Here is a 71,644-nt window from a genome sequence, read left to right as displayed (position 1 = left end):
TAAAAGAAAAAACAAACAAAAAATACCTTAAGTTTTGGTGTATGTAATCATAATAATAAGTGGCCCACTTATTATTAGTAATAATAGGGATCTGAGTAATAAATTAAAGAAGCTCTTTCAAATAAGATCCCCAACCTACATGTCTACTGCATAATTAGGCTCTACAAAGGTTTGTTTCTTCCTTTTACTTTTCTTGTCATAGACTGGTAGGGTTTCAATTTTGATTGCTTGCAATAGAAAATAAATATGCTTTTCTATGATATTCCTTAGCTTTATGGCCTCAGGTACTGTGTCCAGGATGCCTTAGAGCCAGCTGGGGCATGCCCTAGGACCATGAGCATTGATTAGAGACCTGTTTACAAAACACCACTCATACCAGTCCATTCACTATTTGGGACAAATTTTTTGTTCCCCTTGCCTTGCATACCTACCTATCCAAAGGTTGATACTGACCAGGAAGGCTGACCTGAGAGCCCTCATTGAACTGGGTTCAGCAGTGGTTACTCAGAGCCAGCAAAGCAATAGGGTACCTGTAAATCATGTGTGAAAAGAGACCAGGGTCACATCTGTGGGGTCATGGTGTCCCCTGGGGTCAGAAATAGGGACCTAAACCAGCAGATTCAAAGATGTGAAATCACAGTGAGCGAAGAGCAGAGATAAGGGTAAGGGAGAAGCCCTAAAGGAGAGCAGAGTGCCATATGGTTAATTTTCTTGGCTGAAACTGCCTAGTGACTGGATGGGACCTGATTTAAGGAACAGTGTCAGAGAAGAGAGACTTCCTCTGGCAGCTCTGATTCCATATCTGTTCCCTAGACCAGCTCTCACTCTTGGTCTTGTGTGGATATTTGACTTACTCTCTGTTCTCACCTCATCCCCAATTTACTTTCACTCCATATACTAGAGTTTGTATCTTTTCTACTGTTGCTCCGGAATTTGAACGCAGCCTGTTCCATGATTCTGACACCCCTGCTTTCATTTTCATGCAGTATCTCAGAAGGGGTCCCTTCTACGTCCTATCTCAGATCTCTATGACATGATCTGAGATAGGACAACCAAGTCAGTGAGTTTGCAGCAGAATTGAATGTGGATTTTAATTTGTCTTTGATCCTATTTTACAAGATGGTTCTTGAGCAAAGGGCAAACATTTATGAAGTCTTGCTTCTTTAGTGGTTGTGTATATAAATCATGGTGAATCGTGACAGCCTTCCCTAAGTTGCATCAACTTTGGCTATAACTCTTCTGCTTCAGTCCTTCTTTCAGTTCATGCTGGTATTTGATCCATTCTCTGACCACTTGGATTACTGGCAGTTTATGTATAGGAGGGGTATGACTTTGAAGTTTGTCTGTAAAGCCTTCCTTGGTCCTTGACTCCTCCAGACATAGTAAAGAGTTACTGCAGTATATTCCCATAGCATCCTCTATTTCATCCATCAGCTCCTACAACACTATTTTTTTCTTGTTTATTTATCTTCCTTCTACTCAAATTGTAAACTACTCTCTGCTGTTTCCCTGAAGCATAGGCTATGACTGGGACAAGCTCTGTGTTAATAAATATTTGTTAAGTAAATGAATAAATAGATCCAAATTCACTTGGTAGATGATTTAGAGATTTTATGCCAAATGAAGGAATTTACACTTATTCGAAGCTTATTATATGCCAGACATTGTTCCCAGAAGCTTTTAAAAACTGCGTTTCAACTCTATAACATACAGACAAATTCCCTATTAAAAAAAAAATTAAAACACCATAAGTAAAGGAATGTTTAAACCAGAACCCTCAATTTTAATCCCTTCCTGGTCTCCCCAAGAGGTAACTACGGTTTATGTTGGCAGACATGTAAATTTATACTTTTTCTGCTTAATAACATTCATATATGTACCAATCAAAAATATATAGTACTGCTTTATGTGGCTCTCTGTGTATTCACATAAATGAAATCATATTGAATGATCATTCTATACCTTGATTTTTAAAAATTCAATCATTATTTCCTGGACCTCTTTCCATGTTATACATATAAATCTACCTTAGTCTTTTTCATTGTTTCGTAGAATTGATATGCCAAAATTTATGTACCTATTCCTCCCTGATGGACATTTAGGTAGCGTCCAGTTGTTGCTAGTTTATTACAAACAGTGTTGCAACATGCGTGTTTGAACATACACTTCCTGCTAATATGCACTTTTATGGTAGAAACTGAGAAGTTGAATTGCTGCTTATAGGACATGTATATTTTTAAATTTTAATAGACACTGCCAAGTTCTCTCTAGAGCGGCTACCAATGGACCCTCCTGTCAGCAATGTAATAGGGCAGCTATCTCTTCATACCCTTGGTGAAGGATGATACTATCAAACTGATTTTTTTTCCCTCCCTGATGCCTCTTTAAATGTATTCTTTTAATCCTTGAAATGACCCTATTAGATAGGATCGTTTATTGTCCTCATTTACTTACTACAGAAAGTCTCTAATATACACAATTTTTTTTTCTTTAGTTCTCACAACCACACTATGAGATAGGGGTGTTAATCATCTTTATCTAAGAGATGAGATATGTAAGGCTCGGGAAGGAGGTTACATAACATACACAAAGGCACACACTAACAAGCTAAGGAGATCCTAAGTGCATGTCTACATGACACCAAGGCCATTAATTGAAAATACGTATTCTTACATGTATGCTTGGCATCATCCAGAGATGAAGAAGGAAATATTAAAGCAAATTCTGTAAAACAAAAAAACAAAAAATGACTAATTTTTCAAGTCAGGCATGATTTCAGTGCATAAAGAGAAAGGAGGACTGACTGACTTCTGTTAAATAGTTAGGATTAGTTTCAATAAGATCACCACTTAAGTTCTATACCAGGAGCTTTATTTAAAACAATAATTTAAAAAGCATTATTCAAAAATGGATTTGTTAATGGAACAATTTTATGAATGGTTTTATTCCCAAATAGCTATGAAACAAGGAGAAACCAAAATGTTAAAACAAAACCAAAATTGAATTAATAATGAATGAATAATGTTCTTGAAAGGTAACAATAGTAATGAAGCTCCAACCCAACTTATAGCATCTGTTTCTATATTCAGATAAAGAAATGACCAGTTGTGCTGTAGGCTCTGTTGAAGGAAAAGTCTTGAGAGGCAATGTATCAAGATATCAGGGTTAGGGGGATAATAAGAGTCAGGGCAGGTTGACGCTTTGAAGTTTCCCTCTGGATTAAGCCAGATAAAAAAGATTTTAGCAGACAACATTTTATCAGCATCCATAATGAATGGTTTATAGTGGAGGACCCCAGAAGAATTTTACTCTCTAACTGCTTTCCTATCAGCAATTTTTCCATATTTGTCCCATTAACACTGTGAATTGCATCATTGAATATGGAGACACGAGCTCTTTCTACATTGATTGCTGAGAAGTTTTGAGTAAAATTTGTGACTCATCCGTAGCAAGAATTTAGGTAACTCTGATGAGCACTTTTATTCTTATTCCTGGCTCTACTCTGCAACTCTACTTTTTTCTTTCACCACTCTTTTAATCTGTTATTTTGTACATTTTATATATCTTTGCAAGCTGCTTGCTCAAACATTTTGGAGCCAAGTAGAATATAAAGATAACCAAAGAGTTTGCTTTACCCACCAGGTAGGTTCATTAGAAAGTGAATCCATTTTGGTTCTTTGGGTCACCTATATCTCTAACCTTAGCTGAAATCAAACTTATCTCCCTAATCTGTAGTCATCCAAGACGCCTTTTCCATCACTCTCCCCATTCTCTCTCTGTTTCTTTCTCTCTGCTTCTCTCATCTATCTCTGTCTCTCTGTGTCTATCTCCTTCTACCTCTGTGTCTCTCTGTGTCTCTGTCTGTCTCTATCTCTGTCTGCCTTGGAGGACCACCCTGACCTGCTGGTCCAGGTTGAGACCTTCCTCTCTGGTCATTTATAACCCTGTACTTCCTTTTCCATATAAAGCACCATTGTTCAGTGTCTGTCTTCCCAGTCTGTCTAATGACTATAATCTCCATGCAGAGCAAGTGGTGCCTGACATGTAGTATTTGCACAATAAATTTTTGTGAGTACATTAATAATTTGCTCTATCTCAGAACATTTTTAGTTGTCAGTGATCTCCTAGTGGCTAGTCTATTCCACTCCCCTCTTTCACAAATAAAGAACTGAGCCTCTGTGTGGTGAAATAATTTGCAAATGACTCACAGCTGGCTACTGAAAGCACTTCTTTCCAGCCCAGCAATCTTCCCATGTCTACACAACAGCTGGCCATTACCATCAAAAACTTACCCAAACTGAGGTGAAAGGTTCTATAAGAAAGAATGCAATATGGTCTAAAAAACCATATTGCTTCACAGTTTGGCAGCTTTGACTTCCTGCTTTCAGGGAAATCTTGCCGCTTCAGCTCTGTCTCATGAATTTTATGGAAATGAATTTTTAGGGATAGTTTTCTCCTTCTCATCATAATTATAATACCCCAACTGGAAGAAACTGTACATAGACCGGCAGTTTTCAAACTGTATTCCAGGGACCCTGGTGATCTGCCTCCTCCAAGTGGGGAGAAGGAAATGAAGCCATTGGGCTTTGGGGCTCTGGCCCTTGTTCATCGGAGGCAGCTCTTCTTTTACATGAAAGTTTCTATGAAAGACTGCACTTGAAAATAAGGGTTCCACAGCTAAAATCATGTTTATAATCTACAAATTTAATACAATCCTCTAATTTGGGGAATTAGAATTAGGAAATAAAAGCCCAGAGGAGAGAAGCAATTTGCAAGAGAACAACGAGGCTGGGATTCAAACTGAGTTCTCCCGACTCCCTGTGTCTTGACCACGCATTTTTCTCTACACACACACACACACACACACACACACACACACACACACAGACACACAGACACACAGACACACACACAGACACAAACACACACAGACACAGACACACACACTACAGACACATACACACACACACAGACACACCTGCACACACTACACACATACACACACAGACACATACACACACTACACACAGACACACACACTACACAATACACACACAGACAGACACACACACACAGACACATACACACATACACACACAACACACACATACACACACAGACATGCACACACACACACACAACACACAGACACACACAGACACATACACACATACACACACAGACACATACACACACACTACACACATATACACACTACACACACATACACAGACAGACATACACACATACACATACACACACTACACACACACATACACACAGACACATACACACACACACACTACACACATACACACACACAGACACATGTTCACACACATACACTCTCACAGATACACACACACTCACAAACACATACACACTCACACATACACACTCATAAACATACACTCTCACACACACACACACACACATAAGTGTGGAAATGAAGGGGAAGGAGGGAACGAAACGGTTCTCGTTGACATCCTCCTGTCTGTAAAATTGGTCCGAGATCTTTCTCCACCAAAGGGCCTCGGCTTTCTCCATCCTCCCTCCGTCCGTCTCACTTACGCAGTAACCAGCTGCTCTCCGCGCCCCCGTGCCTCATGAAACATTCTGTCCTCGTCACTTCCTGAGGAAGCCGTTCAAGATGTTCTCCATCTTTCTCTAGGGGACGCAGGGAGAGGGAGAGCAGGCCACATTAGAAGCCCCACTCTCCCTGCAGAAGGAGAGCTGTCCCCTCTGGAGACAGGGTCTCAGACTTCAGTGAAGGTGTTCTTTTACTGGGAGGAAGGGACGTGACAGCAGGAAAGTTTGTTCTCCAAAGCCCTTGTGCCGCAATGTATGTGCCCGCACCCCCATTATACCTATGAAAAAGTTAACTGTACAAAATAATCATAACAAGAGAGGATTTGGCTGGTTGAGCTGACCCAGGGGAGACTCCCACACCTTAGACACACAGGCACAGACCCATTTCCGCAAACACAAAGATTCAAGCTCAAAACCAAGGGAAATCTGTGGGTGCTAGAAAGAGAGAACTCAACAATCAGAGCAGTGAGTGGGTACTTAAGCCTGTGGCTGAGGGACATTCGGAGCCAGAGGCCGACCTCAGAGCAGGGTATTGGGGCTTTAAGGGCTGTGGGAGATCACCCAGGCCACTGGTCCTGTGTACAATGTTCAAGGGAGGCTGCAACCGTCCCGGGAGTCAAGAAGCACTGCCTCTGCCACCACCTGCGGATGAGGAAAACTCCACCCACGCACCCGTGGAAAATGGCTAGGGTTCCTGCCATCTTACCAGAGATCAGAGAATCCCAGGCCTGTGTTGACACAGATGGAAGATCTTAGTTCACATCGACTCCAAACCAAGAAATTAACACAAACTCTGGTCCAGTATGATTATAAGGCCTCAGCAGAGACAAAATGAAAAGCACCTTGGAGGAACAGCTGAAGAAACTGGTGCAAACCAGTCTTGCACAGCAAACCAGCCTTGCACAGCAAACCAGCCTTGCACAGCAACCTGCAGTGGAAAAGGAGCTCGAGTCACAAATGACTAACCACACAGGGAAATAAGTCACTAAGAGGAAGTATCAGCAGGAACAACATGGGAGAACATACACGCCATGACCTGCACGAAACAGAATCTTCTAAAACTTTTAAAATAAAAGATCTCAGCCATAGCTTTCAAATTGAGGCAGGTTGTAACTGGAATGCAGACTCGTGCATCATGAAGATGCTGGAAAGGACCTCAACACACCTTCTTATTTTACAGATTGGGAAACTGAGACTCAGAGGGAGGAAATGACTTGTCTAAGGTCACCAGCAGGTTAGTATAGAATGAGGAATAGAATCCAAATCTCCGTATTTCTAACCCTGTGCTACTTTTACTGCCCCACGATGCCCTAATTTCCCAAGATAGAAATTAAAAACCTAGCTTCAAGAGAAGACCAGGAGGAAAGGGGGACAGAAAAGCCTACTTAAGACCCAGGAAAACCCCAAATCAGGGCTCTGACTCTTATTAGCAAAGCTCAGGTTTGGTGTTCGAATAACTAGATTTTTTTTTTTTTTTTTTTTTGGCCGTGCTGCACGACATGTGGGATCTTTGTTCCCCGACCAAGGATCGAACCCGCACCCCCTGCATTGGAAGCATGGAGTCCTAACTACTGGACCACAAGGGAGGTCCTCTAGAATTTTTTCATAAACCCCTCCTATCACCATTTTGCATTATACTGACCTGTTTTTCTTTCCTATTCTTCCCCTATTTTCCTTAGTCCTTCTCTTTTTTTTTTTAAAATTTTTACACTTTATTTATTTATTTATTTTTGGCTGTGTTGGGTCTTCGTTTCTGTGCGAGGGCTTTCTCTAGCTGTGGTGAGTGGGGGCCACTCTTCATCGCGGTGCGCGGGCCTCTCACTATCGCGGCCTCTCCTGTTGCGGAGCACAAGCTCCAGACGCGCAGGCTCAGTAGTTGTGGCTCACGGGCCCAGTTGCTCCGTGGCATGTGGGATTTTCCCAGACCAGGGCTCGAACCCGTGTCCCCTGCATTGGCAGGCAGACTCTCAACCACTGCGCCACCAGGGAAGCCCCTTAGTCCTTCTCTTGACTGTCAGCAGAATGGAAATGTTACCAGAATTGGGCAAGTCAGTTCTGTGATGGTTGCTCCTTCCTTCTTAACCTCTGTTCTACCCTCCAGGCAAGCCCTGCGTGCACACTGCATAGGAAGATTAGGGAGAGGGAAAGGGAAAAGGAATGGGGTGAGGACCAAGTACCCCAAGGCCAGCTTCACTAGATGCAGATACTTGGCAGGCATGGGGACCAAGGTGGGTATGCAAGTCGGTGTGGGTTCAGTCCTGCAGGATCAAAGCTTTAAATACCAGATCAGATGTAAATAAGGCAGAAGGAGTTGGCACATAGGAACATTCCGTCTGGGCTCTTATGATTCATGTATTATATAAGACACTAGGTTTACGCCCTCCCAAATTCACCCAGACACAATTACAGACCAGAAAACCAAATTAAATTTTATAATAAGAAATACAAGTCACACAAGCTGGGCTCAGAGTAAGTGCTCAAAGATACTAATGTAAGTTGAAACAAAAATCCTATAATAATTTTGCTTCAGCTCAAGTATTCATTCCCAACCACTCAAGACCTGATTTACTGAGGACGTGTTCTAGAAATATTATCAGCTTTGTTGGCTTTATTCACTTGTTTATTCATTCAATAGTAACATATATTGATTGGGTATCTGCCATGTACCAGATGTAGCACCAGCCTCGGGTAATACAATGACGAACCGAAAAAACATGCTCTCTTCCCCTTAGGAGCTTACAGTTTACTAGGGGAGAGAGTCAAACAAAAAGTCCATTAAAATAGTGATAAATGCAAGGGATGCTATGGAGCACATAGAGGAACATTAATACTCTATATTAATTAATGTTTCATTGGGAGGTACAATCCCAGGGCAGCAAATGTAAAAGGAAAAGGGAGATAAGGCAGCAAAGGACACAAAGGAAGTCTAAGGGGGTGCATTACTGAGCTGATCACAGTTTAAGGAAAGACACAGACAATTGTTTAGTCATGCAAATGTCTTCAGACAGAGCACAGAAAACCACCAGTCCTCAGAACAGTCCACTGGAGGGAGAAACGAAGAGCAAATTATGTGCCAGATGCCTCCTATCTCTCACTGTTCACTAGCACAAGGAATTAAGTCCTCTGTATTTCTGGGTTGCATTACCCAGTATTCTCTTACCAACTACTGGAGAAGCCACATCCCACATCTGGTGGCCCAGTGCTTCATCTGAGCTCAAAAGTGAGAAGGAGCCAAAGTCTCTTTTGGTCCAGTAGTGTTTAGGGTCTCCAGATACAACATAGGATGCTCAGTTAAATTTGAATTTTATTTACTGTTTTTTTTTTTTAGTAATTTTATTTATTTTTTATTTTTTTTTTGGCTGCACAGCTTGTCGGATCTTAATTCTCCAAACAGGGATCGAACCCCAGTCCATGTCAGTGAAACCTCAAGTCTTAACCACTGGACCACTAAGGAATTCCCAAATTTGAATTTTAGATAAACAGTGAATATTTTTCTGAATGTAAGTATGCCCCCAGTGTTGCATGGGACATACTTTGACTAAAAAAGTTATTTGTTGTTTAACTGGAATTGAAATGTAATTGGGCATCCCACATTCGTATCTGCTAAATCAAGCAACCTTCCCCTTGCTGTGGGGCAGGTGGAGACTATGCCAGATCCCAGACCTCCTCCTGGGAGAGGTCAAGTGGTCTTTGCAGGTGAGGGGCTGGAGGACCAGCCAGAACTCTTCGCAGGGGAAGTATCTGAGGGTTTGGGAGGCTACTGCAGCTGAAGAAAGATTTAGCCTGGAGAATCTGGGGAGTAGTTCAATCTGAATAAACAGCATGCTCTGCTCAGCACCCAGACAGAGGACTTCAAGTTTGTGTCACTGCCTTTAGCTGTGTTTTTGCCTGCATCTCAAAAGGCAGCTCTTCAATTCGAGTTTGCCTCTGCAACACCCCAAATAAATACACATTGTCAAAATTTTCTTGCATTTTCACACCCCTCATTCTTCTCTGCCCTAACCCTTTTCTATGTTCTGTCTTTATGAATTTGCCGCTTCTAGGTAATGATGCTGAAACTCGGCCTCTGTGCACCAGTGCCGAATTGCATCTCAGAGACAGAGTTTTGGGTGAAGTAGAAAAGAATAGCTTTATTGTTTTGTCAAGCAAAGGGGGACACAGCAGACTAATGCCCTCAAAACTGTGTGACCCAACCTGGTGGGATTTGGTGAGGAGTTTTTGTTTTTTTTTTAAAAGGTATTCCCTCAACTAAATTTGGACTTTATTTTTTTCATCTCCCCTTGCCTGGAGCAATCTATCATTGGTTTGGAGTATGTTGTTTCTTTCTTTCTTTCTTTTTTTTTTTTAAAATTAATTAATTAATTAATTTATGGCTGTGTTGGGTCTTCGTTTCTGTGCGAGGGCTTTCTCTAGTTGCGGCAAGCGGGGGCCACTCTCCATCGCGGTGCGTGGGCCTCTCACCATCGCGGCCTCTCTTGTTGAGGAGCACAGGCTCCAGACGCGCAGGCTCAGTAGTTGTGACTCACGGGCCTAGTTGCTCCGCGGCATGTGGGATCTTCCCACACCAGGGCTCGAACCTGTGTCCCCTGCATTGGCAGGCAGATTCTCAACCACTGCGCCACCAGGGAAGCCCAGTGAGGATTTTTATAGCAATGGTTCAAGGGCAGGATTGCTGTATAAAGGGCTTGCATTCTTTTAATCTGGCCTCAGGTGCCCTCCTGATGAACTTCTGTGGTTCTCGAGGTTATCAAACTGCGCCCTTCTCTCTAGAATGAAGAATGTTTCATCAAGTAGTTATCTTCCATTTGTTGGGGGTTTTAGTTCTGCAGAAGAGCTCAAAGAGGAACTTCCCTGGCGGTCCAGAGGTTAAGACTTCACCTTCCAATGCAGGGGGTGTGCGTTCGATCCCTGGCCGGGGAGCTAAGATCTCACATGCCTCGAGGCCAAAAATCAAAACACAAAACAGAAGCAATATTGTAACAAATTCAATAAAGACTTTAAAATTGGTCCACATCAAAAAAAAAAGAAGAGCTCAAAGATATTGTTATGTGTATCCCTTGAGGTTGAACCAGGATCCTGTCCCAAGGCTGCACTATTGTTTCTTGACTGCGCCACCCTTGTCTCTGCATTCCCTCCCTTCCTTGATTAGCAACTCAGGGAAGATCATGGAGGCTGAAGCCTATTCCCTACAAACAAGAAATGGGGAACAAAGAAAGGTTTTCATGCCCAGGAGCCCCACAGGGTCCTGCTCGGTTTCAGTACTTCATATAAGTTGGAACCATATAACGTTTGTCCTTTGGTGTCTCTCCAGTCCCAATCTTGACAGGCCTCAGAATGTTGGCATAAAATAATTTCTGGGATGTGGATTCTTGTCAGCTTCAAATATAAACTAAATGCCTTTCCTAAATGGGATGTCTTGTCCTTTTGTTCCTATTACCTTGGGGCTTGTAGCTGTTTACCACTGACTATTTTTGAATCTCATTAATAGAGTTCTAGAATTGCAAAGTTTTTACATTCATTCATTTATTCAGTTAATCTTTCCAGCAAATATTTATTGACTACCTAGTGGGTGCCAGATGCTCTTCTAGGGAAGGCTGGTATTCATGTGACTAAGTTGTGAGAATATTGAAATAATTTCCCCTTCTAAGTTAACATGTGCTTCTCTAAGCTCACCCTATCGACCCTTGGCCTTGCCCTGGAAACACCTGAAGTTCCCCATGATCCACCAATGAAGGAATAATTGTCCCAGGAGGACGCCCCTAGGACCTTCACACTGTGGTCTTTATCTATTCTCATTAGTCATTAAACAAGATAGACATAGTCATACTCTCCAGGAGTCCCAGGCTGGTGGGCATCTAAGCCAACAACCTTCTCTTGCTTGCATCTAGAATACAACATCACTGTCAAGACGGCCACAGCACAGAAATATTATTTCAGCCACCAGAGATCACACAGACAATTTGGGCTCAGCTGAAGCAACAGGTTTCTAAGAATCAGAACTGCCACAGACTGTAGGTAGGGGACCACCCTGCCATGGAGGCATCCAAGCAGAGGGTGGGTGACCACTTTGTAAGACAGTATTGGAGGAGGCTCAAGCACTGGGCTGAGAGAGAGGGTCCTTTCCAATCATGGGATTCCATAATTCTATGATTCTAAATTGGATGTCAGTAAACTGCAGACCCCAGGCAAAACTCAGCCCCCACTTGTTTTTGTAAAGATTTATTGGAACACAGTCATGCCCATGCATTTACATATCATCTACTTTTTTTTTTTTTATTCATTTATCTTGGCTGTGCCGGGTCTTAGTTTTGGCACATGGGATCTTTGTTGCGGCATGCCGACTTCTTAGCTGCGGCATTCGGACTTCTAGCTGTGGCATGCGGACTCTTAGTTGTGGCATGCATGCAGGATCTAGCTCCCCAACCAGGGATCGAACCTGGGTCCCCTGCATTGGGAGCATGGAGTCTTACTCACTGGACCACCAGGGAAGTCCCACGTATCATCAACTTTTGCACTACAATGGCAGAGTTGAGTAGTTAGCACAGAGACCATTTGGTTGCAAAGCCTGAAAAATTTACCAGCTGGCCGTTTACATAAAAAGTTTGTTAGTCCCATTCTAAGAGACTCCTGAAATGAATTCTTTGATAATGCATCCAGTCATTTCTGATTTACCTGTGTTGTTAGTCTAGATGGCATGGCTACTATATTGTTTTCCTTAAAGATATGCATATCTTTGTTCAGGATATTAATAAAAAATATTCAGGTGGTCTCTCTGAGTCAGTAGGACTTCCCATGCTATCAAATGGATGAGCAGAAAAAAGTCAAGCTCCTGAGATGCTCTAATACGGCTTTTCTCCCATTCCCCTCCTGTGAGGATTGAACAACAGAGTCCGTCTGAAACCTGCAGCAACAAGTCCAGCAAAGCTAAAAGCTGATATACAGCGAGCTCCTGCTTGGGTCATACAGAGCTTTACATGGATGGCTTCTGTTAATCCTCTCAACAACTTCATCTACTGCATAGAGGTAGATGCTATTTGTGTGTCACAGTTGAGGAGATGGGGGCTTAGGGAGACTCTAGAACTTGCCCTAAGTCACATATGGAGCCAGGATATTACCTATATTTCAATTCTGAAACCTCTATTTCACATCTATGCACATCAGTCTAGCTGTTGAGATATTTTGAGTGACTGTACAAAGCAGAACAAAGTGTAGAGATTGAATAGACTCACAACCCAGCCCATGCTCTTAATTTCATATTTAGATCACAAAAAAGTAGTAAAGACAATAGGAATATTTCAGTGGAGGACCCAAAGCTCCCAATTCCACATAATTCCATGATGGAAGAGGCACCTCCCCTAACTCACTTGTTTTCATGGTTATTTCAGGTAGAAAGAAAAATGGTGGCAATTTTTACTTCATCTCTGCTTGAAGTCCCTCTGAAGATCCTGCAGTAAAAGAGGAAAAGATTGAATGTTAGATTGGTTTTGTGTTACCCAATAATGAAACAAGTATAGAAATGTGAACTCTGCCAGCAGTCCAGAGTCCAGATGCCACCCAATCACTTCTTTTGCTCAAGTCTTCCTCCAAAGAGGAGTTACATGACAGGAAATGCTCGGGGACTAAGAAACGAGGGAATAAGAGAAATCCCACTGTGTTTCCACTCCTGTTGTGGGCAAAGCTCTCTGTGTTTAGCTGCTTTCAGCTGAAGGAGAATATAAGAGGCACTCTTCATATTAGACTGGTGTCATTAGGAAACCCGAAACCTGATGGGGAAGGGGAATGGGTTGGTCCTAACTGCTCAATCCAGTGGAGCTTAGCTTGGAGAGTAGAAGAAAAGGAAGCAGTGGTTCCAAGGGCACACCTGCTCAGCCAGACTCTTAAAAGAGCATTAAATTTGACATTGGCTACTGCAAAAACGGTACCTACAATGGATGCCTGAGTAACAGGCGCTCAATAAGTATTTATTTAAGGGGTGGGTGAAATAGGCTTTCTTTAGAATGTTCTGTGGAACTGTGCTAAGAATGATCATGAGGCAGCCTCAGAGCTCAGTGGAATTAATGGTGTGATTGATTAGTGATGTCTGCCATGACGTGCAATAGGCAAGTGGTAGCTTAAAGAGGAAGTCTCTGCCACATTAAGATTTCCTTCTTCTTTAGTGCAGTGGAAGTATCACCTTAAATCACGGACTTGTGTCCTCCAAACCTAAATATGGAAATGGCAAAGAGAAAAAAAAGAGCAGAAGAGGAAAAGTTGATGAGGAGGAAAAGAATTAGAAACAACATGAGGGACAAATGTTAATAGAGAAAAGAAATAAAATGGTCGAGGTGGCCAAATTCTGGCATATTTATTGGCAATATGCAGAATTTCACATGGGCCTTCTGTTTTTTTTCTCACAAGATGAAAAGGAATCAAGAAACCACTGTGTTCGGATTTTTGTGGTCAGGACACAAACAGTCCTGATGGGAAGAATAGTCTCTGAGGAGAAGGAGCTGACAAAGCAATTCTCAAAGCATTAGGTTAGCAATCAACTCTTCAGAAAAGAAAATATTGTCCCGTTGTTACTGATTCCTCCTGGATTTGCCAGAACCAAGTTTATTCCAGAGTCTTTAAGAGTCATAGTTCTTTGATCCATTTAGGGACTATTTGACTGTCAGATTTCAGACTCCTGCTAAATCCAGTTTCCTAGATTCCTGCTAAAAATAAGAAAGGGGATGGTCCCTGCGAACACAGCCAAACGTTCCTCCCTATTTCAGACCACAGGTGAAATGCAGAAGTAGGGAACACCTGGACCAGCTCCAAGCCCACACAGAACTGAACGTCAGACATTGATCATGGTTTGGCTCTGCATGAGCTGGTGTCAGAAATCACGTGCTCAAACTGAGAAAGAAAACAGATGTGGGACTTCCCTCTTGCCTCTTTTTGGAGGAAGTGAAATCACTCTCCTGCAACGCAGATGCATAACTTTTGTAGAAAAGTTGCCTTTTTCTTTTTAGAGACCAAAGATTAGCTTTTAGACACAAGCCCTTGAGAGTGGCCATTTGGAGAGTTTATGCGGTTGCCTGTGCCTTTCAGGACAAGAAAAAATGGAAGAAATTGCTGGTGAGCAGAGTAAAGCAAGGCAAGAATGGGTGAGATGCTCTGGTCAAACTCTTGGAGGTCGATTCCTCCTATGTGACCATTACGAGCAGCAATTGCTGCTGGTGGCATGCAAATTTAAGTTGAGCCGAAATTCCCATTTGCACTTCTTCTTTCATTTTTTCCCCATGAATTGAAAAGAGAACTTCCTTGAGCACAGCAAACACAGTCATAGGCTTTGGATCATCTCAGGTATATGGAAATTCCAGAAATATTTGGTTTGTTTTGTTTTTTAAATGTATATTTTCTGCTTAATTTTCTGAGTACAAAAGTGATGGTTACCCATCCCTGTGTTTGGTACTTGGTAGATTCTCAATAAAAATTTGTTAAATGAGTAAAAACATGCTTATTGTTGAAAACTCAAAATGTAGAGAAGAGTGGAAAAAATTTAAATAATTCATAAAACCTACGTACTAGATATAATTACTGTCAATGGGTCAGTTGGTGTATATTCCTCTAGTTATATTTGTACATGGTTGAGGTCATATTGAATGTATGTCATGCCTTTTTCACATAACATTATGGCATAAGAATTTCTCATGTTATTAAAATTGTTTGAAAATATAACTATGATGGCTGTAAAATGTTTTGTCATATGGATGCAATATAACTTCACTCTTTTTTGGCTCTTTTAGTCATTTTCAATTTTCTTTTGCGATGATAAAAGTGAAGAGGAAGGCTGTCCAAAAATAAATGACAATGACTAAGTGTTTAGAGATATAGGAACACCTGAATATAGAATTATCTATATTCACCTTGCTTGTATTTTCACTGAAGAAGAGTGAAGTCTCATCAGGATCTATTAAAGCCAAAACAAAAAGTAAGAAATTGTCAGCATGTCTTCAAAACAATGTAAGTGAGTTTTCTAAGTCTGATGAACTAGCCCTGAAACAGTTTGAAGAGAAGTATTTGGATATTTCAACAGACTTATTGGAAGTACTCAAGGGCTTTCAACTCTAATTTTTCTAATTCTAAGATCACTCCACTGAGCTATAAATTTATAACTAACTGATTTATAAATTAACCAGGACATCCTGTACAGAGGCTTGCTTCTCTAGCCAAGTAGAAAATGGATACTGGTTCATAAATTAATCCCTCTTGAGTGTAAGTGAATTCCCCAGAGCATGATAACTGAGGCATGAATAGACCCAGAATGTGGTATTTCTGGGTTCACAGAATACTATCAAGGTTTTTTTTTAAATTTATTTTATTCAAGTATAGTTGATTTACAATTTTGTGTTAATTTCTACTATACAGCAAAGTGATTCAGATATATAGATAGATAGATAGATAGATAGATTCTTTTCCAATATGGTTTATCACAGGATACTGAATATAGTTCCCTGTGCTATACAGTAGGACCTTGTTGTTTATCCATCCTAATATAATAGTTTGCACCTGCTAATCCCAAACTCCCAATCCATCCTTCCCCCACTCCCCCTCCCCCTTGGGAACCACAAGTCTGTTCTCTATGTCTGTGAATCTGTGTCTGTTTCATAGATAAGTTCATTTGTGTCGTATATTAGATTCCACATATAAGTGATATCATATGGTATTTATCGTTCTCTGTCTGACTTACTTCACTTAGTATGATAATCTCTAGGTCCATCCACGTTGCTGCAAATAGCATTATTTCATTTTTTTATGGCTGAGTAGTATTCCATTGTATGTATGTTCCACATCTTCTTTACCCCTTCATCTTTCAATGGACATTTAGACTGTTTCCATGTCTTGGCTATTGTAAATAGTGCTGCAATGAACATTGGGGTGCATGTATCTTTTTGAATTAGAGTTTTCTCCAGATATATGCCCAGGAGTGGGATTGCAGGATCATATGGCAGCTCTACATCAAGGTTTTAATAACTAGTGACGCTCAGCCTGTGAAGCTAGGCAACCGGCCTCATTATTTCTGAAAACACTTGTCAGCTGCATCAGTGACAAACTGTGGTAATTCAGTTCCTTGAAACCTTCTTTCCAGAATGCATACAGGTGACCTGTAAACTGAAACATGACTTTTTCAGTCTCAGCACAGCATCTGTTTCATGGTATGATTTGGGGAGCCATAAGGGTGAAATTGGGAGTTTCCATTAACTCCTCAGGATTCCCTGGCTCCCACGAAGTGTACTAGTTGTCCCAAAGAATTGACAGAGCTGGGCTTCAGTGAAACCTGGTTCTAGATCAATGGGCCTGGAAACACTGTTCTAAATTATGAGGTTTAATAGACTTAGCATTAGCATACAAAAGCAAATTCAGGAAATTATCTTCTCCTAATAATATAATAAATGAATTGTTGCTTTAAAAAATTGAGTAATGAAGAGCCCCATTCGTTTTTACGCACCTATCCTGGTTACATGCACTGAACAATGGAATGAAAAAATTAAAGTTATAATAGTAGGTACCAACTTATTGCCAACTGTACACACCGGAAAAGGAAACTGGTATTGAAGTCCCAGAAGAGAGTAGTCAGGGAAAAGCTGAAACATCAAGAGAGTGAACAAAAAACAAAACCAAAGCTTTCTTTCAAAGCTGGAAAACTCTCCTGGGGGTAACAGCAAAGTGTGTGGCTGCACTTTTTCTGAGTGCCCACTACTGCTGCAGAGTAACCAGTCCTGGGGGAGGTGGGGGACAGTTAGGGTAGTTAACTGGTAAGGGTATAGGGCTAAGTTTGCATATCTAGTACAACACAACTTTTTCAAAGTCCTGATGGACCTTAATATTCCAATCGACTCTCATTTCCCCATTTTGCGATTAGATTAGCCTAAAGAGGAACTAGTGGCTTTAGGAGAACTGCTGAACTTTTTGTTTCAGCAACAGCTTTCTTTCCCATCAGTTCAGTCTACCCCAAGCTTGCTGGCTGCTACTTAGGGCTAGTGTGTCAGGCTGGGGCTGTCTGAACCATGAACAGCTTCAGAGGTGCCATCCTTATCTGGGCAGTGGCAGCGTGGGCTAAAATGAAAAAATCTCTGGGAGACACAGATGAGGATGGATTTCAAAAATGCAAGAATGCCTTAAAACTACCTGTTCTGGCAGTCTTACCTGGAGGCGGCTGGGATAATCTGCGGAATGTGGACATGGGACGGGTGATGAGCTTGACTTACACCCACTGTAGGACCACAGAGGATGGACAGTACATCGTCCCTGATGAGGTCTTTACCATTCCCCAGAAAGAGAGCAACCTGGAGATGAACTCAAAAATCCTGGAGTCCTGGGAGAATTACCAGAGTAGCACCTCCTACTCCATCAACATGGAGCTCTCCCTTTTTTCCAAAGTCAACGGCAAGTTCTCCCCTGAGTTCCAGAGGATGAAGACCCTTCAGGTGAAGGACCAAGCTGTAACTACCCAGGTGCAGGTAAGAAACCTGGTCTACACAGTCAAAATCAACCCAGATGCAGAGCTAAGCTGGGGGTTTAAGAAGGAGCTCATGGACATCTCTGAGCGTCTGGAGAACAACCAGACACGGATGGCCACCTACTTGGCAGAACTCCTGGTCCTCAACTATGGTACCCATGTCATCACCAGTGTGGATGCAGGGGCTGCTCTCATTCAGGAGGACCACATCAGATCATCCTTGCTCCAGGACAGCCAGAGCAGCCGCAGTGCAGTGACAGCGTCCGCTGGAATCACCTTCCTAAACATTGTGAACTTCAAATTTGAGGAGAACTACACCTCACAGAACGCCTTCACCAAGAGCTACCTCTCCAACCGAACCAACTCCAGGGTGCAAAGCATTGGAGGGCTTCCTTTTTACCCAGGCATCACCCTCCAGGCCTGGCAGCAGGGTATCACCAACCACCTGGTGGCCATGGACCGAGCTGGCCTGCCTCTGTATTTCTTCATCAACCCTGACAGGCTGCCTGACTTGCCAGGACCCTTGGTGAAAAAGCTGTCTAAGACAGTGGAAACTGCCGTGAGATGCTATTACACATTCAACACCTACCCCGGCTGCACAGATATCAAGTCGCCCAACTTCAATTTCCAGGCCAACATGGATGATGGCTCTTGCGAGGGAAAAATGACCAATTTCTCCTTTGGCGGAGTTTACCAGGAATGCACCCAGTTCTCAGGGAATGAGGTTGTCCAACTCTGCCAAAACTTGGAGCAGAAGAATCCACTCACTGGCGATTTCTCCTGCCCCTTTGGCTACACCCCAGTCCAGCTGCTATCCCAGACCCATGAGGAGGGTTACAACCACCTGGAGTGTTCACGGAAGTGTACCCTCCTCATCTTCTGCAAGAGGGTGTGTGAAGATGTCTTCCGGGTGGCCAAGGCAGAATTTAGGGCTTTCTGGTGCGTGGCCAGTGGCCAAGTACCTGAAAACTCAGGACTACTTTTTGGTGGCCTCTTCAGCGGTAGGAGCATCAACCCTTTGACAAATGCACAGTCATGCCCAGCTGGCTATTTTCCATTGAGACTTTTTGAAAACCTCAAGGTATGTGCCTCTCAGGAGTATGAGTTGGGATACAGGTTTTCCGTCCCATTTGGTGGGTTCTTTAGCTGTGCAGTCGGGAACCCCTTGGTGGATTCTGCCATGTACAAAGATTTAGGGGCACCTTCTCTAAAAAAGTGTCCAGGGGGTTTCAGCCAACACCTAGCCCTCATCAGTGATGGGTGCCAAGTGTCTTACTGCGTCAAAGCCGGGCTTTTTACAGGAGGGTCTCTGCCTCCCGTCAGGCTCCCACCTTACACCCAACCACCCCTCATGAGTCAGGCTGCCACCAACACTGTCCTAGTGACTAATCTTGAGACTGCAAGCTCCTGGGTGAAAGATCCCCAGAGCCACCAGTGGAGGCTGGGAGAGCCTCTCGAGCTTCGCAGGGCCATGAAGGTCATCCATGGGGACGGTAGTGGTCTGTCTGGAGGGGCAGCAACCGGGGTCACACTGGGGGTCACCACCGTCCTGGCAGCTGTCATTGCCCTGGCCATCTACGGCACCCGGAAGTACAAGAAGAGGGGATACCAGGCGGTCCAAGACGAGAGGCAGAGTTTGGTTACAGGCACGGCCGTGAATGGAGACGCCCTTGACCAAGAACAGGCGCAGAGCCCAGCCTAGACTCTCCCAGGAAACTACTTCTCTCGTCTCCAGCCAGAGCTTCAAGCATGTCTTTCATTTTTTCTTTCCACTTCTGCCTTCCTAAGTATTGATGTGGCAAACGCAACAAAAGGCAGGTATAACTTTGTGACTTTCTTAGGTCTTTGGGCCAGGAAATGAATAGAGCTACATGGACAAAGCTGGGGGAGGGGTTGGAGAACAGTTGTGACTTTTTAAGCAAAAGTCCTCCTGGAGCCTACAACATGAGGGAGGTGTCTTTTCTCTACCTGCGTCATTAAGTATCTTCACCTGAATGCCCATGTGTAAAAAGAGAGGAGGGAGAATGTTGATATTTGAATTTGAAGACGCATTTAATCTGAGGTCAGCCATGGTTTCCAATTCATGAGCTCTAAGAATTTATGCCTTTACGTGTTACCCTCCCACTATTTTGTGTTTTTAAAAAGCTGTCTGGATTTCATGCTCCTGGAGGCGGACAGAGCTCCCAGAAGACACAGGAGGCCCTGCTTGGCTATTGCTTTTCAGCTTTGAGGGCTCTGAATTGATGAACTGTGTCATCTCCTCTGGGTCCTCTCAACATCATCTGAACCGAGAGATGGTGCCTATACTAGGCCCACTTTCTCCAACTTCACCACAGTTAAGACTTACTGAGACCAGGCCACTCTTGGACTTCAGACTAGTGTCATAAAGTCCTCAGAAAACATTTTAACATATAAACTTCTATTAGGAGGTCAAGGGAGAAGGGACGGTTTGGAGACCAGGAGTGAGTGAAGAAAGGGTAAAAACTAGAAAAGATTCTGGTGCTCATGGGAAATTGAAATTCTTACCCACAGCCAACTACTTGGTTTCGTCCTCTTAGCTCATCATAAATGGGCAAAGAAAGGAGCTGCAGGAATGGCTAGATCAAGCATGACCATCTCATTTTCTGTTACCAAGGTACAATCCCTTTCTCTTCCATGGATGGCCATCCCCCCTTCAGGTCCTCCCATCACATGCACACACACCCTTGAACACACACACACGCACACACCACATTCCAACAAGAAGTCTGCATTATTCTGGGGGTGGGAGACAAGAAAAACGCAAGAAGTCAAAGTAAGCCCACACCTAAACGTCATTTGTGACGCATTTATTTCAGTTCCAGGCTGACTTCCCCGGGACATCGAGCATGACACATGATTGTTACTTGGCAGTTGGGGCTTTGCCCAATTTTAATAAGAGTCTCACCTAATTGTAATTATTAGGGTGAATCTGTTAATTTTCTTCTGCAACATTTTTTAGAGTTACATATTTCTTCACCAAATCAAATGTCATTGGTGAGTTATCTTTTATGAAGGATAATTTGTCCTGTCCTCATTAACATTCACAGTCAAGAGTTTAGGCTTATATTAGGTCCTTCTTCTGAGGAGCTTGAAGCATCCCAGACTGTGGGGAGATGGGGGGGGGTCACACATTCATCTCCCACTGTGATACAGGGAAGTGATTCACAGAATTCGAGTCGTGCTCTCAGCCAGAGACACTGATTTCTACAACCTCTCTACCAAACCCCTGCTTCTTAAGCATTAAAATGTTCTCCTTAAGCTCTGGGTGTTTTGTGGGTATGTTTCAGCCAAGCTAACCACTTTCCTGCCAATACTGACTTCCCCGTGAATTCTTTGAAGATTACTGAGTCAGAGAGACCAAGTATAGCTAAAGCCTCCCAGACTTTTAATGCACTAACTGCCCGTTGAAATGAAAAGTTCTTCACCAACTTATATTTCTAACAACGTTGCACAGAAATATGCATTAAAATATGTACTTAAGGAATACTCTGCTCGACTGTTCATCCACAGGAAATCAGAATGAGGGAGTCGGCGGCTTACTTTCGTCGGTTCACTTTACAAAATCAGAACCTCCACGAGGGGTTCATAGGCTCTGCTTTCAGAATCCTGCTTTCCTGACTGGCTAGCTCAGGCTGGCATCTGTGGAAAGACTAACCACACTCCACAGACTATCAGAAATAGAGGCACATTTGGGTGACAAAGGCGGCTTTGCAATTGCATTTTATTTTTGTGATCTCATTAGTATCGAGATGATCAATACTAAACATGTATTTGAAAAACAACAGCCTGTAAGCTATTGAAATATACACGATATTGTAGTCAGGGGAAGGGAACTTTAAGAAGCAAACGTTCATGGCTTTTAAGACGGTCTTTCCCCCACAGTTTCACTTACTTACTTCCCCTGCCACATGGTCTGTTCCTTTAGAGGAACAAGAAATCAAGCTAGGTAACTTGGTCAAACGTGTGGGTAGAAAAGATGTGAAAAAATTAGAAAAAGGGACTCTCCCGTTCAGTGGAAGGGCTTGTGGTTGCCTACGGACTTGGGGAGGTACCCCAAATGCCTCCCAGGTCGGTGCACTGGTCTACAGAAAGCAGGCGGACGGCAATTTTGTGGTTGTTCATTTACCATTTATTGTTCTGCACATACACCTCATGAGCACCAGGTGGCGATGTCCTCTCACAGAGCAACACCAAGGACTTCAAAACACGCTGGTTCCAAACAATGATTTGCAATAGGACATTCACCTGCCCTCTCCCAGAACCACCATCTCCCCACTCCCCATCAATGCCAGTGACCACAAACAAGGAAAGAGGACAGGGTCCTTTCTTGTACCACACGGGACCTTCCCCCAATCCTCTCATGCCCACAACAGTGCAATACCAGGACGAGCACTTTTGACCAAGTATAAAACCACAGAGAAGTCCAAGCTTTACAAAAGGGGGATGAAAACACAAGGGCACACACAACTACACATACACAATTCATCTTTTAAGGGATGAGCATATAACAAGGTTTGTCTCCAATCCCATGTGTCAGCCCTGGAGACTCAGGAAGGGAGAAACTAGGCTGCTGGTGCTAAGACGATGAAAGGAAAGGCATGAGATTCTCTGCACGGGGCAGGGAACACAGCAGGGCTTCCGGTGGGAGAACTTCCTGTGTCAAAGTGATGGATGCACAGGGCCTCTGCTGGCGGGGGTTCTCACCGAACCCGAGACTGTACCTTTCCAGGTTGGCACGAGAGAGGGCAAAGGAATGCCTCCCGCCTTGCCTGACACAGTGTTAGAAAGGAAGTTTAAGATTCCTTCTTCTGAGAAGGTCCCACAAAAAGAGCAGCATGAGGATGAGGTAGCCCCTACTGAGCATCCTTAGAGAGCAAGAGACACGGCGCACCGATACTATCAGCGCCCTAGGGGGGGAAAGGCTTGAAGGTACGAAGATGAACTCTCAAAGGGGTATTGCCCCTGGCACACTGCCTGCCTTGCATGTTCCCTGCATCCTCTTCTTTCTGCTCTTGGCTGCCCCCTTCTCCACCCACACCTTCTTCTGCCTGATCCAGGGAAATCAATCTCTCCCCACTGCCCTCTGCCAGTTGCCAAAACATTCTTCTTGCTTTCCCATCTCCTACTGCACAGCTCTATCTACCCGCTGACGCTCAGCCTGTTTCCTCATCCCCTGTGGGTGAGGAACCCAGTGGATACTTGACAAGGGTGCTGAATGAAGGTAGGGATGGTACTAGGCTTATAATGAGGCTCATCTCTGGCACGGCGTAGCCTTAGCCTGGCAAAGGGCATGGACGTGACATCAAAAGCTGCAGGGATGTCTCTTCCGTTGAGTTCAGATGTTTCCTTCCCCACTGTGGCAGGAAACTGCCCCATGGTGCGGTGAACTCAGGCCCTGGTCTGCTGGTGAGATAAATGACTGATGGGCGAGACTGAAACTCAGCCAGCAGGAACAATTCCTCCTGTCAGAGCGCCCTCTGCTGGAGCCGATGAACACCCCTAGAGCCATTCGGAAAAGGAGGGGAGCATTACCCAGAAGCTGGGTGACACCTAGGTGAACCCACTGGCCACCCTACAGTCAAAACGTCTGCAGGCCTAAGAGCAAGCAGCTCGGAGCCCGCTCTCAGAAAAGCCTGGCTTCTGCTTCTAACTTAAATATCACTTTTCAAGGTTCTTCCATTTCCATCTTTCTAGCATCAAAAACCTTCCAAATACTATGAAATATATATGCATATATATACGTCAAACCCCCCAAACATGAGGTATATAAATTCAAATTAGTATCCAGAGGAACTTCCCCCAAACACGTAGTTCAAAGAACCCACTTTCAAAGGGAGGATTGGGTTTCCCTTCTTGGTCCCCCTTCTCTCCTCCCTGACGCACAATTCCTTCCTTAACGGGAGCTGACGGGAACGTCAGGGAGGGGATAGACAGGGTCTTGGGACACAACCCAGACGCAGGTTGGACTGGACCCTAATGTGGCCCCAATCCTGCTGGGAATGGGCTAGAGTCTCCCTCACGCTCTGGGTCATCCTGTAATCGATGAGGGAGGTGAGGGACCCAGCACCACCTCCGGGCTCTGATTAGCAAATGTGCACGGAGACAGATTGAAGCCCTCGTAGTCTGGCTCAGATCTCATCTTGAAAGAGATGTACAAAGGGGTCAGTCCAGCCCTCACCTTACACACCTTCCCAGGCATAGTTCTGTCTTCTTCTGGGTCCAAGTTTACTATGGGATGGGCTGGCAAAGGGTGAGGCAAGTCAAGGGCCCACAGCCTAGCTGTTTCATCCCCATCAGAATGGGGGTTTGACATCTTGCAAAACAGAGCGTGAGAACACGATGGGACCCTCCACCAACGCGCACACACGCACACGCACGTACACACGCACAGCACGTACACATATATGCATGCACACGGATGGCACAGAGCCCAGCCTGGGCTCCACTCACAGTGACTGGATGAAACTCATGGAATCTTTGAGCTGGTCTGGGACGAGCTGGGAAGAAGGCTATGGGCTCCTCTCCCTGAGGACTGTTCAGAGGCTAAGTGGGATGCAGGCTCGGGTCTGATCAGAGAGGGGCCGGAGACATCGTGGGATGCCGCCCCGGAGAGGAATCCCAGAGCCTATCCATCTGGATGCCTCTTTGGACAGGTCAAAGGTGGGAGGAAGAGGGAGGGCCCAGAGAAGCCAGGGCGATGATGAGAGCTGAGCCTGCTCCCAGGAGCCTGTGCCACCCTGACCCTCTTGGCAAGAAGCGCTTCCTTGCTGTGCACCGAGGGATGGATTTCTGATCTCACAGCAGTTTCGCGGTTCACCACTTTGCCCCCCAGTCTTGCACAGTGAGAGCTCCTCACCTCCAGTGGAGGAGAGAAAAGCGGAAACTCCGCTCTCAAAGCAGAGTGGAAGCAGCAAGAAGCCGGCTGAGGCATGAACCTCCGGCTTCACAAGGCCAGGATGAGGAGTGCCCATACCCTAAGTGTGCTGCCCGTGCCCCCTGCTTAGGGGGGTGAGGGGGGTCCCTGCCTACCCAGCACCGAAAACTCCATGGGAACAGACTGAGGATGGCCCTCATCCCACGTCCCCTTTGCGTTGGATGAGGTTTGTGGATGACACCACCTTATTCATTCTGGCTGCTGCCCCCAGCCTGGGGCTGGGAGGGATTGGGGGGTGGAGACAGGACAGGAGCGGAGACAGGGAGTTGGGAGGGCATGGCGCCAGCTTCCACCTTGACTCTCCCCACTTCCTGACCTGTGGTCCCATGGCCTCTCCCACCCCAAAGCCCCTCCGGTTCAGTCCTTCTCCTGGGCAGCACTGTCCTCAGAAATGCCCTGGGCAGCCAGTTCAGCCAGCACATTATCCAGGTAGTTGGCATCTGGGTAGCCGTGGCCGGTGAGATTAGAGCCAAACTCTGTCTTGTGATGGACCTCATTCCAGATGACGGTATCTGACTCGCCCGTGGTGCTGGACGTACCGATGGCAAAGATGAGACGGCGATCCCAGGCCACAAGCAGCAGCTTCAGGACCTAAGAGAAAAGGCAGGAGATCAGAGTCAGGCGTTCAGTGGTGGTCAAAGACTATCCCTTGGGAAGTGGAGAGTCCTCCCAAGGGTCCTAGCCCCTCCTGCATCGTGATGCCCTAAGCAGCACAGTGAATAGAGAGGGGTTTGGAAATGGAGTCAGGGACCTGCAGGTTAAGTCTTGACTCTGTCATTGACTAACTGTGTGACCTTGGACAAGTTACATCACCTCTCTGAGCTTTAATTTCCTTACTTATAAAATGGCAATGGTACACTTTACCCCTGAAGGTTGTGTGCAACTTAGGGAGCACTGTGTGAAAAGCACTTTCACAGTAGTGCCTGGCACATCTACTCAACAGATGTTAGGTGCGAGCATCATAGCTGCATTTTATAAGTTGGGATCTAGGCATCCAAGGCACTTATGATCTGAGATCTTCTGAGCTATGCCCTCCCCCGCCATCACCACCACCTGAATGTGGTATTAATTGATCCACAGCTAAAGTTGTGGAATATTTCTCCAGGGACATGGTGGAAGCGTTTTGACCTCTTCCAGGCTATTTCATATTTATTTTCTCATCTGATCCTCACAGCCACCCTTTGAGGCAGGTCTGGCAGGTACTAATATTATCTCTACTTTATAGGTGAGGCTCAGAGAGGTGTTAGGGCTTGCAGAATGTTCTAATTCAGCTACATTAGAAAAATCTTTGTTAAGATGAATGCCTGACACCCTGACCAGCATGAAGAAGGCACCCGATAAAAGTGCATTGGGTTCAAAACTGAATGACTGTAACCATGGTGTGAGCTGGAGGTGGGGAATCTTAACAGTAATAGTAATAAGAGTAGCAGGCGTTGAAACTAAGAGTTACCATTTCCTGAGTGTTTACTTACTAAGTGCCAGGCACTGGGTCATGTAATGGTTATAATAATCGGCCAAGACAGGATGCTCATTATCCCTTCTCTGCAGAAGAGGAAACAGGCTCAGAAGACAAAAGATTTGCCTTGGTCATGCAGCTAGAAAGTGCCAGAGGGGGGCCTTGACTTCAGGACTTCTTGACTTTACCATCCCTGGTCTCAGTCATGACTCTGTTGACTCTCAGGTGGGGATCAGTATAGCTTTCATGGAGGAGGCTGCTTCTGAGCTGAGTCTCAGAGAGAGGGGAGGATATGAGGTATATTAATAGAGTCGGACGTATAGACACTGGAAATACATATCATCCAAGGCATGGATAATTAAGATTGCTGCCACCATGCTGGGCATTTTACAAACGCTACCTTCATTTAATTCTTACAATATCCTGTCCATACAGCTAGAAATGATCACCATTCTTTTATAGATTAAGTCAACTTTATGTCAGTTCCCACAGCTGGTAAATGGCAGAACTAGGATTTGAACCCAGGCTCGTCTGGCTCCAAAGCCCATGCTCTTATTACTTTGCTCTGCAAAGGAGCCCAAGGTTAGCATCTGGGAACAGCAGACAGGAGGCATAAGGCTGAGGAACTGGTGAGAGGGGACCCACACTGTAGTAGGTCTTGTATATCAAGCAGAGAAGATTGTCCTTGTAAAGAAGGAAGGGAAAGCCATCCTAACAATTTTGTATTGTTTTCTCTCACTTTATTTCTGTTAAGCAAGGAGAGTGATGCCAGAAACTGTGTTTCAGGATTACTATTCTGGTGACAGATAACTAGGTTGGCGGTGGCAGGATTAGAAAAGGATTCAAGCGGTTTGGAGGGCAGTGCAGGGAGAAATGTGTGGTTCAGAGCCAGAGTCCAAGATGTTCATGTGTCCAATTTCGTCCCAGGGATACAGAGTATGTCATTAACATGAAGAGGGAGGTCTGGCGGAGGAGCAGCTCTTGGCAAGAGGATTCTAATTTTAACTGCAGGACTTGATGGTGGAGATGTTTAGCCAGCAGTTGGCGCTATAGATCTCGAGCGTAGAGACATGGCTGTTCAGGGCAAACGGGTATCAGGACTGGCCCTGACTCCTAATCTGGGAACACTGAACTGGGCACCTCTTCAGGATGATGTGGTTGATTCTCTTATTGTCCCGAACTACCTGATTCTTCCCCTCTGAGAGACTATAGCCACACTCTTTGCCAAGGGGCCTCCCTGTAGGCAGGGCACCAGCTCCTTGTCTGGCTTGTCCATGACTTGCTGGGGCCTATGAAAGGTGAGTGGAAGTAACAAGCTTTCAGCAGCAGCTTTAATGGGATTGTACACTCCTGCTTGGATTCCCTCTTGGTCCTCTGCCTCATTCCATGGGAAGGGGATGGACCATGGAAGGGCTGCTCCTTTGACCTGGATTCCAGAACAGGAAGCCACATGGAGCAGATGAAAGCTGACCCAGAGCAGCAACTGAGACACAGCCACTAACATGCAAAGTACATGAGAAATAAACCGTGGCTGAAGGAAGCCACTGAGATTTAGAGGTTGTTTGTTACGCAGCATGACCTAGAGAAAGCTAACAAAGGCACACCTCTTGTTCAATAAATCAACGGTTCTTTTCACTTTTGAGATCAGGGAATGTTTTGAAACTCCAATGATTTTCTGGCCTTATCCACAGGAAAATGAACATGAAATTTTAATTCTAATTTTAGAGTTCATAGAACCACTGAAGCCTCACTGGGAATCACGAAGAATCCAGAAACCCAGTGATTTTTCCCTCTACTCTTTTGGGGAAAGTCAAAGTATTCATTAAAAAATAAATAAACAAATAAAATTCCACAAATTAAGATCCCTGCCCCAGAGCAGTGCTTCTCAAGCTTTAATATGCTGTCAGATCACTTGGGATCTTGTTAAAATGAAGTAGGTTCTAAGGTTCTGCATTTATATCAAACTCTTAGGTGTTGCCACTGGTGCTGGTCCCAGGACCTGCCATTAGGCAGCAAAGCGCTAGAGGAAGGATCCTAAAATAGATGAATTATTGCCAGTAAAATCCAGGAGAGGAAAAAGCCAAAAGCCCAGGCCCCACCACCCTGCAAAAATAAAATTCTAAACATATCCATCCTACCTCTAGTTGACTTGACTATGACTTTGCTACATGGGCATCTAGAGTTCCAAGAGACCCAGTTCTGTTTAGCATCGTAGGGAGCAAACTTGAGGCCCTAAGAGACAAGTAAATTCCCCAGCCCTACGCTGAAACCTGCTCTCACCTTTCTCCCTTTCTCGCTGTCTGGAAGGTAACAGTGTCGTGGGAAGCCACGGGCGCTGAAACTTTTCCCAGGATTTGGGTGTTCTGGCCCCTGAAAGCAGAAAAAAAAGAGAGGAAAGAGCATTTTGCAAAATCTTTTGGATGCAGGGGGTGCAGGCTGTGATTGATTCAAATAATGATGAATACTAATGGTCACAGAGTCTAGACAGAGAACAGACCCAAACAGCAGTGAGAGTAGTGGTTTAACACATACTCGAGTCCTTGGACCTGGCTCTGGACCCAGAGCTGCTGCCTCCCAGCTGTGTTAGCTGGAGCTGCTCTCTCTTGGGCTGTTAATTCCCCACCCCTTAAATAAGGAAGATGTGGGATTCTCATCTTGTGGAGCCGTTATGAATGTTAAGGCGCACATTCAGAGCTCAGCAGCTGTTGATCACCTTCATCATCATCTATTCTGGCTCTTTTGTTTTACAAAAGAGGAAAACTGCAGCCCCAGAGGTTAAATGACTTCCGTTATGTTAATGGCTTTGCCAAAACTTAAGCCCAGGTTTCCTGAAGCATACTCTGGACTTTTTTAACCTCTAAACTACTCAGAATAACATAAGTGCCTGTGAGCTTTGAGCCAAGAGCCATGCGATCAGAATTATCTGAATGATTCTTCGGGATTTTCTCCGTTGTCCTCAGGGGTTTTGGTTTGTTTTCTTATTCAACAATATACATGGGCATATTCACGACTAAAAATTTTCTGACATTTCAACTGTCATCATCCAAAACCCCTATTAAGCAAGTGGTCTCAAGCCACCAGGTGGGAAAGAAACTGAAGCAGAATTTAGCCAAAAACAAGGCTTCCTAATCAGGGTTCAGAATGGTCTACAGGTCCCTTTGAGAAGCTCATGAAAAATGAGGGATTTTCTCCCAGTAACAATGCACATATTTTACCCCCTACACACAGATGTTTGTCTATAATTTCTGAGCACCCCTGGCCCCCCTCAGAGTCTGTGAAACCCTGTTTTAAAATCCCTTCTAGATGAAGCCAATATAATATTGATAATTCCACACAGCTCCTGGTACAAGCTCTCACACAGTAGATCAGTAATCGTATCCTGGCTGAACAAATGAATGAGCGAGTGAATGCAGGAATGAATGAATGAGTGACAAAACTTCAAGAAAACACAGATTTTCCATTTTGTCTTACTATGGACAACAGTTCCAAAGTGATTTAAAAATTACGGGATTAAAACAATTTTTTTTAATAGCATGGTTCAGGATCATGTATGATTTTGCAAACTGAACAGCAATGATGAGTACAGTGGAGTCTCAGAGAAGGGAGAGATCACAGGGAACGGAAAGAGGCAACAGTGTCTTCTGGGAGACGCGGGACCTGAGGTTTCTGAATTTCACATTCTTATGAAATCACATTTACAACATTCCCACGGCCACGGCTGTTTCTAAGCCAGGTTGGACAACTGATGGCCGATTCTCACCACGGTTCTGCCCGCTCCTCTCCTGCCCGGGACTTGCCTGTTATGCGGCCAACACAGACACCTGCTTGGCACCAGCCCAGCAAGGCTGTGTGCTCCCTGCACGGTGCTAAGCTCAGCAGTCATGACTCTGCCTTGGCCCCGCTCAGAGTCTCTCCCCCAGAGAATCATTGTCTGCAGTGAAGGCAGAGCTTAAAGGGCCTCACTCCTCATGAAAGCCCAAGCCTGTGCGGTCCCTGGAGTCTCCAGGAATGGACTTTGCCCTGAGGGTTCTGCTACCGACTCTCAGGGGTGGTCTACGGAGCGGCTGTAAGGACAGTGCACAGATGCATTTCCTTTGACACAAGCTTGGGTTTTCCTAGGGGAGCCACGGCACCTCCAGAGGCAGCAGGCGGGCACCTCTATACCCGAGTGCAGGCTCCCCATTCTTTGGTCCTGGAGTCGGGGAAAAAAGAACACTTTGGAGGCAAAGTGGTTGCCCCACCCCGACTTTGCCCACGTCAGTCTGTCCTACTTCCCACCAAGGCCATTGGCTGTTCCTCGGGACTCCCGTATTCTCAGTCTTGTCCCTATTATACCCCCCTGGCAGCCCCAGAATCATTCCAGAAGTCTCACTTGCCCTCACATCCAACCATATCTCCCTGGTCCCGGCCCCTCCCTTTTTCATTACTGGAAGCTAAATCATCGCTGTGGTCTCCTAATTGGTCTGTCAGGTCATCCTACACTCTTTTGTCAGACTGGCCTTCCTAAAGCATCTTCCCAATCACACGACTTTCCGTAATCCTAACCAACGCCCGACAACCTTCAGGGACCATCCCCCCACCCTCACCCTGGCCACCAGCCTGTCAAGGAGAATCTACAGCCTTCACCCTGGTGTTGAAGGCCTTTCCTGGCCTGGCCACAGTCTCCCTTCTCTGCCTGCCCTTTCACATCCTTCTTACTCCCTCCTCCTGTCCCCTGCTTTGGCAAATATTAACCCAAATTAAACTCTTCCTTATGGGCCTTCCACACCCCCTCTTTCTCTCCCTTGGCCACTCTCTTGTGTCCTCCAACTAAAAACTCTCTCCTCCATTTCTTCATGTCTTTCCTCTACTAGTGAGTACCCTGCCCCCAGAAAGTCTCCTCCAACCCTCCCAGACAGACAGACGTAGGCCCTCTTCCTTACCCTGACATGTAAGATACTCATTAATGATGGAGACCAGGTACTGAGCACCTTGGTTCTGTACCCTGGACCACAATATGCACATATAAACATTATCACCCATCTTTACAAAACCCCCGCACATTAGCTTCCCGGCTGTGCACATAAAGAAACAGGGCTCAAGAAGGTCAAGCGGTCAAGGTCCAAAATCACCAGCTAAGGAGGAATCAGCCAGGCATTGGAAGCCAGGTCCTGTCAGACTTTGAAGGTCTTGTGCTGTCTTTGTCCACCCTGCTTCCCACAGCTTGGATCAGTGGTTGTATCACTGTAGCACATCATGGTTGTATCAGTAGCACATCAGTTTTTACTCTATAGTTTAGTGATGTATATTTATTTCTGCCTGACTGGTTGATATGTCCTTCAAAGAAGAACCATGTTTTTTCATTCAATTTTTTACAGACTATTACATCTCCCTGTTTTATTTCTTCCTTATCTCACTAGAAGGGGGACTTCAGGGAAGCAAGGACTGTGTCTGGTTAGCTCACCATTCTTTCTCTAGCATCTAGAACACGTCTGGCCCCTGTCCACACTCAAATGTTTGTTAAACAAAAGACAAAATGGAGGAAGGCAAGGAGGAAGGAGGAAAGGAGGGTAAACTAATAAATATTTATTAAATAAATGAAACCAGTGAACACCCTAGAACATTTAGACAAAGCTTCAATGTGTGAAGGAAGGGACACATTTGTATTTACTGCCAGGAAAATTGTTCAATTTGTTCCTTAGGGCTGTCTTTTGAAGAATCAAAAGAAATGTCCACAAAAGTCAAGGACTATCTGTCAAATTACAAATGCAAATACCATTTGACAAAAAAAAAAAAAAAAAAAAAATCCACTTCTAGAAAATTATTCTGCGGATATACTCACATGCGTGCAAGGTTATTCATGACAGCATTTTGTTGTAGCAAAAGATTGGAAACAATCCATATGCCCATCAAAGGGAGATGGCTGATTATAAATTATGGTACATTTATACAAGGGATGATTATGCAAAGCTAAGAAAGAATGTGGAAGTTCTCTCTATACTGACATGGAAAGACCTACAGACTATATTGTTCATTGAAAATGCAGGGTGCGTCCATGTCCTGGCTATTGTAAATAGTGCTGCAATGAACATTGTGGTACATGTGGGAAGCAGCAACATAGCACAGGGAGATCAGCTCGGTGCTTCCACGACATAGAGGGGTGGGCTGGGGAGGGTGGAAGGGATGCTCAAGAGGGAGGGGATATAGGGACATATGTATGCATATGGCTGATTCACTTTGTTGTACAACAGAAACTAACACAGCATTGTGAAGCAGTTATACTCCAATAAAGATCTATAAAAAAAGAAAGTTCAGGGTGCAGAACAATATGTCTGATATGTCACCCTTTGTGTAAAGATGGGAGGAGTGGATGAAGCCTTTGTTGCAAATGCACAAAGAACCCTGAAAGGATACATAAGAAAGTGAGAACAGTGGCGGAGAGTCGGGGAGGGTGAGACTGGGTAGATGGGGGACCAGAGTGGGAAGGAGACTTTTCATAGCATAACATTGTCTTAGCAGCTCTGGCTGCTATAACAAAATAACATAAACTGGGTGGCTTGTAAACAACAGAAATTCATTTTTCACAGTTCTAGAGTCTGGGAAGTTCAAGATCAAGGTGTCGGCTGATTCAGTTTCTGGTGAGACACCAACCACCACATAAATTGTTTGGTTTCACAGGTTCACAGCTGGAGAGGAATTGGCCTCAGGATGAATTCTACCTTGAGTCTCACCCCTATCTAATGTAGATGATATTTAGATAAGACTTTGGACTTTTAAACTTTAAAGTGGGTGCTGGAATGTGTTAAGACTTGGGGGCTATTGGGATGGAATGAATGTGTTTTGTGTGCAAGAAGGACATGAATTTGGGGAGGCCACAGGTGGAGAGCTGTAGATTGAAAGTCTGGGTCCCCCCCATAAATTATTATGTTGAAATCTAATCCCCAATGTGATGGTATTAGGAGGTGCGGGGGGTCCCTTGGTGGGTGATTAGGTTATGAAGGTGAAGCCATCATGAATGGGATTAGTACCCTTATAAAAGAGATGCCAGATAGGCTCCTCATCCCTTCTGCCATGTGAGGACACAGTAAGAAGACGGTGTACAAACCAGGAAGTGGGCTACCACCAGACACTGAATCTGAACTTCTCAGCCTCCAGAACAGTGAGAAATAAATTTCTGTTGTTTAAAAGTCATCCAGTCTGTGGATTTTTTTGTTTGTTTGTTACAGTAGCTTGAATGGACTGAAGACAAACATTTACTTGCAAACATTTTAACTTTAAATGATAAAAGCCATTGGCTAAGGATGGGCTCACCTGAATGCCAGGGGGGATGCTGTAGATGATCCGGATGGTTTTGCAGTCTGGGTGGCCAGGCAGAGAGTGGGGAATGAGGTGGTACTCCATCTTCCCTGGAGGCTGGGTACCTGTCTTCACCCCATAAATGGTCTTACAGGTTGGACACTGCAAACTCCCATCCTGAAGAGACAAGGTCAGAATAGGAAACAGTTTAAGTAATGACCTCCCCACCCAACCCCAAAAGGTACCAGAGATAAAGGGCTGGGGTCGGGGGCAAAATGCACCCAAATGAGTAACAGACCTGCATTGCCCCCCCCCGCCTGGCTACTGAGGCCATTGAAAGCTGAAGCTTTCTCCAAAGTAACAGGAGGAAAATTCCACACCAACCCCATGCTCCATGCTAAGGGACATGTAAGAGAGACCCCATCCTTCATAAGGAGACCGGGCTTTGCCCTGTATCTCAGGACTCTGATGGGGGGATGGTGGGGGACTCTGGGTACAGTGACGTGAGGGGTCGTGGTTTCACAGCGGGACCTGGTGACGTGTCTTCTGGAGGGATAGGAGGAGAGCTTGGGAGAAAGCCTGGACAGTAAATCCTGTTCCCAGCTTGAAAAAAGAAAGGGAGTGGGGAGAAGGAAAGAGTGGGCAGGGAACAACGTGTGTACAAAGTGCTGTCACACAGCGGGGACCAGAGCTCTCCAGGACATCCAGATCTCCTCGGGGAAGACTGAGATCTTCTGCAGGGCCATTTAAGGACGTTTCCATTCAAACTCTACTCATTTAAAGGAACAGCTTGTATTCAGGGCAATGGAAGTTACTCCGTGTGATCGAAGGATGGGAATCCAAGGCCAGGGTCCCACTCTCTGTTCTGGCCTTAACTTGCTTCGTGACCTTGGATGAATCACTCCATCCAATAAATTCTCTCTGGGCCTTTTCACCCCTCTTCTCTGTAAAGAAGATAAAAACTTCGTGCTTCAAAGTATTAGTGCAAAAGAGAAAAAAGGATAGTGTCTTCAACATTTTTGAAGCACCATGGAAATAAACACAAAAGTACTAGATTATTCTTGAATACAGTTATCAAAAAAGAGAATAAATGTTCTAAGAAACCCCTTTAAACCCAAAATAACCTCTTCAAATGCCAAGTCCTGATGAAACCTTTTTTCTTAGGGTCAGGAAATTGGGCAAGGGATACAGACACATGTCGTTCACAAATAATTGAGCTCTCTGAGACAAAGAAAGATCCCAAGATTGGCACTTCGGGAATTTCAACCACAGGGCTATATTAGGATGAAGGGAAAAAACATACAGCCATAATACAAAGGAGATACTAATTTGAATAACAATGCTAACAGCACCCTATAAAGTAGGGATTGTTTTATCTCCATTTTCCAGATGGAAAATGAAATGTCCAAGAGGTTGAAAATCTTGCCCAAGGTCATTTGGCTACTAAGCCAGGGTTTGAGCTTAGGTCTGCTGCCTTTACTCTTTTCCCACAGCAAGAGAAGTACAGAGCAGCCTCTGAAAGCCAAACATTGTTTTGGATGAATAAGAGGTTGGAGGATATCACAAAAATCCCAGACTCTGAGGCAATCCAAGCTGGGCCTGGAGAAATGAGTAGAATTCTAATTCTTGCAGATGGGGAATGAAGGTTATTCCAAGCATGGGAGAGAACATGAGAAAACTCAATGGCTTAGGCATTGTAAGGAGAGGGTTATCATCTGAGGACACTCCCAGATTCCTGGAAACCAGCTCTAATGGGGGAATACCACTCCTCTGTCATTAGTGGACAAGACAAGCATCACAGACAGCCTTCCCCTCCTCGAACAGTAGGACCCTAAGGGACTTCCAGTTATACTTTGACGAAATCTTTAGTGCTTTTCAAGGGGCAGTGAAAGGTGTTTTGAAATTGTCCACAGAAAATGAATTGCAACTGAAAACCACTAGCCCTGGGAGAAGGAAGGGTGATGGGAAATCCATCCATGCCAGTATGAGTAGACACTAACCACTGGCCCATCATCATGGACCACTCCCCCTCGGGACTCTCAGGGACAGAAGTCTACATCTTTCAGACCACCGCTCAGTGTGGCTACAGGGGGAGAGTTGGGTAGCATAGACCAAAAGGAAGGTAAAGACAGATTTTACCAACATAATAATTTCGTGGAAAACTGATCCTGCTGAGAACAACCAAGTTCATCACTCCTGCTTCCCTGGGATGCCTTTGAGACTCCCCAGACCACCTGCGTCCCGCTCCAATAAGGCCTCCATGCTCTTGCACCCCAGGGCCCACGTGGGAGGTGGCAGCAGCCCCACGGGCTGGCACTAACCTTGTTGCCGTTGTTGTACATGGCGACCAGGCAGTAGATGTGGTAGATGTGGCCGCATCTGGACAGCTTACCCACTAGGTCAGGCTTGACCGTCGGCTGTGGACCCTTGTAGCCCGAGGGGGCCGTGAGGCGCTCCATGCAGATGGTGCAGTCCTGGGGGTGGGAGGGGACAGAGGAAAGAGGACATCAGCTCTCAATCAGCCTACGAGGCCAAAGCATCTCCAAGGTGGCTCCCGCGTGATCTCAGAGGTCAGGTGCGCTATTTCTGCTCCTCTTCTAGAAAGCCCACAAACCAGGGTAAACATGCCTTTGGGAATCTAAATAGAATCCTGCCTGGCTTTGCACAACAGAGAAATTCCTGAAATAATTCCTGATGGTGGAACATGTTCATTTAGGCTGGCCAACAGAATGATAACCTCCTTGGGGGCTCTGACCGACCATCCTTCCTTGGTATCCTTCAGTGGCTTGTGGAGGAAACCAATGTTTGCAGATAGACTCACTGACAAGCTTTATTTAAATGGAACGTCTGTAAAAGAATTGTATTTGAAGTGTCCTGGAGAGGCTGCTATTTAAATAAGTCTACAACAGGATTTCTCAACCTTGGCACCATTGACATTTGGGGCCGGATAATTCTTTGCTGTGGGTGCTGTCCTGGGCCTTCCTGGGCATCGTAGGGTGTTTAGCAGCATCCTTGGCCTTTGCCTACTAGATACTATCAGCATCCCCTCTCCCCTCCAGTCATGTAAAATCACCTCTGGTTGAGAACTGCTGATGGACATCAAGCCCATTTTAAAGTCAGTGCCCACAGCTTATCATACCGTCTTTCTTAAATTCAGACTCTCAGGTTAAGGCAGTTTAGAATCAGTCAGCAGTTTGCTGAATGGGGAGGTGGGAGAGGTTAAGCTGCAGCTGTCGCTCAGGACCATGAACCTTGGAGCCTGGGCGTCCGCTCTGACCAGCTCTGCACCAGTCAGGACTGAGAAAGCAGCTCCTGCCGCATCCTGCGGAAAACTCTAGCAGAGGAGATGCTTGTGGGTGACGGAGAAGGTGAACCCCGCCCTGTCTCCCCTGCAGTCACCTCATCTGGCGGATGCCGGACTTTCCGCAGATACTTCTTCAGCACTTCTTCTGGGGTTTTACCTGTGGGGACAAGATGTTCAGTGGGCCACCAAGACAAGCTGGACGTGTCAGAGAGAGGGGAGTTATTAGCCAGGCTCAAAGCAGAAAAGGCAAGCAATTCATTGTGCAATTGGATTTAAGAACTGAAAGGGAACAGAGTGGTAGAAGATGGAGGGAGGTGGTCTGAGGAGGTGGGAGGTGCTCACATCCACCTTTATCTCCTTACGTCACTTCCCTGACAGCCCCCTGCCTAATTTCAACAAACCCACTTGAGTTGAGTGGGTTTCTCTTCCACATCATCGAAGAGCCTGGACCCGCCCAAACGATGCAATGAGATGACAGATGAAAGCACTCTGTAAACTGTTACACATTTAAAAGCACTAGGTAGGCTTATGGCATTCCTTTTACAATGTGCTAAGTACTGTCTCAATCGGTAATGTGGAGTCAAAGTGCTATTATTTTTATGGGAAACCAGGAATTTATGACCACAGCTTCAGGACAGTCTTCTTTGGCTGTTGATGGCATGATCACTGCCAGCAGAGGTAGCCCAGCAGTAGGGAAAGGGTGATGCTCTGGGAAGCAATCACCTGACAGGTGCATTGATTCTGGAATTTTGGGGAGGGGGGGAACTGGACCCCTAAGAGGCAGCCTAGCCTAAAGGCAGGGGATGGGATGATACGGACTCACAAAGAGGCATAGAAGTTTGAAAAAAGGGTCAGTGCCTCCCTGGGTGACTTTCTTAACTTCTCTAAGCTTCTGTTTTCTCACCTAGGAAACAGGCAAAAGCAACCACTAGCACCTACTGAGAGCGATGCTTTGACAATTAAATGAGCTAATGGATGTACAGTTCTTTGGCGCTTTACCTGCTAAGAGTCTGATACATGCTGTTAGTAATAACAGGAAGAGTGGGAAAGTGCAAAATCCTGCCGTTCCCTATGAGACTACAAGCAAGGCAATCAAGTTTATTTAAGCAGAGAGATTTTGATAGACTGGAAAAGTAGGACAAGGGTTTGAGGAAGTGGATCCTGCAACATTCAAAAGCTGGGATGCAGGCCCTTCCTTCCCACTGCCCTGCTCCTCTTAGAAGAATCAAGCTTCTATTAACTGAAAGCCTATTGCTTGCCGGGCTAAGTCACAATATACATATGATCCCATCGAAACTTCATAACAAATTTGCAAGGTGGGGACTTAGGGGTGACGGTGAAATCATTTAACAACCAATACCAGAGACTAGAAAGACCAGCCACAGAGCTGAAGTGGGGTCCTTGGTGCCCTGATAAGCACAGGTATTTGACCTCCTAGTTGTGGGATGTGAAAAGGGAGAATGGAGCTCCTAAAGGGGGGTTCGGGGGGCCAGAGCATCTGGAGTCTCCAGAGGGACACAAGACAGTGGTTACTTCCCCAGTGACATGGATGCATTACAGGACATACCTGCCGGGTACCGGTTGTGCCCATTGTAAAGGTGAGAAAATAGAGGCTGCCTGGGGTCACAAGACTGCAAGGGACAAAGTTGGGATATGAGTCGAGTCTGTTTGGGTTCCAATGTCAAAGTGATCTTTCCCTCTAACGTATTGATGTTTTATCTGTGTCACGCATCCTATTTTTATGTGTCTATATTTTTGTGCTGCATTTTTATATTTCTCAAGGTGTCTCCATCTGATCCACACCTCATCCACTTTGGTGTGATCATCAGAACAGGTACTAGGTAGGCCCATTTAGCAGATGCAGAAATTAAGGCACAGAGGGTGAAGGCATGGGTGTGACCCTCAGTGGTGGAGGCAGAGCCAGGGCTGGGAGCCAAGTCTGTGACCTCCCCGCCAGGACCCCTTTCGATAAAGAGGCCGATACCTTTCTTGGCTTGTTTCTTGGTGGTCTTGCGGCTCGTGTTGGAAACCCCTGGGATGGATTTTATTTCGCTCTTGCTGACGGGGGGTGGGTGGAGAACCAGCTTTGGTGGCCTGGTGAGACACACGGGCAGCCCTGCCGCACTCATGAGGATCCCAGTGATCCCTGGAAGGGCAAGAGCATGAGAGAAGGACTGGAGAGTCAGCCCCCCAAACCCCCCCCAGCTCCCCCCTCCCCCCCCAGCTCCCCCCTCCCCCCCAGCTCCCCCCTCCCCAGTAACCTACTCGCCTCCTTTCCACCGGCGTTCCCATAACTCATGGATTCTCTACGTAGCCTCTACTTTTCTCGGAAATGTATGCATTCCCTCATTTTCAACAGCAAGCTTTGCTTTTCACAATCAATTCTCCCCAAACTCTTCCTGCCCTTCCAACCCAACTCCTCACATCCTCATTTGTCTTAATCAACATCCGAATTGTCTCTCTTTTTACAAATGCTCACTATACCTATTTCATTGCTTTTGTTTTTCTACCTTCAGCCGGGGGCTTCTCTTACCTGCCAAGGCAGGGTTGACAGGACTGGACCCACTTAGGTTCTTCACTGGGACGGTGGGGACCCTGAAGAAGGAAAGAGCAGACGCATCATGCTTTTGACAAGTGGGACAAAATGGGCCAGTGGTGGGGACCCCAAAACTTCACCCACTGAGGGGTTCCCCTTTCTTACAGGAACTACTTATTCCTACTAAAGAGGCAGTAAGTTCTTAGCCCCTCAGCCAGAGCTGATACCTTCAAACCTTGTCGGTCCACATCATGCCTCCACTCAGAACCTCAAAACTCAGAAGGGCTCTGCAGTTCCCTCAGAGTCCCAGGAAGGCCTACACAGCCCTGCATGAGCTACCAAAATCCCCCACCCCAATGCCCCCAGCTCTCTGGCCTCTCCTCAAGTCACTCGCCTCTTTACTGCACTCTAGCTGTTCCTCCTACTGGCCTAGAACAGTCCTGCCTCAGAGCCTTTGCATAGGCTGTTCCCTCTGTCTGAAATGCTGTTCCACCTGACACCTACTTGGTTCCCTCCTACAACTTCTTCAGCCTTGGCTCAAATGGTCCCTTCTCAGTAATGTTTCTGAGGCCATCTTATTTAATACTGCTACCCACCCCTCCATCCCACCCTGAGACCCCCCAAGCCCTCTTACCCTGGTCTTTTTTTTTTTTTTTTTTTTTGGCCACGTCCCACAGTTTGTGGGATATTAGTTCCCCAACCAGGGATTGAACCTGGGCCCACGGCAGTGAAAGTGCTGAGTCCTAACCCGTGGACCGCCAGGGAATTCCCACGTATGATCTTTGAAAAAAAGTTGTTGCTTCTTATCTTCCCTCCTAAAATCTAAGCTCTACCAGGGCAAATATCTTTGTCTGTTTCATTCAGAGCCTGACACTAGTAGGCATTCAACAAATATTGGTTGAAGAAATGAAAAAAACATAAAGAAGCAAGTTCAAACTTGGGTGTACAGTCACCTCAGAAGCTTTTGAAAAGGCAAAGCCCCTTGCCTGCCTCAGAAGCTCTACCTGTGGGCCAAGAGAATCTGCATTTTTACAAGCTTCTGCTGAGAGGATGCAGAGGCAGCCGATCCCTAGTCTAACGTTTGGAAACCATTGCTCTAACAGCTGTCACTTCTCCTTTTCCCTGAGAAACATAAATATCAGGCAAGGCCTCCTCCCTTTTCTGTCCTTCTCCCCAGCAACTTGAGCCAGGATGGAGAGAAGACAGCACAGCTGCCTGAGAAAGTCGAGGCCTCCCACGGTGCTGAGTAGAAAAATATGAGACACATGGGGCTAGGTCTTGCACCATCCCCCTTGCCACCCAGGCCTCCACAGCTGGGTTTGGGAGGGGATGTGGGCTTGGAGAGCCCGATGGACTGGGTCACCGATGACTCCAGGAGCCAGAGTTTCTGCTATGGGGGTAGGGTGGTGCTGGGAAAGTAGGGGGAGGGGAAAGAGCACTTGTTTATTTGTTTATTAATTTATTTGTCCATTCATACTGAGCCCACTTGGTGTTGGATACTCTGCTGGATGCCAGGGACACAGCAGTGAACAAGACAGCCCACAGCCCTTCATCCATGTGTTAAAATCGCTAACAGGAGTAGAGTCAGGCACTTAATCCCAGGCACCATTCTACCTGCTCACCATATATACATCCATCTAACCCTTCCAACAACCTATGCAAGAGGTGTTATTATTATTAACTCCGTTTTAATAGGCAGGGAAGGTGAGACACAGAGAGGTTAAGCAAACTTGAAGAAGGTCACACAGCGAAGGCTTTGAACCCAGGAAATCTGTCTCCGGAGCCCATTGTTTTAGCCACTCACTAGGCTGTGCTCTTGTGTCTGTGTAATCCTCCTAACACCCCCATGCTGCAGGCAGAAAACACGAAGCTTCAGGTTTAAGGAATAAACCCACAACTCAGAGGGGAGGTTGGAATGTCACCTCAAGGCTGAGCCCTGGGTCTGTCTGTCCCCCACGTGCCCAGAAGGATGGGTGCTTGCCTGGCCATGCCGAGTCTTCTGGGGCCTCTGTCCCTTCCCAGGGATGATGACGTGTGCACCAGGGTTGTGAGAAGGATGTGGAAATAACAAATGTGGGTGTGTTTGTGTCTCAGCAGGCCACCAAAGGCTACTTGTCCTCAGAAACTGTCCCCAGGATAAATCAAATCCCGATGGGAGGAGGGGAAAGCTGAATTCAACGCAGAAGAAAGACACCAAGAAAAAGAGGCACAGACTTGATTCCGGACTCTGTAACCTGCCCCACAGGGCCAGGCATGGTATTGTGGATTGGGGGGGCGGTCAGAGAAATCAGGTTAAAGACCCCGTCCTGCCAGTAACAATGTCCATCAACTTTTCTGAGCCTCAATTTCCTTATCTGTAAAACTGTGAAAGTCTTGGGTTAGAAGCTGCCAAGGAGACTTCCTGATGATTTCCCACCCCACTACCTGGGGACCCAAGGTGCCGTCTCTGCCCTGGGTCCCCCACCTGGAGCTGATTCTCCTCCCGCCTCTCTCTGGGTGGGGGGTGGTGGGCAGGGTCCCGCCTCTGCGCCTGTTCTCTGGATCCGCACCAGGGGGCAGTGGGCAGTGGGCACCACCCAGCCCAGCACCTGCCTTCCCCCCTCACCATCTCCAAGGCCCCCACTTCAGCTGATAAGTAGCTGTGATCTGGGTGACAAAAGCCACCTTTGTTGCCACAAACTGGACTGGCAGGTTTCCGCACCCAACCTGGTTAACCAGGAAACAGTCCGTCCCCAGCGCGCACGTCCCGGGCAGCCCGAGAACTCAGGGTCGGGGGCAAGGTCTGCGGAGAGGGAGGGTCTGCTGGTGAATACTGTGGAACAGGTGGGTGTCCCTGCCATGCCAGGAAAGGGACAACATGGTGGAAGGGCTTCTCAGGAGGCTCTGGATGGTGGCAGCAGGGCTTGGGGAAGAGGGGATATTTGCTTATGAAATACAGAAGGGTCCAGCGGAAGGGGCCCCGCAAGGGGGTCAGGATATCTGCTCCTAGCCCAGCTCTGCACTGACTTTGTGCCTTTGGGAGAACCGTGCAGCCTCTCTGCCATTCATGACCGCATCTGAGTTACCACGCAGTAAACAGGGCACCCTAAATCTCTGTCTCATGGGTTCCCAGGGAGGATTTAGGATCTAGGTCGAACACTTTGTAAATAGCCAAGCCCTATGCAAATTTGGGTGATTGTTTACATTTTTTGGTTCCCAAAGGTGAGAGGAAGTTGGGCTTGATATAAAGCCTTTTCCTGCTTAATATTCCAATTTTCTCAGATTCTTGAGGATGTCAGGTGTAAAGTATTAATACAAAGTTGAGAGCTGGGTAGATTGTTGAGCTGGCAACACTTGATCACCCTTCCCCCATCCCCCACCGTTACTCATTAAAATGAAAACCAAGGAGAACAGCCTGTTTGGTCCACACCGGCCACACCCTGTTGGGGCCCCCAGGGTTATAGGTGCCTGAGTCCTCTTCCTGGAAATCAGCAACCCAAAGGCAGGTGAGCGTTCACATTTTCCAGGCAACTCAGCTCAGCAAAAGCTGCCTGACCCAACTACTTGTTGGCCAATCAGCAGACACCCCCTGCCCCCATGCTGTGGGGAAGTTCCCAGTTATGGAGGGTGCACGTTTTAATTTCTGTCTCTAAAATACAAAACTAAGAAAAGAGAAGAGCTGGCAAGGTGGCAGGGGAAGGGGGGTTGATGAGGGGAGAATAGCTCTGCAGATACCATGGTGAGAAGTGTTTTTCTGGGAGTTATGAGCCAACCCAGGAATCCTCGGCAGAACAATGGTCTTGTCTCTCCAGCAACCGAGGTCTCGCTGGAGATAGAGAAGCCTCCATTCTGGAAAAGAGGGCCAGAGGGGCGACTCCCGCCCTCCTCAGCACAGCCCTCCTCTCTCCTCTTTAGAAACCCCCTGCTTGTGTCTCTGAATAATTCACAGGATCTTTTGTTCCCCCCAAACCCTTCCCTCCATCCCACCTCTCCCGCCCTCCCTGGTCTTCCTTTTTTCCGTGGGAAAGTTACTGGAAGAGGTCATGGGCAGAGAGGGGAGGGGGAAGGGGCCGTTGGACGACAGAAGGTCGATGGCAATGGCAGACAAAGGGAATAAACACGCTAATTAAATGGCCAAGAAAGACTGGAGGAGAAGATGGTAGTGGGGGTGAGGGAGGTGGTAAGAGGTGAAAAGGAGAGGGCTGGAAGACAGAGAGGGTAGGGAGGGGCCTCCCTTGTCAGGAAAACAGAGCAGAGAAAAAAACAACTTGTTTCTATAGCCCTTTTGAAACTGCACTGCCCAGACCTCCGCCCTATTCGGCTGCTCGGATTCTATTGGCAGGCAGATACTCAAGCAGAGAGATAAAGAGCTGCCGACTCCTTTATTGACATTTAAAGCAATCTGGGGTTCCTTTCCCTCAAGTATGGCATGGGGTCACTTGGCTTTTGTCTAGGGCGCCAGAAATGAAGTAGGGTGTTAGATTCTGCTCAGCTCCGACCTCAGTAACTACAGAGCGCATAGATACTGTTCGTAATAATAATAGCAGCTAATACTGAAAAGACTCTTATTATGTGCCAAGCACTGTAGTAAATCCACACTGAATATTTCATTTAGTCCTCATGACAAACCCTATAAGCAAGGTACTATTCCTATCCCCATTTTACAGATGAGTAAACTGAAGATAGAGGATGCAAAACTTGCCCCAAGTTACGCAGCCAGAAACTTGGGCTCCAGCCCAGCCAGTCGGATTCTAAAGACTGTGTTCTTACCCACTATAGGAGCCTCCCTCTGCCATGCCAGCAGTCGTCCTGGAACTCCGTTAGAGGCCCCGGGATGCTTCTGTACGCCAGTGTGGAGAAATTGAGCAGCGGCATTGTGCGGGTACCCCTTCCCCTCTGCCAAATACTTCTGCAGGCTCAGAGGAAGTCATGAAAATCCCAGGCATCTGACTAGCATCTGACCGTTTATAAATTGCCTTTGAATACAACAAGGAGCTGGGCTTTGGCCAAAAGAGCAGAAGACTAGGGGACGAAAATCTAGGTTCCAGCTCCCACTCTGTAACACATGGGCTGTGCATCTCTCCCTGGGGAGTTAATCCCTAGCTGAGTGCCCATGCCTGACACTTGCTTCACGGTGTAAGGTAATGAGTTAATGCCGGCGAGTGCATAGGGTCAGCTGTTAAGGGGTGACTTCTCTTAGCTGAGGTTTTTACACTGACTCCATGGGTAGGCAAGGCAAGCATGATGAGCCCCATTCCACACAGGGGGAACATGGACCTTGCAAAGGTTCTATGCCTCACCCAGTGGCAGAGGCAGGAGTAAAGGCCCAGCCTCACAGTCTGCAATCTACCCTCCTTCCTGTCTCCTCCCAGCGCTGAGCCTTTATGTGCAGAGATCTTCCTCTGGGCAGCCTGACCTTCACACTCTTGTGTCCAACCTACCTCTGAACCATCCCGAATGTCTGGGGCTTGGGTGGCAGGCAGGGCCAGGCTCCTCCAGAGAAAGGGAAGATTGGACAGATATAAGAGGCCAATCTCACAAGAAATCAGGGGCTGGCAGGCAAAGGCTACGGGTACCACATGGACCTGCGTCTCTCCCATTTTATGATCAGGAAGGCCAAGAGGATGATGAAAAGCAGTTATAACAGAATCTACAACATCCCCAAGTTGTCACAGGAATGACTGAGACAGTGCATGGAAACTGCCTGGGAGGTAGTAAGTACTCATTAAACATGGGCTATTATTCCAATCTGGAGGCACCAGAGGAAAGGGACTAACCCTCACTTGGCACCTACTGTATGCTGGACACCGTGGTACGTGATTGACAGGGAAGCAGCATGGCTGAGCGGGAAAGAGTCTGGGCTCAGACTTCCTAAAGTCTGAATCCCGTTCTCTGCTGATGATTAGGTATGCGCCCTGGAGCGAGTGAAACTCTCATGTCTTCAAGGGCAAAATGGGATCAAAAAAATGCCTACTCCATAGACTTGTTGTAAGGATTAAGTAAAGTGATAAAGCCCCCAAACTAGAACATGGTGGGAGCCCATGAATGTTGCCTGCTATTTCTTGGTAGGCATCACCTCCTTTAATCCTCACTGCAACCCTAACATGAATATTATGGCCAGCATTTACAGATGAGGAAGTTGGGGCTCTATGATGTTAGGGATCCGCCCCTATCACAGGGCTAGGAAGAGGCAAAGTCTCCATTAGAATCCAGATCTGCTGGACCCCAAAGGCCACATCCTTGCTTACCCACCACACCGTGCTGCCTTCCACCTGCAGCCAGGGGGTCAGGTGAAGACGAGGAGGAGCTTAAGCCTTGGCAGCCCTTCCTTCATCTCTGACCCGGATGATCAGTGACGTCTGATGCCCCTGATCAGTTGATGCTCAGAGGCAGCCATGGAAGCACCTACCCGGAGGCGATCAGTACCCGGGACTGGGCGATGGCCAGTCGCTGCAGGTTGGTCCGATTCAAGGTCGCCAGGGCCACCCTTCCGGTCTTGCCATTGGCTCCCGGGGGGCTAGCAGGGGAGCCCGCATTCGCCCCTGCCGGCGTGCTGGAGGCTGGTCGCCGGATCGCCTGCGACGGGACCGTCTTCACCGGGCCACGAATGGTGCCCGTGCTGTCCAGTGGCTTGGCCCCAGGGCCTGGTGGGGGAGGCACCTTGACCACTCCAGACTCGGGCATGTTCTTGCGGGCAGCCGGGGGCTGCAGGGGTCCAGCGCTCCCGTTGGCCACCGCGGCCTTGACGCTCATCACCAGGACGCACTGTGGGCAGGAACAGGGCGGGGCGGGGGGCGCGGCGGCAGGCCCGGGGCTGGCTGGCCAGGACTGGGCCTTGGGCAAGGTGCCAGTGACCATGGGGTAGATAAGATCTAGCCGCCGGCGGACGCGGCGCTGGCGCTGGGTCTGCCGGTTGATCTGGCCCATGGTGCTGAAGTCAATCACGTAGCTGAAGCCGATGGAAGTGAGGTCGATCCAGGGGTGCTGCTTCTCGTAGGCGTGCTGGATGGTGATGCCCACTTCCATGTCGTACGGCGTCCAAGAACCATTGTCGTTCTCCCACTCCCACACCACGCCCTTCCCAGGGGCTGAGGTCGGGTCGTAGTAGTTGCGGCGAACTGGGCGGAGGGTCCCTGCCAGAGTGGGACAGAGGAGAGGATCAGGGTCACCAAGGGATGAAACTGAATTGTGTTACATTAATAGGCAGACATTAAACGAGTCCTACAGTGTGCCGGTACTGGGCTGCCGGTTGAGATATCAGCTTTGAATGAGGCTCATTTCTGCCATTTTGAAGTCCAGCAGTCACAGGGGGGTGAAAGCAGATGCGTTACCCGGGGAAGGATGTGGGAGATAGTACAGGGTACCAGAAAGAGCACTTCCTGGTTTGGAGTCGGGAGACCTTAGTTTGCAGCCAAATTTGATCACTTAATATAACACCCCACAACCTTCTTTTCTCCCCCCAAGAAACAAGATGATAACTCCTTTGCCGAGTTTTTGTGAAATTAAATGTGGCTCACTCACTCAACGAATATGTATTTGTCTGTGGCAGGACCTGGATTTCTCATGCGCCCTGTACTTTGCAATAAGCTGTATAAAGCCCTTGACACGTGCTAGGTGCTGAGAAATATCATTTCCCTTCTTCCTTGATTCTCCAAATGCCTCAGCCCCGAAGGCTACAGAGGAAAAGAACACAGGGTCATGGGACCCTAGAGGATAGAGGAAGACTCTGCCCCCACCCAGGAAGGCTGCCCAGGGCTGGGGGCGATGGAACTGGCTCTCTGGACTTCTTTGGGCGTGGTAAAAAAAAAAAAAAAAAAAAGATCAGGTTGAAAGAACTCTCTCATATTTCCCAGCATTAAATCTTATATCAACAACTGTGATAGCGATCATAAGAATAACTTTCTATTTATCTAACGTCTTTCCCCCCCCCCCCCCCGAGAAGCTCAACCCTCCTAAAGATAGGATAGTCTCAATTTTGATAGTCTCACAGTGGGTGGGATGGGGGGTGGTGAGGGCAGGGAGGAGATTAGGGTTTATTGCAGGGGAATAGAACAGCAGAAATGAACCTGCAGGACTGGTAGGGAAAACTACGCCTGTAACTGTTGCCTCTTTCTCCTCTATCTACCGGAACCTTGAATTCAGATCCATGCCCAACCAGGGCTCATTTCATGGATATTAACATCAAGGCTGAAGATGCCTGGTTCAAGGCCGGGTAGGGAGACTGGGGAGAGCTCCAAGGATGCTGGAATCTCTGCATCCGTCAGCTTAAGCTCTATCCATCAAAGTGGTGGGAAAAGGCTCCCCTTCCCTGGTCTCTGACCCACCCCCTCCTCCAACCCAGAGGGAGACACCAAGACTGGGGACAGAATCTCATTCAAGGGGGGAAGAAAAGGAACAATGACTATTCAGGCCTTTGCTAGGTCATAACCCACCCCCCCACCCCCCATCTCCAAGCCCCTTAATGACCCAAAACATCAACATTCAGAGGCAGGAGGGAGAAGAAGAACAATCCCCTATTCAGCGCCAGGAGGTCTGCTGGGTGTGGGGGGGAGCAGGAGAGGAGGAGGAAGAACGGGGTGGCCAGTAGGCCCCTGGTTTGCCGCCATTTCCTTCCTAAGGCGCCAGCTTGCTGGGGGACAAAGAGCACAGCCTTTGGATCCAAAAGCAGAGCTTCCGTCCCTTCCAGTTGTGTGATTAAGCCTTAGTTTCCTCATCTGTTTGGGTCCTGGGTAGCTTCTTCAAAAGGTGGATTTGAGGATTAAATGCAGGAATGAATATAAATGCTAAGATAATACCTGTGGCATGGCAAGGGCTCAATAAAAGTTGGTGATTATTATTGTAATTTATCTTCTATTTTATGTCTTAGCAGGATGGAGAAGTCACGGGGAAAGTTTAGTCCAGGGGATGTGAACTGTGTGTGTATGTGTGTGTGTGTGTGTGTGTGTGAGAGTGAGAGAGAGAGAGAGAGACAGAGACAGAGAGAGAAGAGGAGGACGAGAGAGAGAGTTTAAACTCCCTCTTTGCACAATCTTTGTTACTTAGAAAGCACCTTCAGCTATCCTAATTCATTTGATCTTCCTGGCAATCCTATGAAACAACGTTTAAAGGTGAGGACATTAAGTTTAGAGAGCTTAAATGACACTATTTTATTCTCTCTCCGGGGTAGCAGGGACAAACAATGCACTTGACCAATTCTCATAAATGTGCTTAAAAGGCATTTTTCACAATGGTGGTATCAGTCCCAGCTATGCCTGGGAGTTGCCCCAGAACTTCTGGAAACTCTGCCCTGCCTCTTACCTGGTTTATCCTCCTCTCTGCCCTGGACAGATGCCCCCTTTTCCTCCTGCATTCCCTCAGTGTTCCCTGACTCCCCGCTGCCCCTACTATTCACCAGGTCCCGTCTATCAAAATGCCCTCCTTCGCTGTTTTGATCTACTGAAATTTTCCTTATCATTCAGGTCCTATGCCATTTGCCATCCATTTCTTGAAATGCTCTCCTAGTCCGGGCTCCATCTTCAAGGAGTCTGGGGTGCACAGCTGCTTATGTCTGATGGGTACAAGCATCTCGGCACTTTTCATATCAGTGCCTAACGCAGAGTCGGCAGTAACGAGGGCTCCATAGACGTGCTGTGATGGGGTGAGGACTTCTGGCTACGTTGGCATTTGATCATTTATCCCATATTGCTGAGTATGCATTAGCTGCTGTGAGGAATGCAGATTCAGGCACTCCCGAAGCACCTCCCAGTCTAAAACAAGGCAACTGCCTAGTTATGAGGCAGAATATGCCACCAAAAAGAGTGTCAACAAATGCAGTGTTAGCAGAAAATGTAACCACAACCCCACCGTGCTTCAATCCCTTCCATGACTTCCTTGTAGGTCAAGACCAAGATGCTCTCCACCCACAACCTCTGTGGTCTCCTCGAATCCTAATACACTCTGACCACATTTCTGCCCCACTGGCCTCCTGCAGACTCTCGCCACTGCCTCTTCTCCTCTCTGGGCTGCTTCACAATCTTGGTCCCTCCCCACCCACACTCTGGCATCCTCTTGGCTACCCATCCTTCAGATTTCAGCTCATTTCCTCGAGGAAACCTCTCTGGGTTGTCCGACCAGGTAAAATTCCTGCTCCTATTTTTTACACCGTCTTGAGGTGCAGTTACACATTTATTTGTGTGATTCATTGGATGAATGTCCACCTACCTCATGGGACTCCCAGTCTCATGAGGGTGGGCATCCAGGAGTTTGCTTATGGCTGTAGCCCCCATGCCTAGCATGTCCTGAGGGCTCAATAAATATCCACTGAAAAAAGGAAGTAATAATAATTTGGAGACCATTTCAAGAAATGGAGACCATAACAAAGAGCATAGGGCCTGAATGATAAGGAGAACTTCAACAGGTAAAAGTGATGAAGAAGGGCATCTCAGGAGAAGGGACCTTGTGAATAGTTGGGGGGAGGGTGTCTAAGGGAATGCCTGAGAATAAAAGGCACATCTGTTTGGCAGGAGTAGAGGAAAATATGGGCATACAGGAAGATAAACTTGGAAAGGTGTGTAAGAGCCAGGGCATAGATGGTCTGGACTGCCAGGCTGTGAGGGCTTTTATTTACAGGCCACGAGGAACCACAAACCAGGTTTGTGACACAGAGAAGTGATGACACCAGAGCTGTTCCATTTATTAGTTCCAAATGAGAAGTAATGGGGGGGGGGGGAAGGGGAGGGTGCTGGCAGCAAAAATGAAAAGCAGGTGATAGACCAGAGGGACCCTACAGAGAGGTAATGGGTAGGACCTGACCACAAGTAGCTGAGTGCATTCCAAGTGATCCAGGATCACGTGCTTTCGAATCTCCTGGGGAACAGATCAGCAACACCCTCCAGAACTGAGGGTCGGCATCCCTGGGAGCTGGGCCCGGGAATCTGCACGTGAACAACTGCAGAGCGTTCATCACGTATGCTCAAGTTTCAGCTTCTACGTGCCTGTATATATGGGGCATCCAAAAAGGAGGACGAGACGAGTCAAAGACCCCTGAGGCTTTGACCACGGGCGAGTGGTAAGGTAGTGACACCATTTAACAAGAAGAGGGGTGTCACAAGGAAGAGCTGATTTTTGGAAGGAAAGATGCTGCGTTCTGTTAACTAACCCCTAGAGGGTTAGTTAAAAACAGAAGGCAGACCTCAGCGCGAAAGTTGTGGGACAAGAGAGATGGTGGGATTACATTCTCTGATTATTTTGAGATCACTCCATCTGACATGGGCGAGTCCTGGACCTTTCTATAATCAGGACCCTGAATTAGATGATCTGAGGAAATCCACTGGGTCCTAAGGTGCAGTGTGACCCAAGGACAAGGCTTCTAATGGGACAGGGATAAAGGATTTCACAGACGAAGGAGGAAGAAAGAGGAAAAAAGTTTTTTCCAGCAACTCAGACACGTACATCCCAAAGCACCAAAGTTGTCCTGGCTCCTGGGAAATGAGAGACAACACCTTTCAGGCATGACCCTAGGACTCCAGGGCATTTCACCCACGTCCACACAACACGATGCTCCTGTACCCAGGAAATCCCAGGCCTCTCTTACCAGCACCCCTCACCCCCACTAGAATGTTCCATGAGGGCAAAGACTTGGATGGTTCGCTATCGCTATATCCCGCAAGCCTGGAACAGTGCCTGCACGAAGTAGGACATGGGCACTTGATTCAGAATCTCAGCTCTGCCGTGGACTAGCTGTACAACTTTGAGCAACTTCATCTTTTTCAACTTGTTTCCTTTCCTATGAAATGAGAACAATGGGTCCTTCATAAGATGGCCGAGGATGAAACCAGATAATGTGTGCAGTGTGCTTGGCGCCTCCCTCATACCGTAGCTATCACGTGGTCATGACATTTGCTCCCACCACTCTTGTGCTCACACAGGGTGGGGAGTATAGTGGGGGGGGGGGACGAAAAATCAGGTTCTATCAAACCCTTTAATCACTCTCCATCTGACTCTTGTCACTGCGTTAAAGACATGAAAGAGGCAAAAGTTGCACAGAAAACTGAGCTGGAGGGGCTTCCCTGGTGGTGCAGTGGTTGAGAATCTGCCTGCTCAATGCAGGGGACACGGGTTCGCGCCCTGGTCTGGGAGGATCCCACATGCCGCAGAGCAACTAGGCCCGTGAGCCACAACTACTGAGCCTGCGCCTCTGGAGCCTGTGCTCTGCAACAAGAGAGGCCGCGACAGTGAGAGGCCCGCGCACCGCGATGAAGGGTGGCCCCCGCTTGCCGCAACTAGAGAAAGCCCTCACACAGGAACGAAGACCCAACACAGCCAAAAATAAATAAATAAATAATAAAAAAATAAAGGAATTCCAAAAAGAAAAAAAGAAAACTGAGCTGGAAAGAACCCTCCCTCATACCATGTTACTTCTAATTAGCGTCATCACTGGTGCAGAGTCCAAACCCATTCACCTGCCGATCTGCATGATGGGATGAAAGGAGCCAGAAGGAACCTTAAGGCTGCTCTTCATTCTACGAAGGAGAATGAGGCCTGAGCAGTCAAGGGACTTGCTGAAGGTCACAGAGTAAGCCAGCGGGTCTGGAATGAGACCCTGAGTCACGTCTCCCACTGCCAGCCCGGGTCTTCCCCCATCCTGCTGCCAGGCCCTGAAAATGGCAGTGATCAGATATGTTGGAAGATACAGAGTACAGTGATGTTGGAAGTTATAGGGGACAGAGCTCCAGCCACTGCCCTACAACAGAAAAAGGTCAGCCCAGTCAAGGTGAATGATCGTGGGTGGAGTGGACCCGACAGAGGCTTTTGGAAGCAGCCAAGACTCCTTCACCTCTATCTAGCCCTGTCTCTTCCCTTCTTCCCCATTCTCTACCCCAAAATGCATAGAAGAGACCAGCATAGAATGCAAATAAGCTCAGACTCAGAGATGGTCTGGGGAAGGAGAAAGGCCCAGGACAAACAGAGGTGGGCAGAGGGTATCTGCAACCTCCCAGCCATCTCCCTGGAGACAGGCTGGATGAGGTTGGAACCCAGGGGAGTGGAGAGTCTGAGGACTTCCTTGGCAGCAGGGCAGGCAACTTCTGAAAAAACACAGCTCCCATGTCAGGAAATGTCCCCACATAGAGGAGGCAACAAAAAAGAAGAGAGGAATCGCCTCTGGGCAGGGGACTTCCAGCTCTCCTTTGTTTATGGGGATGTTTCTGGTTCCCAGCTTCAAACTGTGGCTTGGGGATGGTGGGTAATTTAATTAAACATTGCCAGGGCTTGGCCGAGGTTGCCTGGGAGCCGGTGGTTTACAGTTCCTACCCTGTCACGGCTTCATCAATGAGCTATATTGAGAGGAACTGTGTGTCTGTTGATGGAGAAGACAGCGGAGGGGGCTGTGAGCCCAGAAACCCAGAGATTCTATTCTGCTTTGACAAGCTCCCTGACAGACCCAGCAATCCTGGGAATTCAGCCCAGTGCCTTCTGCACCCAGCGCACCCAGCGCGGGGCCTGGCGCTGAGGATGGAGGCTCTCGGTCCACGGTGGCCGATCAACCATTAGAATGAGTGGATGATACCAAAGCAGTCTGAATCCCTCAAAGACAGACAAAAAATGTAAAACACACCCTGAGGCAGTTTGAAAAATGATCCAGGGCCAGGCCGGGTCTAAAATCTGAGGAGCTCCAGCCTCCGACTTAACTGTGGACCACCAGGCAGTGGGCAGCCTGTCCTCAGGGAAGGGTGGTCAGACCTGGGGGAAGTAGCAACTGTCCTTCAACCCAGTTTTCTCCAGAACTTCATTTCTATAGTAAGAGCCCTTCAGGCCATGACCCTTCCTAGGAACCACGTCCGTCTCAGACATCCCTAAACACTGGCTAAACTTTCCCCCTTCTCAAATGTGGGACAAGGCCTGGGACCTTTATATCACCAAGGTGTCTCTCCATCTGCTGCTGAGATTTAGTCTGAAATAGAAACGCTAACACCTGCCCATTTATTCTGAGCAGGACTGGAGTCCCCTGTCAGGTAGGTGTCTTGACTGTCAGACTCTCTGGCCCCACCTACAGGGCTAGTTTCCCCCTCCCCCCAGTCTGATGCCTCCACCCTCACCTCTCTGACTTCTATCCAAAGTACACAGTTACCTTCTCCCCCTTCCCCCTTGGCCACACTTAATCTTCTTTCTCAATCTCCCCACATTCCTCCTTATTCCCTCCTCCTCCCAGTCTCTCTCAGCTCCACCCCTCTCCCTTTCCCACCAAGGTTTAAGCCCCTCCAGATGCTAACACTTCTGGAATCCTTTCCCCAGAAAGCTTCACTCAATCGGTCGGTGTCCACAAAGTCCTTGGCAAAGAGGTTATTAGGAGTTCTGACTAAAGATGAGGACACGAGGGTGGAAAGATACCCCTTTCCCATGACAATCCTAATTAGCGCACAGGATGCGGGGGCTTTCCAAGGAGGCGGAGATGCCTTTGCTCACACAGCTGTTCTCTGACCCTCTGGGACTCTCCCAGTCCTCCTCTCCGGTCCCTCCCCTCCACACCTGTCTCTCCAGGCTCCTCGGTCACACTCTGGAGAAAGCCGAGCCAGAATCCCAAAAACAACTGCCCACTTCCGTGAAGAGGCTACTGGAGAGACAGACCTGTCCCAGGTAAATTAAGCCTGGGCACCATGCGTGGGCCACGCAAAGAGATGCAGCCCCCTCTGCCCCTCATGCCAAGGACCCGCCACCCTGACCTCCAGCCTGCAGGCTCTCTTCTTTGCTCTGACCTGGAAAGGCTGGCCAGCTGGGATGTGGGATTTGTGGTAGCCACAGTGGCAACTTGATTCTCACAAAAAGATAGGAGTTTAGTGTCCCCCATAGGGGACCTTTATGGGGCGAATCTTGGGGACAGTTTCTTTTTAGGAGTCCTCCTCCTCCTCCTCCAAGGATAAAGCGATCAGCTTCCCAGCCAGGCATTCCGGAGCTGTGTCCCTCCCCCTCCTCTCTCCGTCTGCTCTGGCCTGTTGCTTCAACACTTGGAGCGCCCAGGCAGAGGCACTCACCAATGCCACAGCAACCCGGGCGTTTCCTGCCCCGGAATCCCCCAAGTCCATCTCTGCTCCCAGAAAGGCCCCTCCCTTCCCATACTAGACTACAGTGAAAGCCTCCCTGGAATCCCTTCTTCCTCCCCCCCAGTTCCCACCCCCCAGGGTTGCAGCTGTGGGAAGCCATCCCACCCCGAGGGGTAGAGGCAACAAGGTGGTTGACCAGGGGAACGTGTGGCAGGCCCAAGGGTGCCTGAGGCACAGTAGGGTCAGTCAGCCAAGGTGATGTGTGAGGAATGAGAGCAGGAAGCCTTTCCTATCAGCTGGGATTGCTTGTGGACTGGTGAGCCCCTGAATTTCTACAAGAGCCACCAAGCGTTTAAAAGGGGGGCGTGAAAGGGGGTCTTTTAAGAGCTAGGTTGAAGCTCGGTTTGCATAACCAAACCACGGATACTATTTGCATGGACGTTTATTGCAGGGAGTATCTTAAGAGGATCGTGGGGCGTCAAGCGCCCCCTCCACGACCACCTCTCGGTGACACCAGTGTATGGAGATGCGGACAAAGGTGGGCCCCGGTGGGCTCGCGACGTGGGAGATCTCAGGGCAGGCAGGGGAGGAGGCGCGGGCGGGGCAGGGGCGGCCGGCTCACCGGTGTCCTGGCGAAACTGGTTCATGGACTGCAGGTCGATGATGTAGGGCGCGAGACGGCTGTCCACCTGGCCCAGCACCACGCTGCCCCCGGCGCGGGGGCCGGCGCGAACCACCGCCTCGATGTGGTGGCTCACGGCCGGGCTGTAGGGACGCCAGCGGCCGTGCTCGTTCAGCCATTCCCAGACCACCACGGCCGAGGCCAGGAGCATGGCGAGCCCGGGGCTGCGGCGGCGGCAGCGCTGCGATGCCTGCCTCCCGGGCCCGGCGCGCCCGCCCTCCTCCGCTTCCTCCTGCGCCGCCGCCTCCGGGCCTCGACCGCGCCCCCCGCCCCGCGCCCCGACACCCCGGGCAGCCTCAGCTCCGGCCCATGGGCCGCTCCCCAGCCGCGCATCCACCGGGGCCCGGAGACCAGGGCCGCCGGGCTCCGACCGCGCGCCGCCGCCGCCCGGGTGCGCCGCTGCTGCCGCTGCTCCGTGGGGTCGAGTCGCTTCATGCAAATGTCCGGCTCTCTGCAAACTGGCCCCCGCCTAGCAAAGCCACCCGGCGGGCGCGCGGCCGGAGCCCCGGCGGCCGCGAGCTGGCGCTGACGGCGAGGCGAGCATCGACCCTCGCACCAGTTGCGCCTCGGACTCCGCAGACGCCGGGGTGGGATCTCGCCGCGCGATCGCGCTCGGACTGGCACGCCGAGTTCCCCACCCCTCCCTCCCCACCCTTTCACCGCACGTTCAGTTGTCGCCGCCTGGGAGAGAGCTCCCCCTCCCTGTGGCTCCGCTCAGCTGCTTCTAGAATGAATCGCCCCTCCCAAGCCCGGCGCTCGGGCAAACCCGCGCCTGCGGAGGGTTTCTCCGGTCCCTAGACGCGGAAAAGCTGCCCCCCCAGGACAAAGCCCCGGGACTGCAGCTGTTGCCGGCCGTAACTTTGCAGTCTCCCTCCCAGAAATGGAATTTTCTTTTTTCTTTTCTTTCTTTCTCTTTAATGCAGTGTGATCGGTGTCCGTACCGCGAGCTCCGAGACACTTGTGTCTTGCACACTCACGCTCGCACGCACACGCGCCCACATCCGCACTCTGTCCTTGATGTGGTTGTATTACCTCATCTTCGTCCGCATCCTCAGCTGTCCGTCAAGGATGCAGAGCCACGCCCCCTGACGACTGGAGCAGGTGCCCTGGAGCTCACGCGCTCCCTGCTGGCCTAAAGAGACGCGTGCCGGCCACTGGCCATACACTAGTTAGCTCAACTAACTGGGCCTCTCTGCTTGTGAGACCCAGTCCAAAGGGATGCAGCAATTTGAGAGGTGATGGATTAACACTGTCTATGTAGGGAGCAAATGTGGTTTTTCTGGCCTGCTTAGACGTTACTAGAATCAAGAAGACACGTGCTAAATTGATTTATTTTGCAGGATTTCTATGACCGAAATAATGAGACACTAAGACAGACACAAGCTAGACTTGGTTGTTTTGGTCATCAATAGTCAGCGTGGAAAATAATCTAAAATGGGTGCGTTCTGACTAAAAAGGTAGATTGACATCGGGTTTACATATTAATCTTGCCAGAAAACACAAACTTTGTTTTGCTAAAGTTGCAGCTACGTAAAACAATGAATTCATACGCTCAAGAGCCTGGATAGGATATAGAAAAATAAAAGTAGACTATGTGTTAGGAACCGGGATTATGAAACTTTCTGAAATAATCGTTTTCTTTCATAACATATGATCTCTTTTGCTTTGGAAGATTTGCTTTCCCTCTCTGTTTCTTGCTCTCTCTTGAATTATACCTGTCCTTTCTCCCATCACTAGTACTTTCCAAATCTTTTTCACCCCTCTACCTTTATTTACCTCCCTCCTCACTGAGTTCTAAGTACAAAATAAAAGAAAAAATATCAACCATGCTCCTCTTCGGGCCTCCAAAAGCACCAGGCTTGAGGCTACCTCTGAGCTTTGTTCTTGCTGGTCCCCTTGCCCAGAAATCTCCCCAGGGTGACCTCCAGAATCTCCAGTAAACCTCTTCCATAAGGCCAGTCTCCCAATCCAACTCAATCAACACCATTCATTAAAACATGGAGTTTTAGGGTTTGAAGGACAAAAGGAAAAGGAGTTAAGGCTACCTCAGTTAATCTTAACAAGAGTCACTATTATTCCCATGTTATAAATGACAAGGCTTAGGGAATTTGAGCAGTTTGCCCCAGTTACATGTTTAGCAGAGGGGAAACTGGTATCCAAAAATTAGTTGGGCAAACAAAACAAAACAAATGAAACAAACAAGTAAACAAAAAACTCACCTTATTCCATAACACAAGTTATATGATGAGGAGATGGTGCGATAAGAGGCAAGATATATGGCAATGTAAAAGTGCCTCAGTGTGAAAGAAAGAAAGGGAGAAAATGAGGATAGAGTGTCCTGAAAGGACACAAGTAGAATTGAAGAAAAGGTCATGTAAATTTGTATTGAGCTATTTTTACTTTCAATCATGAGACCAAGTGTATGAAGACCCTGGAAACTCTCTTGTGGTCTGTGAGGTACAGATCCAGAAACTATAAACTAACAGTAACAACTGAAGGGGAGGCTGGAAGTACCAGGGAGAAAACAGCATCTGACCAGCTAAACCAGATATTCCCAAGTAGAAAAAGCCTCAACCTGCTAAAAGGGGTATGTTCTATGGGTGCTCAAAAGGAATGTGTATTCTGTTGTTGCGTGGAGTGTTCGATAAATTTTCATGAAGTGCTATTGGTTGATGACTTTGTTTCGTTCTTCTTTAGCCAGGCTGACTGTCTGTATAGTTGTCCTATAAATTATTGAAAGAGGTGTATTGAAGTCTCTAACTACAATTGTGGATATGTCTGCTTCTCCTTTTAGTTCTATCAGGTTTTGCTTCACATATTTTGCCACTTTGTTGTTTGTGCTTTGCACATTTTAGATTGCTACATTGTCTTGGTGGATTGATCCTTTTATCATTATATAGTATCCTTCTCTGTGGTAATTTTCTTTGATCTGAAGTCAACTTTATCTAGTATTAAGATAGACACTTATGTTTTCCTTTTATCCATGTCTTCATGATGTATATTTTTTCCATCCTTTCACCTTCAATCTGCCTATGATGTTCAATTTGAACTGAGTTTTTTTGTAGACAGTTTATAGCTGGGTCATGTTCTAATCTACTCTGCCAATCTCTGCCCTTTAATTGGTGTATTTAAACCATTTGCAATTAATGTAACTATTGATACGTTAGGGCTTAAGTCTGCCAGTTTATTTTTTGTCTTCTGCTTGCTCTGTTTTCTTTCTCCTGCAGGTTACTTGCACATTTTGAAGATTCCATTTTGACTTATGTATAGTGTTTTTCAATGTTCCTCTTTGAATAGCTTGTTTAGAGGTTGCTCTAGGCATTACACTATATATTTACAACATCACAATCTACTAATGTGGTCATTTTGGCAGTTCAAGTGAAGTACAGAAATCTTACTTCCCTTTAACTCTTTTTACCCTCCCCCATTTATAATTGCTCTATATACATTTAGGACCACATCAGTGTTACGTTCTGTCGACTGATTATTTTTTCTCAGTTAGTTGGCTCTCTTCTTTTTCCTACAGTGTTATATAGTGCCTCCTCACAGTGATGTGAATAATCCTCTGAAGTTAAGGCAAATCAGGTGGGAGAGTCCTGATTTGATTGCTGCTTCCAGATATGTAGTCAACTGAGTCACTGAGATGAGAAACAAATTTGGGTACTTTAACTGTAGTGCAGCTGTTCATCAGTTTCCCAAGGCAAAGAGCATGGTAGATTATATTTTCCAGAAATGGCCTCAACAATATTTCTGGTCCCATATGCTCTTCCAGAACATTGTCACTCCTTTACGAAGAGGTTCCATCTGTGGGATCCTTAGTTGCATTGTCTAATAGGGCACCACAATAGAAATGACATTATCTGACATTCATGGGTAGGTTATAAAAGACAATAAAGTGTAAAAGCCAATATGGGATTTCAACTTCTGGGAAGAAGAAGAAGAAGCAGACATACTTTTCCCTATGCCTCTAGCTAAGTACAACTAAAAACCCTGGCAAACCATGTGAAGACTCTGAAAGTTGGAGGAAAGACAGATCATTTAGGGACCTTGGGACCCAAGGAACAAAATGGTGGTGTTTCCCTAGTTTTCTTTTTGCCTCATATACCCAAGACTTGGATTGGAAGAAGCCAGCAACTTGGAAATGCCATGGGCATGGACCCAAAACAAAGCAAAACGAACAAACACAACATGAAAAGCCTACTCTCTCTAATCAAAAAAACAAAGAAAGGGGCAGCATAGCAAAGCTGAAAACTTTTAAATAGTAACCACTCTACTCTAGCCAAACAGCACAGAAAAACTGTGGTCCCATCCCCACCAGTGACCACAAAGGCTGAGTGGGAAACCTATGTCCTTGCCAGGCTGTCATGAGACACCCCAACGCCACCAGCTCCTTGCTGATTTTCTCCTTCTCTTTTGACAGCTGAGTGACACATACATGTTTTCACTTTCATCACTTTTAAGCTTGCCTTTACTTTTTCTGTGTTTCATGTAGTTTGGATCCAAAGCAGTGGTTAATTTCTCCTTTTAAGGAGTTGTCTGCCCTTTGGGATTTTCCTCAGATGAATATATTCCTTGAATGTGGATGCCAGTCATCTTTCTTGAACTTTTCCTGAAGCCTCTCTGACCAGAAAAAAAAAAAAAGATTTCTTTGAGAGTACCTGACTTACCTTAATTGTCTTTGGAGTCCTGAAAATAAAAACTTCACAGATCTAAATTCCTAAAACAACTGAAAACTTTTGCTTCTTTTTTGGTACACGATGTACAGTTTTTTCTGTGGAAAGTTCAGAATACATCTCAAAACCTGGTGAATAAAATCTGATCAGAGTTGGACGTGGGACCTAAACTACAGACTAAGTATCCCATCACAACCTCTGTTGCAGGTAGGGTTCTCTAGAAAGCCAACTCTGAGACAGAGCTTAGTGAGCAGAATATTTATAAAGGAGCATCCTTTGGCTTAACACCTGGGAAGGAAGGAAGGAAGGAAGGAAGGAAGGAAAAAGGGGGCAAGGATTGGGCAAAGGGAGCTGTGCTGGAATGCAGGTTCTGTGGGCAATAAAGGATTAATTGTGCCCAAAGAAAGATTTGCCCTTTGGCCTTGGCTCCTGGGAGGTAACCTCTAAGCCTTTGGAATGTCCTGATTGATAAGAGTGTCTTTGTTTATCTGGCGGGCTTGGGCCATGACAGATAGTTTATACTAACACAACACGATATATGGTAGAGGACTTAGGGCACACAATATCAGCTTGACATTTGGAGGGGCTGGCGACTAAGGTCAGCCTCATGGGTGGTCAACCACATCTACATGACAAGCCCCTAATAAAAACTCTGGACTCAAAAGTTTGGGGAGCTTCCTTGGTGAGCACTACTCCTGCATATTGTCACAAGCCATTGCTGGAGAAATAAACACAAGCCACACAAATCCTCTGGGAAGGGACAGACAATGGATAGCTCCACACCTGTTCTCTCCCTATCGTCTCTCCCTTTGATGATTTTTTTAAATTAATACACTTTATTTTGGGGGCAGTTTTAGGTTTATAAAAATGCTTAGTGGGGGCTTCCCTGGTGGCGCAGTGGTTGAGAATCTGCCTGCTAATGCAGGGGACACGGGTTCGCGCCCTGGTCTGGGAGGATCCCACATGCCGCGGAGCGACTAGGCCCGTGAGCCACAACTACTGAGCCTGCGCATCTGGAGCCTGTGCTCCGCAACAAGAGAGGCCACGATAGTGAGAGGCCCGCGCACCGCGATGAAGAGTGGCCCCCGCTTGCCACAACTAGAGAAAGCCCTAGCACAGAAACGAAGACCCAACATAGCAATCAAGCAATCAATCAATCAATCAATTAAAAAAAAAAATGCTTAGTGGAAAATACATAGAGTTCCCATGTATCCCATCAGTGCCCTACCCCTTCAGTTTCCCCTAATATTAACATCTTGGGTTAGTGTGGTACATTTGCTATAATTGCAGAGCGAATATTGATACATTATTATTAATTAAAGGCCACATTTTCCATTAGGGTTCACTCTTGGTGTTGTAAATTCTATGAGTTTTTATATAGAACCCATAGAACATAGGTAGTTGTAGCTCATTACTGTTTTAAGTTGCAGTTTTCTAATGACATGTGACACTGAGCGTCTTTTCACCTGCATATTGGCCATCTGTCTTTGGTGAAATGTCTGTTAAGATCTTTGCCCATCTCTTTAATAGGGTTATTTGCTTTCTCGTTGTTGAGTTTTAAAAGTTTTTGTGTATTTTAGGTAACAGTCTTTTCTCAGATGTGTCTTTCACAAATATTTTATCTTAATCTGTGACTTGTCTATTCATTCTTTCTCTTTCTCTCTGTCTCTCTTTAAAGTAACAGGAGCTTGCCCCAGCTGGCCTGCTGCGGGTGCCACAGGGCCCAAGAGTGACAGGAAGTACCTCGTGTCCCAGTGCTAAGGCGCACATGGACTTTCTCCAACCTTGCCAGCACTCACCTTTGCACTGCATGATGGTGGGGGTGAGGTGTCTTTCACAGAGCAGAAGTTTTCAGTTTTAACCAAGTCCAGCATAACATTTTTTTTCTTTCCTTGGTTATGCTTTTGTGCCAAAACCAAGTTCACCTAGATTTTCCTTTGTTATCTTCTAGGAACGTTATAGTTACGTGTTTTACATTTAGGTCTATGACTCATTTTGAGTCTACTTTTCTGAAAGGTGTATAGTATATATCTAGATTCTTTTTCTTGTTGGATTTTTTGGCATGGAGATGTCTAGTTGTTCTAGCACCTTTCGTGGAACAAACCACTTTGCTCCATCATATTGCTTTTGTTCCTTCATGAAAGATCAGCTGACTATATTTTGGTGTGTCTATTTCTGGGCTATGTTCCACTGATTTTCTTCTTTATTCTTTGACCAACACAACCCTATCTTGATTAGTGCAGCTTTATAATAATAAGTAGTAAAGTCAAGTAGTCACAGTCTTCCAACTTTGTTCTTCTCCTTTAATATTGTGTTGGCTATTCTGGGTCTTTTGCCTCTCCTTATAAACTTTAGTATCAGGTTGTCAATATTCACAAAATAACTTGCTGGGATGGTGATTGGGATTACATTGATGACAGATCAAGTGGGGAAGAACTGACAATGTGACAACACTGAGTCTTCTTTTTTTTAATATTTTTTAGTGAATGGCTGGGCTGGGCTGCTTTATAATTTTTTTTTAATTAATTAATTAATTTATTTATTTTTGGCTGTGTTGGGTCTTTGTTTCTGTGCGAGGGCTTTCTCTAGTTGCGGCAAGCGGGGGCCACTCTTCATCGCGGTGCGCGGGCCTCTCACTATCGCGGCCTCTCTTGTTGCGGAGCACACGCTCCAGACGCGCAGGCTCAGTAGTTGTGGCTCACGGGCCCAGTTGCTCCGCGGCATGTGGGATCTTCCCAGACCAGGGCTCGAATCCGTGTCCCCTGCATTGGCAGGCAGATTCTCAACCACTGCGCCACCAGAGAAGCCACCTGAGTCTTCTTATACGTGTACATGGAATATATCTCCAGTTATTTAGATTTTCTTTGATTTCTTTCATCGGAGTTTTGTAGTGTTCATCATATAGATCTTGTACATATTTTGTTAGATTTATGCCTGAATATTTCTCTTTGCGGGGAGTGGTAAAGTAAATGGTATTATGTTTTAAACTCCAAATTCCAATTCCTCACTGCTGGTTCATACGGAAGCAATTGATTTTTGTATATTAATCATGTAACATGCAACCTTGCTGTAATTGCTTATTAGTTCCAGGAGTTTTTTGTTGATTCTTTGGGATTTTCTGCAAAGTACATAGACAACTATATCATCTGTGATCAAAGATTAGTTTTATTTTTTCCTTCCCAAATACTGTACCTTTTACTTCCTTTTCTTGTGTTATTGCATTAGCTAGGACTTTCAGTATGATATTGAATAGGTGTGGTGAAAGCCAACATTCTTGCCTTGTTTCTGATCTTAGCAAGAAAGCATCTAGTTTCTCATCATGAAGTATGATATTGGCTGTAAGATTTTTGTAGGGGTTCTTTATCAACTTGAGAAAGTTTCCCTCTATTTCTAGTTTGTTGATAGTTTTTATAAATGGGTATTGGATTTTGTCAAAATTTTTTTTATTGGAGTATAATTGCTTTACAATGTTGTGTTAGTTTCTGCTGTACAATGAAGCGAGTCAGCTATATGTATACTTATCCCCTCCCTCTTGGACCTCCCTCCCCCCCCACCATCCCACCCATCTAGGTAGTCACAGGGCACTGAGCTGAGCTCCCTGTGCTATACAGCAGGTTCCCACTAGTCATCTATTTTACACATGTGGTGTATTTATGTCAAACCTAATCTCCCATTTCGTCCCACCCTTCCCTTCCCCTCACCATGTCCACATGTCCATTCTCTACCTCTACGTCTCTATTCCTGCCCTGTAAATAGGTTCATCTGTACCATTTTTCTAGATTCCACATATATGCGTTAATATACGATATTTGTTTTTCTCTCTGACTCATTGCACTCTTATGACAGTCTCTAGGTCCAACTATGTCTCCACAAGTGACCCAATTTCATTCCTTTTTATGGCTGAGTAATATTCCATTGTATATATATACCACATCTTCTTTATCCATTCATCTGTTGTTGGACACTTAGGTTGTTTCCATGTCCTGGCTATTGTAAATAGTGCTGCAATGAACATTGGGTACATGTGTCCTTTTGAATTATGGTTTTCTCAGGGTGTATGCCCAGTAGTGGGATTTTTGGGTCATATGGTAGTTCTATTTTTAGTTTTTTAAGGAACCTCCATACTGTTCTCCATTATGGCAGTATCAATTTACATTCCCACCAACAGTGCAAAAGGGTTCCCTTTTCTCCACACCCTCTCTAGCATTTACTGTTTGTAGATTTTTTGATGATGGCCATTTTGACTGGTGTGAGGTGATATCTCATTGTAGTTTTGATTTGCATTTCTCTAATGATTAGTGATGTTGAGCATCCTCTCATGTGTTTGTTGGCAATCTGTATATCTTCTTTGGAGAAATGTCTGTTTAGGTCTTCTGCCCATTTTTGGATTGGGTTGTTTGTTTTTTTGATATTGAGCTGCATGAGCTTCTTGCATATTTTGGAGATTAATCCTTTGTCAGTTGCTTCATTTGCAAATATTTTCTCCCATTCTGAGGGTTGTCTTTTGTTCTTGTTTATGGTTTCCTTTGGTGTGCAAAAGCTTTGAAGTTTCATTAGGTCCCATTTGTTTATTTTTGTTTTTATTTTCATTATTCTAGGCGGTGGGTCAAAAAAGATCTTGCTTTGGTTTATGTCAAAGAGTGTTTTTCCTATGTTTTGCTCTAAGAGTTTTATAGTGTCCAGTCTTACATTTAGGTCTTTAATCCATTTTGAGTTTATTTTTGTGTATGGTGTTAAGGACTGTTCTAATTTCATTCTTTTACATGTAGCTGTCCAGTTTTCTCAGCACCACTTAGTGAAGAGGCTGTCTTTTCTCCATTGTATGTTCTTGCCTCCTTTGTCATAAATTAGGTGACCATATGTGCGTGGGTTTATCTCTGGACTTTCTATCCTGTTCCATTGATCTATATTTCTGTTTTTGTGCCAGTACCATATTGTCTTGATTACTGTAGCTTTGTAGTATAGTCTGAAGTCTGGGAGCCTGATTCCTCCAACTCTATTTTTCTTTCTCAAGATTGCTTTCGCTATTCCGGGTCTTTTGTGTTTCCATACAAACTGTGAAATATTTTGTTCTATTTCTGTGAAGAATGCCATTGGTAGTTTGATAGGGATTGCATTGAATCTGTATATTGCTTTGGGTAGTATAGTCATTTTCACAATATTGATTCTTCCAATCCAAGAACATGGTATATTTCTCTATCTGTTTATGTCATCTTTGGTTTTTTTTGTTTGTTTGTTTGTTTATGTCATCTTTGATTTCTTTCATCAGTGTTTTATAGTTTTCTGAGTACAAGTCTTTTGCCTAGGTTTATTCCTAGGTATTTTATTCTTTTTCTTACGATGGTAAATGGAATTGTTTCCTTAATTTCTCTTTCTGATTTTTTGTTGTTAGTATATAGGAATGCCAGAGATTTCTGTGCACTAATTTTGTATCCTGCAAACTTACCAAATCCATTGATTAGTTCTAGTAGTTTTTTGGTGACATCTTTATGTTTCTCTGTGTATAGTATCATGTCTTGTTGAATGTTTTAATGTATCTATTGATATGATCATATGGCTTTTCTTCTTTAGCCAGTTCATGTGATGAATCACATCAATAAGTTTTTGAATGTTGAATCAGCCTTGTATGTCTAGAATAAATCTAACTCCTTTGCTGATTTTTATCTGTATCCTTTCACTGTAATAAACCATATCATGGGGGCTTCCCTGGTGGTGCAGTGGTTGAGAATCCACCTGCTAATGCAGGGGACACGGGTTCGAGCCCTGGTCTGGGAAGATCCCACATGCCGCGGAGCAACTGGGCCCGTGAGCCACAGCTACTGGAGCCTGTGCTCCACAACAAGAGAGGCCGCGATAGTGAGAGGCCCGCGCACCGCCATGAAGAGTGGCCCCCGCTTGCCGCAACTAGAGAAAGCACTCGCACAGAAACGAAGACCCAACACAGCCAAAAATAAATAAATAAATAAATAAAAAATTAAAAAAAAAAAAGATGACTACTATCTTAAAAAAAAAAAAACAACCATACCATGAGTATAATGGTTTTCTGAGCTCTACTAATCTTTTAGCAAATTATTGAACCTGAAGTTGGTCTTTGGGAACTTTGGAACTTGTACCCTATAAGAGTCTTGCCCAACAGGAAGCTCAGGAGCTAAAAATGGTCAATCAGAGATGCCTCTCATTTGCCCTTTATCAAATAACTTAACATATTCATAGGTTCCAAGAATAAGGACATGGATGTCTTTGCAGGAATGCTCCCCACATTGCCCATGCAACTCACTTGTGATTTTTTTCTCACTCATGCTCAGTTCTGGGTGTACCACTTCCAAATTACAAGAGGATATTTTTGGCCACACCTGAATTATGACTTGGCAAATCTGATAGAACTCACCGCACAATGGGCAGTTCTGGATGAATTGTCACATGACGTCTCATGGTCAGGTGCTCCATCTTTACCTGGGTTCACTAGCACACCAAAAGTTGTTATTCCAAAGACATATAATTCTCCACTGCAAATGGCATGGCCTTGCTGCAGAACCACAGGAGTCTGCATTGTGATTCTCCCACATGTGCCGTAAACTCTACATGGTATCTTTTTTCCACATCTGATACTTCTAATACCATAGGGTCAGCTAGGCTGGATCATCCAAGCAGCAGCACTCTTTTCACCACAGACTGGATTTTCTGTAGAACCCTTTCCTAATCTAAGTCCCATTCAAAGCTGGCAGCCTGTAACTGGGCTGAAGCAGTATATCCAGGTGTGAAATATGCTACTGTCAGAAACCAGAGGCAGTGTTACCTCCTTCTTCAGAGTGGGGTATATCATTTTCTTTAGATGAGATGTCCTGGTATGCCCCTGACTTAGTGGGTTCTCCGTTGGAATTATCTCCCAATATCTGAAATGTGTGAGTGCCTACACTCAGTAGTGTTGACTACTTCTTGGTCATCTGGCTTGATTAGCATGATATCATTGATATAGTGGACTAATGCGATAGTCCGCTGGAAGTACACACCATCCAGATTTTTCTCTCTCTATTGTAACAAAAGGAGAGTGTGTTAATACAGTCTTGGGGCAAAACTAAACAATATATACTATTGTCTCTTCTGTGTGAGTTCAACTACTTATGATCCCATTTTCTAATAGTGAAAGAAAAAAAAAATCACATTCATCCAATCAATGACGACATACCATATACCTGAGACCGTGTTTCTTTGCTTTAGCAAAGATACCACATCTGGCACAGTGGCCACAACTGGACCTACCACTTGGCTGACTTTGTGGAAGTCAACTGTCATTCTCCAGGACTTACTAGATTTCTGCAGGGGCCAGACTGATAAAGCAAATGCATATATGACAGAGATGGTTAGTTCTGTGTTCTTCAGATCCTTAAGGCTGGCACTAATTTTCAGGCTTCCCCCACCCCAATGAGGGTAGGTAAGTCAATGAAAAGTGGAGCAGAGTTCCCTAAAGGCTTATGGTGCTGATGAGATAAAAATTGGAGTTCAGAATTTGATAAGGGAAGGGGTATTAGTAAATATCCCAAGCTCTCAGCTGGGACCCCTGGAGGGCAGAGCAGACCAGAGGTAGACAGAGCCTCAACATTTTGTAACTCCGTTTCAAGGCAGTTTCATCTCTGACTGGATTAAGATGATCTGATTTCTCTGTATCAGAAGGCAAGGTGACTCCTCCTTCGAGGGAAAAAAAAGTCCTGGGGCGGGGCGGGGCGGGGCGGGGCGGGGCGGGGCGGGGCGGGGCGGGGATGAAGTAGGGGTTATGATTTCCCCCAGAAAGGCAGCTGCCACTTTTTCATGTAAAATCCAACAGGACGCCTAGGCTGAGGGCTGACTGAGCTCCTGAATATACCATTTGCATTTGACTGCCAATGCCTTTCAATCCTTCCTTTGTTAGTCGGTGAGTGGGAGTTGAAAAACCCCCCAAAATGGGACGCCAGATGGATATTCCCCTGGTCAGTTTCAACATCAGTTTAACTACCAGTGAAGGGCTGCTTTTGTTTAGAAAGTGTGCATTTTGGGGCTCCACCCGGCAGGTGGCGATGTGGTACCAGGAAACGGCCTCTCTGCGAGTTCAGGCCCCCTTCCGGTCTTTAAGAAAAGCCCCGAATTCGCTTTCTCCTTTTGGGATTCTGTGTTATTTTTTTTGCTGGAATATACAGACGGGACAGGGAAATAGTTTGGGGAAAATCTACACATTCCACTTGAAGCAGTTCCTAAACAGGAGAAATCCCCTCTGGTGCTTATGAGATGGGAGTGGAGGCATATATGGCATCAATTCCACAACACCGTACATTGAGTCCATTCAAAGGGTCTCATCCACAAGTTCACGTCATTTCTTTCCTCACCTCAAATCTTGCTTAAACCCCATCGACTGAATTAGGTACCTTTCCTCCTATAGAAGCACAATATAAATCAGGGGTTACAACAAAAGCTGCCATCTAGGGGGCCCAGGGAAGTCCAGGGTGTTGGAGAAAGGCCAGCTAGGGTTGAAAAGGGAGGATAGTGGAGGTAGGAGAGAGAAAACTTGATTGTCAGTCTCTTTTCCTCCTTTGGCCCCTTGCTCCAGGGTCATTGCCCAAGTCCAGTGCTAGTTCCTTTCCCATGTACCTCTCAGTGTCTGGTGAGAACCAAGTTCAGGGGCTTCTTTCTCCCTCCACACACACTGCCTCAGCTCCATCCCTCAGGCCTTGGTGCCTTTGACCGCTTGCTCCTGTGCCCAGAATCTTTTCCTCTTCCAGGGCAAGAAAGTGACTTGGGTGCCTGACTAGCACAATGACTGACACATGAATATGTTAACTTTCCTTTTCCTTCTTGGTAATGGTACTAATATTTTGGATCCAAAAAAACCCAAAAAAGGAACAAAAGGTAATATAAAGCTACTCTGGGCATCCATACAGACTCTCAAAAAGTATCCCTTCGGCCTGATGCTTTCAGAAATGTCATACACCCCAATGGAACACTGTAATGGATTTCTGACTAGTTAAAAGATTCTTGGGCAGATATAGACACTTTCAAAAGGGGACTGGGGTAGTAGTACATGGTTATCAGCTCACTGGATCATGGAGTAGGACAGAGAAAAACAGAACTATGTTGGTCTTGGCTTTTCTAGATACGGGGATGTTCTAGTTAGAACCGGATAAAAGAAAAATTAAAGGTTTTTAACTTGCAGTCTCAAATGTTTACCATTTCTCAGCCTTCTTGTTGAAAAATTCAAGGAGCATTTTAGACTCAGGAAAGGAGATGACGGTTTGATATGATAACAGAGCCCAGTTAGTAGAAAGAGACCTGAATTAATGTCAGTAAACTTAAGTCCAAGTCTTCGTTCCACTTCTGCCTTAAGCAACAACTCACTCTTCTCTCTCCTCGTCAAAAAATTGAGGATAATAAAATCCTCCCTGCTTGCCTAACAAGGTTATGGTAAGAACAAATATTAAAAAAAATTGTTTTATAAACTGTAAAGCATTATACAAATGTAGGTTACTATTGTTATTGAATAGATCAGCCATGTTTGGGATGGTGTATATTTTCATGCTATGAAATAGCATTCATTTTGTTTTCATTCCATAGTTTACTGTAATATGTTACATTTGATTTTTTGGTTGTTGTTCAGGAAATGTTACAATAGCCTTTTATTAAAGGCTGCTTTGATATGGCCAAGATTCTTACTAAAACACCTCCCTACCACCAACCTACTAAAATAAGAAGAATAAAATAGACGAGACAGATTTTAACTTTTTTACTATTCCCTACATACAGTGAGGTCATTTCTTGGCAGGAAAAACTTTGAAGCCCAGTGTCAAGAATGGCTAAGTCTAATACTGGTATATTCCGTAAATCGTATTTACAAACATACCTTATAAAAGCAGTGCTCAGTATTTGTCTTACTCTTTTTATCTGAGTCCTTCTGTGACTTGGGCTTCTCAGAGCTCATGATGGCTTGAAGATGAATAGACAATTCAGCTGAAACACTAATTTCAAAAAGGGTCAAGTTATAGCAGTGTCTTCATGGCTATCATTAATTGTACAGAGAGTAAGATTAACAGGGACCCCCTAACCCACCTTTCAACTCCACCCTCACTTTCCTTAGAGATGTTAATTTAGCATGTAGACAGTTTATCCACTAATTATAATGATCTGAACAATAACATCTCCTTTTTATAGAGCAGTATATCAAACACTTTACAAAAATTATCTCTAATTGCCAATGCCCACATATATATCATGTAGATATATCTTCATTTTGCAGATGGAGAAAGTGTAACTCAGAGAAAATAGGTGACCTGCCCAAGCCCAGAGCTACAAAGCAGAGATGGAATTCAAATGCAGGTATAAATACCCTACAGATGGATTTTCAGTTGGAGAATTCAAAAGTGTGTTCTAGATACACTGATGTTAAAATCTGGCCTCCATTTAAGATGAAGATGATACCGAGATGGTATAATTATAGGGAAACAGATGGGAAGAGAATTGTGTAGTACCATGAAGGCAAAATAAACGTAAAGTGAGAGTCCGCCTGGGAAGTTAGTGAGAAACTTTTGTTGCAGCTTTAGTTTTTAGTTTAAAGAGGGATTCTGTATTATTTTTCCCCATCTATCTTCCCTCTGATGTCTCCCCAGAAGGGAATGAACAATGTAAATAAAATAGTGAAATCTTCAATAGTGATATATACCACTAGAATGAAGGCCATGGAGGGTAGCAGCCATCTGTCTTCAGAATTCCATCATCTAACCCAAAGCCTGGCCCAGGGCAAGCCTTCAGCAAAGATGTATTCAATGAATGAATGAAGTGTGCATGTGAGGAACTATGCCCTGTTCTAACTGCTTTTCATAAACTACCTCATATAATTCTTACAACCCTGTGAGACAGGTATTATTAGTCCCACTTCACTAATAAAGCCTTTGAACCCCCAGACAGATCAAACTATTTACTCAAGGTCACAAAGCCCCAGAGAGTATATTTTTGGTGACTTTTGATTATGAACATTTTCAAATAGAAAAAAAAGAGAATAGCATAATGAGCCTCCATATACTTGTAACATAGGGTAATGTGCTCATTTTATTTGCAAATTTACATCATCTTCTTATTTTACTACATTATTTTACAGTTAGAGACATCATGACATTTTAACCCTAATTACCACTTTCCATCTGAAAAATGTTGGACTTTTTCTTATATCATCACAATACTAATTTATTCAGACCAAGATCCAATTGAGGCACATAAGTTGTCTTTAATTATTATGTCTTTTGAGCTCTTCTATTCTAGAAAAAGCAATGATTTGTTGAAGAGAACAGAGAAATTGTAGAATGTTCACCTCCTGGGTTACTTCTTCACCTTGTTGTTTAGTTTAAGTTCTAGCCCCTGCATTTCTGGTCAAGAAGAAGTTATCTAAAGACTATGCTGGGGCTTCCCTGGTGGCGCAGTGGTTGAGAATCTGCCTGCCAATGTAGGGGACACGGGTTCGAGCCCTGGTCTGGGAAGATCCCACATGCCGCGGAGCAACTAAGCCTGTGAGCCACAACTACTGAGCCTGCGCGTCTGGAGCTTGTGCTCTGCAACCGCGATAGTGAGAGGCCCCCCGCTTGCCGCAACTAGAGAAAGCCCTCGCACAGAAACGAAGACCCAACACAGCCAAAAATAAATGGATAAATAAATAAATAATAAAAATAAGGAATTCCTTAA

At 46.0% G+C, this 71,644-nt stretch overlaps 2 protein-coding genes across 2 annotated transcripts; one reads left to right on the top strand and one right to left on the bottom strand.

The window, feature by feature from the left end:
- Positions 1 to 17,621: 17,621 nt before the first annotated feature.
- MPEG1 (macrophage expressed 1) lies at positions 17,622 to 19,847 on the top strand. Its single transcript, XM_061203399.1, has one exon. The coding sequence runs from the start codon at positions 17,622 to 17,624 to the stop codon at positions 19,773 to 19,775; it is 2,154 nt and encodes a 717-aa protein (XP_061059382.1). The 3' UTR covers positions 19,776 to 19,847.
- Positions 19,848 to 22,225: 2,378 nt separating this feature from the next.
- On the bottom strand, positions 22,226 to 55,530 carry DTX4 (deltex E3 ubiquitin ligase 4). Its single transcript, XM_061201796.1, has 9 exons — positions 55,218 to 55,530; positions 45,988 to 46,711; positions 39,597 to 39,658; positions 39,048 to 39,209; positions 37,159 to 37,220; positions 36,081 to 36,233; positions 33,775 to 33,936; positions 28,765 to 28,854; positions 22,226 to 25,619 (listed from the first exon to the last, which is right to left on the bottom strand). Exons 1-9 carry the CDS (start codon positions 55,426 to 55,428, stop codon positions 25,386 to 25,388), a joined length of 1,860 nt encoding a protein of 619 aa, XP_061057779.1. The 5' UTR covers positions 55,429 to 55,530; the 3' UTR covers positions 22,226 to 25,385.
- Between the last annotated feature and the right edge of the window lie 16,114 nt (positions 55,531 to 71,644).

The sequence above is a fragment of the Eubalaena glacialis genome, chromosome 10 (assembly GCF_028564815.1).
Source record: "Eubalaena glacialis isolate mEubGla1 chromosome 10, mEubGla1.1.hap2.+ XY, whole genome shotgun sequence".
Taxonomy (NCBI): Eukaryota; Metazoa; Chordata; class Mammalia; order Artiodactyla; family Balaenidae; genus Eubalaena; species Eubalaena glacialis.
Note: the sequence above shows the minus strand (reverse complement) of the source record. Positions and strands in the feature narration are given on the sequence as shown.

Coding starts and splice junctions, on each gene's coding strand:
- DTX4 (XM_061201796.1), bottom strand. CDS start 55,428: ATGCTCCTGGCCTCGGCCGTGGTGGTCTGGGAATGGCTGAACGAGCAC. Junction 37,221..39,047: donor CAAGAAACAAGCCAAGAAAG/GTATCGGCCTCT, acceptor TTGTCCCCACAG/GTAAAACCCCAGAAGAAGTG. Junction 36,234..37,158: donor TCCGGCATCCGCCAGATGAG/GTGACTGCAGGG, acceptor TCCCACCCCCAG/GACTGCACCATCTGCATGGA.
- MPEG1 (XM_061203399.1), top strand. CDS start 17,622: ATGAACAGCTTCAGAGGTGCCATCCTTATCTGGGCAGTGGCAGCGTGG.